Source organism: Symphalangus syndactylus, chromosome 8, assembly GCF_028878055.3.
Source record: "Symphalangus syndactylus isolate Jambi chromosome 8, NHGRI_mSymSyn1-v2.1_pri, whole genome shotgun sequence".
Classification (NCBI taxonomy): Eukaryota; Metazoa; Chordata; class Mammalia; order Primates; family Hylobatidae; genus Symphalangus; species Symphalangus syndactylus.
In genome coordinates, this window is record NC_072430.2 from 56,931,322 (window position 1) to 57,003,410 (window position 72,089).

The 72,089-nt window shown below is 36.4% G+C and overlaps 1 protein-coding gene and 1 long non-coding RNA gene across 9 annotated transcripts; one reads left to right on the top strand and one right to left on the bottom strand.

The window, feature by feature from the left end:
* Window positions 1–951: 951 nt before the first annotated feature.
* On the bottom strand, window positions 952–52,567 carry PPM1A (protein phosphatase, Mg2+/Mn2+ dependent 1A). Of its 8 annotated transcripts, none has more exons than XM_063644561.1 (7): window positions 49,563–49,686; window positions 22,573–22,659; window positions 16,138–16,991; window positions 14,261–14,378; window positions 10,087–10,195; window positions 8,548–8,605; window positions 952–7,547 (listed from the first exon to the last, which is right to left on the bottom strand). In XM_063644561.1, the coding sequence occupies exons 3-7, from the start codon at window positions 16,969–16,971 to the stop codon at window positions 7,518–7,520; spliced, it is 1,149 nt and encodes a 382-aa protein (XP_063500631.1). In that variant the 5' UTR covers window positions 16,972–16,991; window positions 22,573–22,659; window positions 49,563–49,686; the 3' UTR covers window positions 952–7,517. The 8 variants fall into 8 exon arrangements, with proteins under 8 accessions (XP_063500631.1, XP_055145179.1, XP_055145176.1 ...); XM_055289204.2 differs by lacking the exon at window positions 22,573–22,659 and adding an exon at window positions 48,759–48,860 and having other exon boundaries at window positions 49,563–49,577; XM_055289201.2 differs by lacking the exon at window positions 49,563–49,686 and adding an exon at window positions 31,078–31,138.
* A 5,306-nt stretch (window positions 52,568–57,873) lies between these two features.
* On the top strand, window positions 57,874–59,108 carry LOC134737325 (uncharacterized). The gene is made up of 3 exons (XR_010122109.1): window positions 57,874–58,023; window positions 58,656–58,768; window positions 58,958–59,108. It is a non-coding gene; the product is annotated as an uncharacterized lncRNA (long non-coding RNA).
* The last annotated feature ends 12,981 nt before the right edge of the window (window positions 59,109–72,089 follow it).

Sequence of the window (72,089 nt, forward strand, 5' to 3'; positions counted from 1 at the left end):
AAGTTTAATCTATTAAGTGATAGGAAATTTAATTTGAACTATTAATTGATAAAAAGGAAAAAGAGAAGGGCACTCCAATATAAGTTTCTCAGTAATAAATTAAGAAAAAAGAAATAAAATAACTTAAAGTAGCTTCGACATTCAAAAGAAAAGCTCCAAAGCAAGGTGGAGGGAGAACCCAAACCCAAAAAAACCCATGAACAAAACTGCATGATACAATTTGATGAGTGAAGAGGTTCCACTTACATATAAATAAAATAAAACCTTATTTGCCTTACTTAACCTTACTCAGTTCTAAGATATTTTACCTTTGGTTATGAAGCTTCATTACTGTTTTATTACACATTTTACAATAAACAAAATCAGCTCTTGCGGCTCACAGAATTTCATTTTTATTAACAGTTCAACTCTAAAAATTCTCTAATTATGGAAGCCATGACTAGAATCAGTTAAACCGGTAAGTCACTTTCAGACATGAACACAGGATATAATATAGCCAATGATAAGAACTGGCAGAGGAAATAAACACCTCCTTTCTACATCCTAAAAACAGACACATTTAAGTGCCATTTTGAAGCAGGCACTATACCACAGATACTAGGTGAGGAAGTCCTTTCCCAGACCACTCCCAATTCCCAATTTCAACTCTTCAAGGGAGTAATCATCTATTAGAAGACAGACAAATGGGAATGTTCTTACCAAAGAGAAACTACTCTGGCTTCTTTATTTCTGGAATGTTTCATGACAATAACCATCAACTCAAACTTTTTGGTTTTCAGTAAACTTCCTAAAATTAGGAAGGAACAAATCTAGTTCAAATCCTATCAGATTTATTTCTCAGCTGAAAAAAACAATTCTTTTAAGGTCTTCCAACAGCTAATTTCAAATTCTCCAGGTTTCTTGGAATAAAAATGCTGCTTGCAATATTAAACAATCATAAATACACACACATTATGTAATTGCCTGTTTATTTAGTGGCACCAGTTTTCCAAACTAGAAATTATTTCTACTTTTCATCTAACATACAATCTGCAACCATTCGCAGGCTGAATGCAATTTTTCAATGAACTTGAAAACAAACAGTACATTCTTAAAGTTAGAACTGAATTCACATATTTTCTTTGGACCAGGAAATAATACATAATACAAAATATACATTTATGGAATTTCTTTAAAAGTGTGGATCACATAAACTGCAAAGTGGGTGAGTTGCTATGGAGAATTTTGTTACACATTGTATTTAAGAAAAATATTTCTGCAATTATATTAGTCTTAACATTTATAGTTTAAAAAATGAATATATAATGCAACATGCTTTTAACATGTACATGTCTCTCCACTCATAACATTTATACAAATTAAGTGATATAACTCATTTCAGGAGTGAAATCAATCAGTATTGGGGCATATCACTACAAACAAGATATTTTCCTGCAGATACGCTATTTAGTCAAGGGATAACCAGGTAAGACAATGGTTTCTATGTTCCAGAAGTCCCACAAACGGGAATTAAATAAGCTGTAATTAAACATCTAATTTTGGAAACAAATGCAAAATTCTACAAGCTTGTTACATTGTACTTATTATATTTTAGAAATCTCATTAACTCTGTGCATTGGTGGTGGTTGTCCATCTTGGACGTTATTTTAACATCCTGAATTAGTAAGTAAATAACCAAATTCCTTAGAATATGAAATGAATTGAACATTTAATGAATCCTAATACTAGAAAGCTCAAAATCTTAAAACCTGGAGATCTGACAGGTAAATGTATTACTTGTTAACATAGTATATCTGCACTATGGCGGCCAAAAATGTTCCAGATACATTCAATTTCTGTTTTACCTCTTTTCTGTTGAATTTCTAAAGTGGCAAATCTTAGAGAAAGCCATTAATCTCCAAAACTTCTGAATACTATGTTTTTTTTTTTCACCTTTTAATCACTTTCCCCACCCCAAATATAATATTTTTTAAAAAGTTATTTTAATGTCAGATTCTAGCCAGGCCCCCCATCTACCTCTAGAGTGAAACAATTCCTTAAAATAGACTCAAGCTATTTTCATGCCCTGGAAATACATTTTTGGGCTTTGCAGGAAAAGGGATGATGCCCCATTGTACTTTAGAATGGGCTCTTAACCAGGGGGCCCATGAACCACTACAATATTGTAAACTTTAGGGAGATATGTATGTTATATACGCATTTTCCTGGGTAAATGAGTCCCTAGGATTCATCAGTCTCAAAAGGCCTGTGACCCCAAAAGGTTAAGAAGCATTGCTAAAATGATTTTGTGTTATTCACTGTACCTAATTAGGATATAACTAATTTTGTTCTGCAGCTACCCAATCTCTTACATCAATCTAACTTACTTTAGATAATACCATACAAATGCATGTTACTAAATAGTCTTATACTGGATCAGGAGGACTATGTAAAAGAAAAAGAAAAACTCTAAATAACTTTTCTAAACATTTAGTTTAATGAGAAAACCATTAGTTGAAAACTGGGTTTTGAAGCAATGAAAAGAAATGAAGGGTTGGATTTTCTAGTGAAGAAACATTGCATTAATTCTTCTCAGTTGTTTCTATGCTGAAGAATCAGTAACTTAATAATTTCCTTGCTGGAAAAATCAAATTATCTGAAGCAGCAAAGGTTGATTCTTGTTGGTTTATGTGACACAATAGTTCTTATAAATTTACAGCCAGGTACAAGGAAGACTTTCCTATGGCTTTTAAAACAATTAACAGTAATCCTTCCCTACCTATCCCATTGCCATTTCCCCATTCCTCCATCTCCCAAGCTTTCTCATTTTCAGCCCGGTTTAACACAGTATTAGCTGGCCTTGATGAAGTAACACACTAAGCATTCTTGCTCAAGAAAATGGAATTGGCCTGATTCTGCTTGGAACAAAGAGAAAACACCAAGAGGAAAGTAGAGGAAATGAGGGCAATATTTCGTGCAGGATAAGGAAGAAAAAAACGTCAACTTTGTTGTTATATCAACTTAATCCTTTTTCTCCATCTCATAAAACTGTAAGTTGTCAACTGCAATTTCAATACCATCTAAGTTTTTCTAATTAGCACTCCTACCTGCTAGTAATATAAATAGGAAAACAGAGCAGAAGCCACTATCTTAATATACAGGACAATTGAAAGGGAAAGAATCTGTGAACAAAATTAGAAAACGTTCATTTGACAATGAATTGGAACCAATGCCTCTCATCATTTCTATTGAGCGTTGTGACTATCAGTAATAACTAACATTTAACTGAGACTTATCATTTTGATCAAAAAACAATACAGTATTATACATTTTGAAAATGTATTCTTAAATATTTCAAGCATATTCCAAGGAAATATACAATTTAAAACATATACAAACCAAAACACATGGCACATAATTGAAGGACATAAGACCAAATTAGGCTTCTAAAATTTTGAACTCAAGGCTTCCTAATGCCTAAAAGAAAAACTAGAAGACTAGATACTCAAAAAATGGTAATCTCACTAGCAGTTTCTGTGAGCAAAAGTATATAAAACTCTTTAAGGTCCCTTAGAAGAAAAACCTCAAATGAGAAACAATTATATACTAAGATATTTACACATCTTTTCTAATACCAAATCCTAATACAATACTGTACAAACAGCCAAGTTTGAACTAAAAGTATATACCATGAAATTCAAAATTAAAACAAAACAAAAAATGGAGAAAAAAAGCAGTACCCAATTTTATCAGTTCTTTCAGAAATCACAAGTTGAACTCCAAATGAGTTTGTCCAGTAAAGATGGGCAGTGAAATTATTTTAAAATATTAAAACACATAGTAATAATTTGGCTAAAATTTGATATTAACACTGGCAGTGTGTTACAAAAACAGAATTCTACTTAAGATAAATTTAGCTAGAGATATTTACATTTTTAAATGCTTTAAACTCAAATCCCACCTACATTTCCATGGCTGGACAATTTTCAGAAATCCATTACCTATTCCTCTGAGTTACTGCTGTCAGCAGGAAGAATAAAGGCTGTTGGATAAATGCAATCAAGCATACCGAATGGGCTTAAGCCTCTTCAATCCAATTTTATTCTTATGCTAAGCAAAATTTTCTTCTGAATTATTTTTAACTTTGGAGAGAAGAAAATAAACTGGAGAAGAGTTTTCAGGTGAGTAAAGGAAGTATAAACAAGGTCTTTAGGGCAGGGGCCTGCCTTGATCAGCTAAGTACCTGGTAGATAGCAGGTGAGCAATAACTTTTTTTTTTTTTTGGATGAGTGATCCAGTTATAATACTAACATACACTAGATTATAAATTGTCCAGATGTAAACTTGAAGCCAAGGATCTACTCATTTCTTTACAGTCCCAAGGTGCTTAGCCTAGAACAATGTTTTAACCAATAATACTCGAAACATTTTGTAAAAAAACTGAGTTACTAGCTGGGTTAATATATGGTCATATGAATGATCACTAAAAGTACTGCTGTAATTTAGATTACCTGAATTACATAACTAATTTATTACTTAATCCAAATTTCCTAATGTTGAGATTAGTATAAAAAATTAAGTGGCTAGAGCAGTTGCATTAAGTACTCTAGAAGCAAGTTAATGCACTATAAAGTAAAAATATGGCTGAGATACTTCCAAAGCTGAATTATCACTTTGATTTTTTAAAGTATATGCTAATATTGAGAACTGCTTCTATTGTCTATAAAAGTATATTCCCAAGAAAGTGGAAATTAGGAGTTTCTACCCTGTTAATGAAAGGAAGATCAGTGAAATTTTTTAATGTTAGGGTAAAACAGAGCCTGCTATATAAAATGTTATTTCCTATTCACAGCAGCAAATAAGACATTTAAATGATAAAAGTATATTTTGAGTACTATATTATCATCACACAAGAACTTTTTCCCTCCAAAGAACAGAACACATCAAACATTTTTGAGGCATTGCCCTGAGATGCTAATTAGCACAAAAAAAGGGGATGAGGGTGAAGAATTTAAGTGGTACAAGAATGAAGTGCACAATAGAGGTGCAAAAGTGCCTTTAAAAAGTATGGTTTCCCCCCACTATTACCTCCAGGAATCAGGAACACACACAGTCTGCTGTTGTAATGTATACTTCCTTCCTGTATTTTTATAGTAAAAAAATTATTAGTATGGCAGTGCTGATTCATGTGGAAAAGATTTAGTCTTCTCAGATCACTCACATACGGTTCTCTCTCATTTCCAAGCCTAATTTCAATACTAATAATTTTGAGAGGAATATTTTAATTTTCTCTTGTTTAAAGACTCAAAAAAAAAGGCTCTAAATATGCTGTTATGGTTTGAAATACACCTTTCCATCACATACTCTACTTGTGACTTAAGTTTTGCATCTCAAAAGATTACACAGTCCAGTTCAAAGTTTTGCAATTTCTGGAACTAAAATTGTCTACTTAAAATATTAAGGAACTGGCTTGTTATAATAGGGATTTAGCTTTCAGTACCAGTATGTCTGGTAATTAGTCTATACTAGAAGCACTGGTATTCATTAAATGCACATTTAGATGCTTGCAAAGCCATAACTTAGAACATTATCATACTTCGCACTCTACCACAGATTTAGACATTAAGTATTTATTGTAAGTATGGAATTGGTTCTGTAATTTCAACTGATATGAATTTCTAAATATAAATAATACTTCAGTTTTTCCTCGTTCATGCTGGAATAAGATATAAATTAAATACAATTAAGTTACATTTAATCACCTCACAAAATAAGAGGGATAATGAAAAGATTTTGCTGGTATTTAACTACTTAAATCTGAGACATTTCACATTACTTTCCCCACTACTCCCCTAACTTTACATTAATTTTAAGGCTATATATACAAATATGTATATTTCCAAGTTAGGGAAAAATCAAATATAACAAAATGGACTATACTGGTTTTTATACACAAAATTCTGATTTTGTATTCAATGTTGTATTTTAGTCTTACACTTTAACAGTTTTCTAGTGGGAATCTGCCTACTGAATGATTACGTGGTGATAAATACAACATTCAACCTAAAGAGACAAAAATACAGAAGGGCACGGAACAGTAATCTTTTCAATGTGACAGATTTTAAAACTTACTTTCACATGCTTAATCAGAGGAATTTAAGCCTAAATTAAATTAGGTTATTTTTATATCTACAATTCCTTAAGCTTTGAAAGTTATTTGTAAAGGCCAACAGCTAAATATGATCAACATGCTATATTTCAAATCACAAATACATCTTAAACACTTGGATTCTAAAGACATGGGCCAATTAAAAATCACAGGCAAACACACACTCACAAACACACACACACACACCCCTACCATACAGTGTTAGGTTGTCAAACTCTGACAATTATTTTAAGCAGTAGGCAAATCCAAGCTGATACACATCTTAATGAAAAATAAGCAGCCTGAAGGAAACCTATTTAAAAAATAGATTAAGGTACAACCAAGAATTAAATCTTTTAGTCTTTCTAATGGAAGGAAACAGTTTCATCTATGCCTTGAGTAACAGTGTTGTCCAATTAAAAGAGACTAACATCTTTCCCTATGAGAAACGTCTCATTACAATGGCACAATGTTTTAAAAGGCCGGGGTAAAAGAGGAATTACACATACATGATTAAATTTCTTGTTTGTTAAATCAAGCTTTATTGATAAAATGGAATTCAGAATATCTTACTAGGAACAGCAGCAGGCCCAGCCAATCATGAGAGCAAAAATGTGGCAGTTTCCTACCATATGTAGGAAGCTGCTGCTTATCAATTAGTAATTAAATCTAAGGACTTGTAAAAGAGGTGCAAAGAAACAAGGCATTTAGCCCCAAGATTGAGATTCTTATGAATACACTGTATTATTACCTGCAATACTCATGGAAACAACGAAGGAACATCCTGAAAGACAGTTAAATGAAGGGACTGGCTTTATCAACAACGCCAACTCCCCTACCAAGAACATTTAAGATAGTTTTCAATAACTCCTTGGATATTCAGCTTTGTAAGATTTTGAGGTTATTTTCCATAATCATCTGCACATTTGAGCGTGTAGCTGACACGGCTGCTGCTTTCCCTGCTCCAACCCCAAGTCCAAACACAACATGACTTGAAAGGGCTGTATATCTGTTGCATCACACAATAAGCCAAACATTTCTTGTAACTTTGATAGTGATTTAAAGCAGTTCATAATTAAATATGAGCATTTTGTACAAGGACAATTACACTTTACAAAAAAACAAAATCATACAACAAAAATTGCTGGAGTCTGATTTACAACATGAATTATGGTTTGAAATCACGTTTACATAAGTCTCAAATTTACAAAAAAAAAAAAAAATCAGTTCTGGGCTAGCTGTTGTACTGCTGAACTTCTCTGATGTAATCATTCTCACCCATGTCATATCCCCTTCCTTAAAGTTGAGGATGGATGTTAAAAGGTTCAACAAAGTTGAGCTGTACTCTCCTTTGGAGGTGAAGGTAAACTCCATGGCTAGATGAGCAGTTTTACCACATATCATCTGTTGATGTAGAGTCCTTTGTAAAAGGAAGCAAAACAAGGAACAACGTTAAAATGTAGCGGTGCCAAAATACACCATACTTTCTGGATAATGGAGAAAGATAATGTTCTGTAAAGATGACTTTTAGAATATAAATGTTTTTTAAAGTATATAAGTATATATGTGTACATATGAAATAGCAATGTTTAATCTGTTCAAAGAATTGTTAATCCTTTGTTTTGTTTTTGGAAAATATTTGAAATACGGTTTTATGATGTATTACTAAATCAATAAATCTACTAAAAAGAATTTTTTCTTCAATGAAATCCAATACAGTTTTAGAATACCACTTTTATAAACCTTTATTGCATCAGAAAAGATTAAGAACTCAAGTAATATATGTGAGGAAGCTTCATAATGCAATACATAAAATATTTCAGAGCTGTGCCCACATGATCTTTAAGTTATCACTTTTCCATAAACATCATACAACAGAATTGCAATAGAACACCTAACTGGAGATTATGGCATTCTAATGTCTATTTACGCAAACAATTCTCTAATATTTAAGTGAAGTATATACTTCAGGATTCCTGACAAAGGTATTTCCAACCATAATAACTATTTAGTGGAGACAGACATTCTGAAGTTCTGCTGCAGCTGCTTACAAAACTCAGAATAAGACAAGATTCTGAGTAGAGATAGTCCCAACTTCGGGAAAAAAAAAAAAAAAAAAAAAAACCATGCAGTGGAGTCAAATCTTCTGAAGTTGATTGCTTGTAAAGACTTTAAAAATCCAGAATAATTCAAAAGGACTTTCTTCTTTTTTGAGAGAGGTGGCCACTCACCATGATTATGTCCTCAATCACTAGAACTGTGGTGCAGGCAGAGATCAGAGCAAGCAGAGTTCAGAGCAATCAATCAGGGGTGTGTGTAAGAGAATGGGTACAGTGAACAGCTCTGCAAAAACAGGTAGGAAGGATATGCATTTAGAGTGGAGGGGAAGGGAAAGCAGAGGGAGCTAAAATGCTACTTACAGTGTCATCATTTTTGTAAGGATTCAGTCTATTGTAAACGGCTTCAATAACATTCCTCCTAAGTGTAAAAAAATGCAGAAAATTAATTCTTCAGAAAGCAAAACATTGCTTAGTAACTCATAGCCAGGTGTTTATTAAAATTTCTAAGATAATCTTATACTCAGAAATTATTTTAGTTCTATTTCTTGCTGTCAGTAGTGAGCCTCACTTTAAGATATTTGGGCTCCTATGTTAAAGCAGAGGTGAATCTACTCTAAAATGTGTTATAACACTCTACCAACCCAGTTAATAGAAGGCTAAAAATTACAGATTAAAAAAAAAAAGTCTATATAGTCTACTTCCATTTGAATTGGTTTAAATGGTTATGAGTCATCAATGGCAATGCCATTCTTAAGATATAATACTAACATAAGCTAGTTAAGAGTTGCATCGTAGTTTTGAAGTCTCAGATTATACTTTATATTTAAGCTTCTACTTTTCTTAATGCCCTTTTTAAAAGTTCTATTAAAACTGAAATGTCAAATAAGACATTTCCATGACAAGTCTAGGAATTAGTTTTGAGTAATACTTTATTAAAAATCTGTAGTGTATTTATAAGTTATAGTCTCCCTACTTTCGAAATTGATTTGAAGCAATTTTATAGATCGTTTCATAGAAAGTCATATGAAAAAAAAGTTTCCAAAAAATAAAAGCTTCAAACAGGAACTTTTACAGTCACTATTTAGTGATTACAAAGAACATGGTCACACTTGCAAAACACAGTAGAGAATCAAGAAAATTAGTCAATAATATATCTTCACCGTAAGTACAAGAAGTCTTCACTTGTAGTTTTGGCACATTTACTCTATATCCAAATTCAAGCCAATGGTATTTGCACGTTTTATGTTTGTAAGTCAGTTATATGGATATTTGAGGTAAAAATGTTTTAACCCTTGGAATTGCTTGAATTTTCCACTTTATTATGTAAAGATGTAAGCTTTAACACAAAGTAGCCCAATCCTATGAACTAAAGTGGAAAGGGAAAAGACAAGAAATATATTCTATCTTCTTCCCTGACACCTAAAACCAACTAACCAGCAATCAACAACCAAAAATACTGGGAAAATCAGGCATAGAAACATGGTCCATATGAGGAAGGGGAATTTTCAGGGTGTTAAGTTACTCAGGGACTGACCAAATCAAATTATAATACTACTAACAATGACACTTAGAATTTTGTAAATTTTTATGTAGTGCTATGTAATTTAGTTTAAAAAGTTCTTTCAGTATATTATCTCGTTTATGCTCTATAAGGAAATCAATGCCAACCAAGCTTCCAATAAAGACAACCCTCACTGCAATTAGTTACAAACAATGATACTGATACCTAAGTCTAAACAAGCTCTAGATATTCTAATACTAAAAAAAAATTGAAATCACAGGTTAAAACACAGATAACTGCATCAGTTCAGAAATTAGGTAAATACACATTTTATCAATGAATACCTAACATTTTCATACACTGATATAAAGTGTAAGAGTGTACAGAATGTAACTTACTTGCTTGCCAATTCACCCCCTGGTGGGAGGCTGGGGATGTTCTCACTCGCTAATGTGCGCATCACATGGACTAAGTCGGGGACGCCTTCCCCCTGCTTCTTTATGATTTCTGGGAATCAGAAGTACTTTTTTTGTAAGTGTTATCCAAATTTAATTAAAAAGAAAACCGAAACAAAGATAACCTAGCTTTTTAAAGATGGCATTTACCACATCTGAGATTTTTCTAATCTGGTATCATTTAAAAAAAAAAAAAAAATCAGGTTGACCTTTGAAGATTTATGACAAAAAATGCACAAAATGACACATAAGATTAACTTCAAATCAAAATTAAAATGTGAAAAAATATTTCATGTTAAATCAGCATATTATATAATCAAGGATATGTGTGCACAAGTGAGAATATCCTTTCTTAAGATGTCAACTAGTTTCTTCTTACATCGCTCCTCTCTTTAGACTGAAAACATGTTTCCTGAACTTTGCCCTATATAATACACTGCATGGAATTTTAAAAAATAAAAAATTTCAAGATTTGAAAATAACAACCCTTAATTATAGGGGAATTTATAGATTATATACTAACTCAATTATTTTTATGTATATATTTATATTTGCAAAATGATACTTAAATAGCATGCACAGATTATGTACTCGAACATCACTGTTTCAGTTTAATTCTTCTCTAAAGTACCTTTAAACAATATAGTGTATAGATATATAATACCATTTCCTTCATTGATTACTTCAACAAAGCCTTGAATAGAAAAGGTCTAAATTTCCTTATAAGATGTTTAAAAAGAGAACCATTTGATAAACCATACAACTGCATTCAAAATAATTTTAAAATATCCAGTTATTAAAAGGGCACAGCAATCTGATCTGCAGTGTTGTCATGCAGATGCATACTATTATTCACATCACAGAATATAAAAAATCACGAACAAAGAACCTTACAAAGAACTCTAGAACTATTCCTCTAAGTATAAAAAGTCTTCACTTGCAGTTTTAGCACACATACTCCACAAGCAAATTCAAGTCAAAAGTATTTGTAAGTTACATGTTCAAGTTTTGTTCAGTTTTTGTTTTTCAATGTTTATAGTAAGAAATGGTATTTTATTTGTCATTAGTGGGACAAGAAATCATCATTTTGCTTCTCAATTTGTAAATACCTTTGAAAATAACAATGCATATAAAGATTCATCCTTCGATCAGGCCTCAAAATTTTTAAAGAAGACATGGCTACCCATAATATTTCTTTAAATGGTTCAAACTGTCCTTTTAGAATAAAGGCCAAATTTTTACCATCTATTATTTTTTGCCTTAAAAAAAAAAACAGTCTTAAATCTGAACAAAAAGCAAGGATCTCAGATTTGGTTTGCCAAGTTCCTTTATTGTGTAATCTTTAACATCTAGTATATTTGTTCTACATGGTTCTAATGCTGGAAATCTGCTGTACAAAAATAAAGGGATTTGATGTTTACCTAAACTGCACAATTTCACAATCTAAAACTAATACACTTAACATACAGTCTCCGCTAAGCCAATACAATTATTTGGATAGATAACTAGATACAATAGAAATAAACACTGATGATAAATTGAATCAATAATGGTTTCAGGTCTAAAAAACATTACCTTGAATCATCTATATTTGATGTATCTTACATCTCTTTTGTTAAAATATAAATTAGGATATTTTAACTGTGAAGAAAATTACAGGAAAACAAATTCTTGTAAAAAAATAATGTAAAGCTTTAAAAACAGTTAATATCTCCTGTTCCACGTGGGACAATGCATTTAAACTACCTGACCATTCATACTATACTAGCCTTGCTTCTGTCTGCTTTCAAAAAAGAAAAATAAATGTATTTTAAGAAATATTCCTTTAATTTCTGTTGACCTATACATTTTACTTAGAATTGTAAAAAGACTGAACGCTTTTTCTAAAGAATATTTATGTATAGAAGATCCATGTTTCACATACATATACACAAACACATTCTGCTCCTTTCCACTCCCCTCCACCAAGTTTCAGGGATTCTATCAGTCATCTCCAAATTAGCAACTTTAAAGCTAAGGTAGTCAGTGCAAAGATTTTGAAAATATATATACAAAGGTATAATTTTAAATTGGCTTAGAAGGACCACAAAATTAATAGTAGTATAAATTATGAGCTGAATCTTTTCACACCCCCAGAGAGTCAAGTATTTAGAAGGGAACAAATAAGAGAAAAGGAGAGCTGGAAGGCCTTTGTCCTTTTCTATGGTGTGGACAGAAAAGCCAAAAATGTTCCAAGCAAATAAAATGAGGTTTAGTAGGTCACAGCAACCTAGTGAAGGCATGTATTTAAAGAAAGAGAGAGAGAGAAAAGAAAAAGGCATTCGGGTGCCTGCTTTGGAAGCTGAAGGCAGGATTTTTCACTGAAGACACACAACAACTTTTACAATACAAACAGTTACATTCTATGTTTTAAAATAGCAGCAATTTTAATGTAATATTTATTCTCTAGTTGCAGTCTCATTAAATCTGAGTAAAAAATACCATATTTAATTTATGACAATCTCCAACTGAATGGTACAAGTATAGTAACACTTTAACATATCAAAAATATTGAGTATCAATGTAAACTGTCCAGGTGGCAACTCTTGCTTGATAATAAGAAATAATAAAACTTATTATTGTAACAAAATTATGTAAAGTGAATATTTCATAATTCCATCTAAAACTTAAGAGTACACACTAAAAAGTAGCAATTCATTTCTAAAATTGGATCCCATTTCATAGTAAAAATATTAAAATACTTATTACTTCTTTAAACCAATAAGAAAACATGTCTGCCCAAGTTAAAGTGCCAATACATTAAATATCAACTTATCCCTATACATATTATTCTTATGAATTTAAATTTTCCCACTAATCAATAGTTTGAACCAATGATTGTAGCATTCTAAATATTTTAAAATTGTACTATACCTATAAATAACTTATATTGAATGATTAATTTAAAATATAAAAATCCCAAGGCGCTTAGTAACTGTAAGGAGACAAATTCGTTGAATAGTACGTCCAATGAATGCAATACTAAATAGTACAAACACATACTAGATGTGTGACTATCAAGTGGCGGACGGCAATAAAAACAAATAGTAGCTCTAGACAGTACTAAAGAACAAAACCAATCATGATTCTAGTATCAGACTGATTATGATTGGTATCAAACAGTAAAAACGGAAAAAACAAAATTAAAGTGAATAGTAATTTTAATAATGCAGGCACAGTGGGATGTAGGTGTGGTAGGTCAATGCTTGCATGCGATTAGAGGTCTTTAACGTGCAAATTAACGACATTAGGAGCCTAAAATGCATTTTAACGCTATTTTTAAAATTTTTTTCTTGTTTTTTTCTACCTCAGCTCACCAGCATTTTCATGTTTTAACACTATTAAAGTCATGTCAAGTTTTTCTGCTTAGAGAAACTGCATAATATATACACTTTACTGCATATATGCAATAAACTGGAAGTCACTGCAGAATTATGAGAAATATACTCCAGAAATGCCCAACTTATTTCTTAATCTTACTTGGCAGTTACTTTTCTGCCAGGTGGAGAAATATTATGTCTTTTATTGAGGTCTATCTTGTTTAGGTGAGAGTTTATGGCTTAGGTAAGAAGCTCTGAAACAGTTTAAAGCAAGTTTTTTAAAGCTGTGTATATAAAGTTGCTAATGATGAGGCTGTGATTTTCAAGTTATTGAAAAAAGGCGCTAGAGATTAAAAATTAATATACACAGCTTTTCATAGAAAGATGGTATTCAAATTATCACCATCACAATCTTTGTAATTAAATAGACCACAAATCAGATTTTCCCGGCATAAAATTACTCATGCCAGTGAATTCATTAAGAATTTTAGAGCACACAAACATTTTAGCCTTTTAAAACAAAAGTATCCTTAACAGAATGTAGGTTACTTTCCACACTAGTTGTTATTTCTAATATAACTGTGATAGGACAACTGCATACATCTTAACAGCTACTACAGAAATGTCCTTTTCCACTTTCGTACACTAGACACTAGATGTCAAAGACACATAAAAATCTAAAAGCTAAAATGTTAAAGTTTGATTGTGTTGAAGATTTTTCTTTAATAAAGCTACTTATTTTTTGTTAAATGATCCACCTTCTACTCTGCATTCCAGGTACTTGTCCAACTCTGCCTCCTTCTTCACTGCTTCTGGCGATACTTTGGGTGCATTTGGAAAACAGATCAAAATCACACTCATGTTGTCTCGACTTCCCTGGGAAGAAAAAAATTTGAGAATATTTTAGTTTTCTTTTTGCTCTTCAAAGCCTTGAGAACCTTTACAGCTGTGCCAATTACAGTTATACTTGTTCTAGTGAAAATGTTACTTTCAGGGAGAAAAAATACATATGTGCGCGCATGTGTGTGTGGGTGTGCAATGACTCCCCCTCCCCCGAACAGTAGAGAGAGAATCCAGTATAACCAATGCTCCAAAAGACAGGAGAGAAACATTATAGGTTAATCTCACTGTAATAATCATTTTTTATAATTCTATAAAACAATACTATTTCTAAACATTTACTGGTGACTTAATTTGAAGTGAGACCTAACACAAATATGCATGTGTACACACATCATTCCATACAACATGATAGAAAATTTTAGTGGCATTGTTTACAATAGGATTTGACCTGTAGTTATATGTACCTGATAAAATTACATTTAAAATAAATTATAAATTGTGGGGCTAATACATTTGCTTCATAAGTAGAAACATGAAATAAGAGGTAAAACTACATAAGGTTTATAAACCAGCTTTTAACTTGTACAATTTAAAAAACTGACAACTTTTAGGAACTACATTCATTTTTAAAGACATCTAAGTATTCAAATGCTATAATTAAATATTTGAGTATCAAATATATACCCTCAGAAGAATTTTAAAAAGTCAACATTTGTTTAAAAAAAATCAAAGAATAAGTTAATAAGCATTATTGACAAAACAGAACACAGTGTGGCAGAAAGAACACTGAACCCAAGTCAAGGGCCTTGATTTTCTAATCTTAATGCAGTTAGCAATGTATAAAAACCCTGTACAAGTCATTTATAATATCTGTAGGAAAGGGTGTAGCATGTATTATATGCAAACTAGGCATTATATATATATATATACACACACACACACACACACATATGCTCATTAATTCCTCAACAGTCCTATAAGATACTATTATCTCCATTTTAAAGCTGAGAGAGGTTGAACAATTCGTTCAGGAATGTAGAGTACAAAAGTAATAGAGGTAAGCCTTGGTATCAAGTCTGTCTGACTCTTAAGTTTGTAGAAACTTCTCTGGCTTCAGCTTCCTCATCTGTAAAATAAAGGGGCTGAGCTAGCTCACCTATGTATATTATCCCATTTGATCCTCCTGACAACCCCATGAGACAAGATAATAATGTCTTACCCTTTTTATGATGAAAAAAACTGATTAGAGTTTAAATAGCTTACCTAAAACCATACACGGTCTCATAGCAAGTTCTTCTGACTCCATGTACAAGGCTACTTCTATTACATCACGTCTAATGATCACTACATTCCTCTTTTAAGTGCTACAGACCCATTAAACCTTAGTTTCAAAGGATTAGGATATCACAAATGTACTGAGATATCACATGGTCAAATATTAAAACTCTAAAACGCTTTTCATTTATAGACACTGAGGTCTAACCCTCCCCACCCTCTTTCTTTCAAAACATGCACTCTGATAAAATCTTTTTACCTTTGATAATCTTCCACATTATTACAAAGCTCAAGTAGTAAGATTAACATTCAGCTTGTAACTCTTACAGAGATGGTAATTGGGTAATTTATTTCTACACAGTGTTCCTACGATATATTTTCATAATTGGTGAACAGTATCCTACAATCGTGCCAAAAACTTAGTTTTCAGAATTACAGATTCTAAGATGATTAAATACTAGAGTAGTGATTAATATGGCATAAAATCATTTTATGTTTTTTAAAAAAGTCTAGCTACCTTATACAAACAGGTGTCGACTACTTCATTGCAAACTTTTTCAAGGTCATCAGTGACTTCAAGTCTGGATCTTACAAAATCACAGAGCTCTTCATTTCCCATAACATCCCAGATACCATCACATGCAAGGATAATGAACTGATCATCTTCTTCAGATCTTTCAATATCATGGACTTCAGGCTCTGGTGAGACAAGCTGCTCAGTAGGACCTTTTCCATGGACACATTTGTAATCAAAATCCCCAAGGGCCCTCGATACAGCCAGAGAGCCATTCACACGCTGAATCATTACAGAGCCACCTGCATTCTGAATTCGTTCTTTCTCCAGCGGATTACTTGGTTTGTGATCTTGTGTGAAGAAATGAACTTTCCTGTTCCTACAAAGTAAACCTCTTGAGTCTCCACAGTTAATGAAATAAGTATGTTGGGGAGAAATTAAGACACCTACAGCTGTTGACCCACTTCTATCTGCACCATGTTTCTTCTCTGACATAACTCTCATGTGTTCATCAATCTCCAGAAAACCTGTTCTGATTCCATTCTTTACATTTTCCACAGAAGGTGCTCCTGCAGACCCTTTAAAATCCTGGTTATTGGTGATGTGATCTAACAAATGCTCACAGCAGTATTTGGCAACCTGAGAACCAGCATGCCCATCATACACAGCAAAGAATGACCACGATTCAAGTCCACTTGGCAAACCGATCACAGCCGTATGTGCATCCTCCATTTCAACACGCCAACCTTGCATGCTGCTTAGCCCATATCGCAACCCATTACCCTGCCCCTGGGCATTATGCTTTTCCATCTTTGGCTTGTCTAAAAATGCTCCCATTATGTCTTGATCCTCTAGGTCTGCAAAGGAAGAGAAACAGGAAAGTCAATAACTGTCTTATAAACAAAATATGTACCAAACAATCTTTTTAATAAGGGAAAGAGATATGCGGGAATTCACAACTCTTGTGATAAGCAGACATTCATTGTGTTGCTGACTTGGAATCTGGAGATTAACAAGGAGGAACTCGGGGAAAGCCTGATGAAGCACAGATCACAATAGACAAAAAGGCAGAAAAAAACTAAAGCACTGGAATAAAGGGGAGAAGGCAGAAAGGAGACCTGGCAGCAGCCATCAACTTAAAAGAACCAGGCTAAGTGTTTAATGATACAATGAACATGTGTAAGCTCAGGACTAAGTTGTATGTATATCAATCAAGAAAAGCCAAATGAATTCATGACATACCCAAAAAATCTACTAATTCAAATATCTTATCTTGGTTGAACATTCAGGAATTTTCAAGCTTGATTCCAAACTCCCTAGTTTTATTCCCACTGCATGAACTCTGAAAAGCTAAAAAATAATCTACTCACAATGCTCCAAATTTGCATGCTCCTTCAAGCCTTTGCTCCTGTCAGTTTCCTTAACTGGAAACTCTTGCCTCATCCTTTCTATTTATAGAAAAAAGTATACCTATCCTTTTAAGTCTAGCTTATATTCTACCTTTTCCATGAGGTTTTTCAGTTTTCGATAAAGTCAGTAAGTTATTAAATTACTGTAAACGCTCTAGCCTCAAATTTCAAGTTGCAAGCAATTATATATACACATAACAAAGTGTACTATATACATATATAACAAAATTACTACTAGTAATCTATTAATCAAATAGTAATAAATGTACCATTATTATTATATTCTATAACCATTAGGTATATAAAGAAGATCAAAGGGTGTAGTGACAGCCCTGCTGACAAGCCTGAAGGCTCAGCTAATCTAATCCTTTCCCAATACTCAGAATTCTGTTAACACCCGCTGGTCTAGAATGGGTCCACACAAGGCAAAGAGACAGCTGGTCAGAATTTACCTTGGCCCTTACTTGAACAATAGCTTAGAAATGTAGAGACCTGGGTTCAAGTAATCAAGTAAGTCACAACTGACTAAAGGCAATCCAAAAGAAGGACGGCATGATGAACAGAGATTTAATGGAGGTCAAGAGGAGTTAGGCAGTAGGGAATAATGGTGGAGAAAAGTATCTAGGTAAATCACTATGCAGCTTTGAAACTAGGGTATTGATGATGCTAATGACACTCAGCTCAGAGAGGAAACTGGGAGAAAAAGGACAAGAAGAAAATCCTCCTAGGAAAGAAAGAAAAACATTTGTTTTCCCCTTCATTTTCCTTATAGGTCCAAACTGACGCATAGGCAGAAAAGACTGGCTGATTGGCGTGATAAAACCATCTGCCTACTCCTCTGTCTCCTAGTACAGTTCAACTAATGAAAGGTAAGTAATGAAAACTAGCTATCATTCATCCCTTATGGCGATATTTATCAGATTATTTTTCTGACATCAAGTTAATACACATTGCCAAGGTGAGTATTTTGATTGGATAAAGGATAATGTAATAATGACACCTTATTAGCAGGCAATGTTTAAGAAGTATTCTAAGTCCCTCTGGTAAGTGTTTTACAAGCATTACTTCATTTAATCTCTTCAACAACTCTCTAAGGTAGATAATAATATTATCTCCAATTTATAGATGAAGAACCTTAGCCAAGATTAAAGAACTCGGCCAAGATCACTCAACTAATAAGTTTAAAGGAATCAGGGCTCTGATTCAAGTCTGCGTGACTCTAAAGCATCATTAACCCCTAAGAAAATGGGTCTCTACCATGGCTGTACAACAGAATTATCTGTGGACTTTTTGAAAAATAAATATTTCCAAATCAGAATTTCCAGGGTAGGGTTGGAACCCAGGTATCTATGATTTTTAAATTTTCATATGTGATTCTGAGGCACAGTAAGGTTGCAAACTGCTGGAAAAGATTAGATGGAATGCCTAAGGCAGAAGATGGGGGCACGTTAAGGGCCAACAAGAAATAATCAACCAAAATTGCAGTAATCAAGACCACTATCCTAGGTTACAAGACCACTATCCTAGACTAGAAACAACAAGGTGAAGTTTTACAGAGGAAAGACCCCACTATCTTGAGAAAAGGAAAGAAAAAAAGAGATGTGAGTGAAACTCAAAAAATTAAACACATTTAAGAGACAAACCAACAGAAGAGAATAGTAATGACAAACTTCCTTCCTCTAAGAATTCACCAATAGCATGAAGTACTAAAGAAAATAAACTATAAAATTAGACCAATGTGGGTTTAAATTCTGGCTCTACTACTTAGTATGACTACCGAACCTTTCTGAATCTCTTTCTCCATCTGTTCCTGTATAAGTATATAAGAAGGCAGCCGGGCGTGGTGGCTCATGCCTGTAATCCCAGCACTTTAGGAGGCTGAGGTGGGTGGATCACAAGGTCAGGAGTTCTAGGCCAGCCTGGCCAATATGGTGAAACCCCGTCTCTACTAAAAATACAAAAATTAGCCAGGCATGGTGGTGCATGCCCGTAATCCCGGCTACTTGGGAGGCTGAGGCAGAAGAATGGCTTGAACTTGGAGGTAGAGGTTGAACTGAGCCAAGCTGAAATCACATCACTGCACTCCAGCCTGGGTGACGGAGCGAGACTCCATCCCAAAAAAAAAAAAAGTATATAAGAAAGCACTAACCTTACAAGATTCTTATGAAGATTAAATGAAATAATGTATACAGTGCACAAAGTATAGTGTCTAGCAAATTATAAATACTCAATATAATATAGATATTATTATATCATTATTACACCATTTTTTCTGCCAGAGGAGGCAGTCAATCACAATAATATTTCCTCCTTGCCACCATCTCTGATTACCATTAAATTAAACTTCTACATGACATATTTTAAAAGACACTTTAAACACTTCATTAGTAAATAGGGGAAGGCACATTTAAAACAAATGCCATTTCTCGTCCATCTGGCAATATCAAGAGTTGGTCAGAATGTGGAGAAACAGGAACTCCCCTAGAGTGCCGACAGGAGTTTAAATTGGTTCAACCACTCTGAATTGCAACTGGCAACAGCTAGTTGAAGAAGCTGAAGATACACTTAAGCAACTACTCAGCAATTCCACTTCTAATTGTAGATCTCAAAACAACGTTTTAAAAATAATGAACACGGGTGATAAATCAGTTTAATCAGTATGGGTTACACACAACCCAATCAGCTGGGGTGTGTGTAAACTGCATTTGAAAAAGATAAAATAGGCCGAGCGCAGTGGCTCATGCCTGTAATCTCAGCACTTTGGGAGGCTGAGGTGGGTGGATTGAGGTCAGGAGTTCGAGACCAGCCTGGCCAACATGGTGAAACCCTGTCTCTACTATACAAAAAATTAGCTGGGTGTGGTGGCTGGCGCCTGTAATCCCAACGACTCAGGAGGCTGAGGCAGGAGAATTGTTTGAACCTGGGAGGTGGAGGTTGCAGTGAGCCAAGATCATGCCATTGCACTCCAGCCTGGGCAGCAAGAGTGAAACAACGTCTCAAGAAAACAAAACAAAACAAAATAGAGTACATCCCAGGTGATAAAAGTAAGTAAATACTGTTTAAGTATTTGTCCCAAGTGTATATTTGTATTTATTAAGCTGAGGTGTACATAATTCTTACTGTGGTCACAACAAAAAGTTTGAAATATGCTGTCTTGAAGAAACTCTCCCATCCATCCACCCAAAGTGACACGTTCAATGATCTTTTTGGAGAATCATAATAGTCAATGTTGGAAATAACCTAACTGCTCATTAGAGGGTAGGATGGATAAATAACAGAATACAATTTATCAAAAACAGATCTAATTACATAAACAGATATTCCTAAAAAACAAAAGAAGACAATATGCTGAACAAGGCAGCAAAACAATTCTATACACATATTTGGTGAAAGTATAAAAACAAGGATAGGCAGAATACAGACAAACTTCACAATAGTGGCTGTAAGCTCCATGAGAGCAGGGACTTTTTGTTTTATTCACTGGTGTCTTCCCAGCACTTGGAGCACAGCCTAACACACAGAAGAAGTTCAATCTTTGTTGAATGACTAGTTTCTCTCTGGGAAGACAAAGAAAAGAGAATGACTTCAGGAAAGGGTCTAACAATGGGATACAACTGTATCTGCAGGTGGTGTTTCCTGGACTTTTGAAGCAGTAACAGGGAATTTAGGAACATAATCTCTGCTTTAGTTTTTCTAAATTATCTCGGCTTTTAGCTTTCCTTTGGTTCATCTAAGGTAAGCTGAATTCCTTCAAAAGTTACCTGTACTAAGAAGTCAAAAAAAAAAAAAAAAACTGGGAGCCAAAGAAAAGCAAACCATGAAATCTTTTAAAAGCACATAGGATTACCTTAAAACTTAACTAAGATTCACTTCTATATTAGACAGATTAGGAGCCTGGCTTTCCTCCTTATTCTTTCTTATAGCCTATATTTTTATCTCTGAACAATTACATGAGATAACAGGTGGTCACAGGCTTAATAATAACATCTAACATTTATGGAGAGATTACTACTAGCCAAGCACCGTTCTAAAGTTTTGTATATGTATTAACTTCTTTAATCTTCACACCAATCCTAAAAGATAGGTACACTGTTTTACTCATGAAGAAACTGAGCCACAGTGAGGTTAAGTCATCTGCTGAAGGTCAACAGCAAGTTGCCTTATCTCTGTATCTCAATTTCCTTAACTAGGATGAGGGAGCGAGGCTGAGGAGGGAGGTATTATGCTTAAGACACTTGACACCTACTAATAAAGCATTCCTCAACTTCCTCATCTGTACAGTGAGCATATTAATATTTTCCTCTGAATGCTGCTGCAAGGTTTAAATGAGGCAATGCCTTGCAAGGCACCCATACAGAGCCTGGCAAAAATGAGGCAGTCAGCAAACAGACACTGTTTAATTACTAATTCCTACATACACAGCCACGTCTAGATTCCAACCTCAACTAGCAGGGACCTCACTCTCACTTTCATAAAGAAGTACAGTAGTTATTTTCCAGATACACACATGAAACTACCAAATAATTCTTTGAAGATAGAATATACTTCTAAAAACAAACACCAGACTTTAAAAAATATATACAGTATATTATTACAGTATATATATTAGTATATAAAAATGTAACAAACCAAGTAACCATCTGACAAAATTTTAGGTTCAGCTCCATAGCAACTGTAAAAATATAGTCAAGGGTAAATTAATAGTTTTGTGGCTGGACTTTAACATACTGAAAATAGGCAATATAAAAATCTTACCTCCTTGGGTTCTGAGTAATTTGTAGAGTCCTGGTGAAGCAGCCAACTATAAGCTACATGGATACAAGAGCTGATTATATAAATATAATACCAAAAAGTACTTACTTGCAAATACTATGTTTACACAGTCATCTTCCATAAGTGGACTAATAAAGAGTATTTTATTTAGTCCAATAATTAAATTGGCATATATCCATAAGTAGTAAATCCCAAGGGGATTCAATTTGTCCATGAAAGTTTTTAGTTAGTTTCTGAGAGAAATTTTAGTTCTCACCTAGTCATAAATCTATTCTTGAGTACAAGCTGAGTCCCATCACAGCACTAGTATTATCAGTTGATCTGAACTTTTCAAAACAAAGTACTATGACAAAAAACAAGATTGAATTAACATTTGATATAATCAGAAAATTTCATGAACATTTTGTACCTTTTAAAAACCAAACTAATCCCTAAATTGAAAAATTCTAAGGCTGGGCCAAGAAGTCATTAATTAATGTTCAGTCGTTCCCTTTTATTAAGCAAAGCTGAACTCATAGTAGAGTCTTGAACCTGGTCATTTGGTTTAATCCACTCAGAATTATAGTGAATAATAATAATTTTTAAAATGCTCTATATATTTTATTGTTAAAATCCCTAAGCAACATGTTAGCCCCAAAGTAACAAGAGTTATTCAACTGACAATTTTAGCAGAATCCTTAAAAAGTTGAGTAATAAAACCCTACATTATATTCTTCTGTTTACCTAGGGACGCATAACCTAATAGAGAACTCCCCCAGGCTCTATAAACAAAGGACATAGATACATACAATGTGGAGAAAATTATATTCTCTTAGCAAATACCAGAGTTATTCTTACTCACATAACAAAAGAATACCGCTAAACAGGCATTCCAAGAAGGGTGGATACTGGTAACTAGAGGATCTTTGATGACCACTGAGATAATAAGTTTGGTTTTAAACATTTGGGAGAAAAATCTAGAGTAGACTTGCATTAGAGATGAGAAATCTAAAGGCTGAAGGGAAATCCAAAGAGAAAAAAATATATAGTGAGAGACTACAAGTTCCTTGGGGAAGGTGGGGAAAAGGAACGTTAACAACAGCACAGGTCACAGTGGATAATATGGCAATATTCAAATTATTTGCAGTGGGATGTAGAGCGTAAACTCCCTACTGCTACCAAATCTTTATATTCTACATTGCTCACTAATGCTTACGTATGTATGGACTTTGTCCTCAAAGATAAGGACAAATGGTCAGCTGACTTCTGGAATGCACATTTATGGAACAATAGAGTATTAAGCAATATACTGCATACCAGGAGTTCAAAGAAGAAATGCTAACCCTTACAGCTACATCTCTATAAAGGATAATTTAGGCTACACAAACTACACTTAATTTCCCAAGCTATGTGAAATAGTAATAAATTCTAGTTTGTAATCCAAGGCAGCCATCTCAAAGTCATCTATGGTAATGAGAAATAAGCACATTAACAAAACTGTAGCAAATCTGTAAAAAAAAAAAAAAAAAAAAGGCTAATCTTTGGAAATTTTTCTCCGATTTGGAACTGAAATTTCCCACTGATTGTTGCCTTAAAAATGATTAGAGCCACACATGGTGGCACATGCCTGTAGTCTCAGTGCTTTGGGAGACTGAGGTGGGAGGACCACTTGAGGGCAGTTCAAGACCAGCCTGGGAACACAGCGTGACCCTGTAAAAATGATTAGCGGGGCACAGTGGTGCATGCCTGTAGTCCTAGCTACTCAGGAGGCTGAGGAAGGAGGACTGCTTGGGCCCACAAATTTGAAGCTACAGTGACCTATAATGGTGCCACTGTACTCCAGCCTGGGCAATAGAGTAAGACTGTCTCTAAAAAAATAAAAATAATAAAACATTACTCATATTTATAGTTACAAATTTGATTTTGATAACTTGCATAATGAATCAGAGCCAAAATGTAGAAATGATTTGTGTAAACCTATTTTACAAATGAGAAGGTGCAAAGAAATAGAATAATTTGCCCAAGGTTACAAAGCTGGTTCAGCAGTAAAGCTAAGAATAAGACTTAGGTTTCTGGACTTATACTCCAATTCTCCTACATGTGCTATCCTGTATACTTGCAAATGAGGTAATGAAAATCTAAATGTGTAGGCTTTTTAAAGACAACATACAAGATAAAGAAGACTGTCACAGAACAAAACTAAAACTTCCCTCAGCGCCATATCTTCTTCTGCCTACAAGTCTATATATTTTCTTTTCTAAATCTCTAAAACTGCCAAAGATAAATGACCTTAAAAAAAAAAAAAAAAAAGGAAGAAGAGAAAAGAAAGAAATCTAAAATTTTTCTTTTTTGTCTGGGACTGAAAGAAAACAACAACGAACTAATTATAATTTCTAGCAAAGCCAATTTCAGATACTTAGGCTAAATAAAGTGTAAAAATGAACAGAGAAAAATAAGATGACTTTTTTTTTTAATTCAGAAAAAGAGGGAGACTCAGTATTCATTAGCTCAAAATTAGAAACTAACCAAGACATGAAATGACATTGAATGAATAAAACAATTGCAAACTGTCAATTAAAAAAGAGGTACTCTGAAAATAGTTTCATGGAAATGAAAAGCAATTTACTGAACTGAAAATTGCAATAGAGACAATGAATGGCAGATTGGATACTACAGAAAAAAAAGATCAATAAATGAGTGAATAATTTCAATGAACTCTTTCATAACCCTTTCCTCCTACTTTTCTGCTGTAACAGGACTCTGTCCTCTCACTGATGATAAATCCTCTACTAGACTAGCTTTGGTGCCCATGTTTCAAAGGAGTCTTAAATGACTTACGGTTTTTTCAAGAATCTTATACTATTTTCCTTTTTCTCCTTTTTATCAACATTTCTCAGTTGGAGTGTGACTTTTAAAGCCACAAGTGTCACCCATGTTACCCATTAAAAATAACTTTTCATGTGACCTACTCCCCTCAAGCTACCCACGTGCCTCTCTTCTCTTTACAGTTAAACTTCTTAAAAAAAATGTTGATGCTCCAAAAGGCTGTCTGGCCATTCTACCAAATCAAGTTCCTCCAAGTCACTTAATCTAAGGGAAATTTTTAGGCCTCCTCTAATTGGCTGCTCACAGAAGCATTCAACTATAACACTCCCTCCAGAAACACTCTTCCCATTGGCCTTTCAAGATGCTAAACACACTCCCAGCTTTCTTCCTACCCCTAAGCATTTCCATCGTCTCCTTTGCAGGCTCATTTTCATCTCCCAAGCCATTAACATTGGCATTCCTCAAGGGTTACATGTAGGCCCTTTTCCCATTCTATGCTGCCTCCCTGAGCACTCTCACGTATCTGCAGCTTTTACCAGTGAATGGCACCATCATCCACCAAGGTGACTACAAACCAAGAACATTCACTGGGTGCGGTGTTGCATACCTGTAGTCCCAAATACTTGGAGGCTGGGGCGGTAAGATTGCTTGAATCCAGGAGTTCCAGACCAGCCTAGGCAATATAGCAAGACCCCAAAACTCAGAAAAAGAAACAGAAACTAAGGATATCTTTGATACCTCTCTCTACCTCATCTCCATCAGTCCATCATCAAATCCCACAGGTTATATGCTTCCTAAGCATTCTCAAATCTGTCTACTTTTTTCTACCAATGCCCTGGTCTCAAGCTACCATCATTCTCACTGCAGAATACTAGCTTCTTTAGTCTCTTCACATGGATCCTGGCATCCCTCTAATTCATTCTCCAAACTGCAGCCTAAGTAAATCTTTCAAAATACAAATTTCACCATATCACTTCTGTACTAAAAGTTTCTCAATGGCTTTCCATTGCTGGGGGTAGGAGGTGGATAAAGAACTGCTTAATATGGCTCACATGAAGGCCCTGGGTAGTCAAGCCCCTACGTACCTTCTCTAGCCTCATCTCACTTCATACTGTCCCCTCCCCTACATTCTCTACTCCAACCACAAGGGCTTTCTTACAGTACCTAGTACTCATCATACTTCCTTCCTCCAAATATATAAACAAATGCTATTTTCCCTACCTTAACAGCCATTCTCTCATGTCTTAGATAATTCCTACTCATTCCTGAGATCTCAACTCAAGCATCAATTCTTCAAAGCAGCCTCCTTTGAGTTCCCTAGGTCAACTCCCCTAGCACAGAGTATACAGTAGATCATTAATAAATATTTGCTGAATAAACTCAAAGTAAAATCAGATGCAAATAACTCATTAACAAGGAGAGTGCACCCAAAAAGTAAATATGCATACAAAAAACAAGACTTTTTGAAGGAGAAACAGAGAAGCACTCATCAAAGAAATGAAAAGAAAATGTTCCTCAGTTGAAGCCTTTCAAAATTAACAAGCTCACTGAATTAATTGCCAAAAACCCACTCCTAATTGTTCACAACTATAGAAATGCAAGGAAAAGAAAAAAAAATACTATAATGCAAGGTTCTAGACAAAAACATGAGCAATCACAAAAGGAAAGAGTATCAAATTGGTATTAGCCATCTCAACTGCAAAACTGAATCCAAAAGATATTAGAGAATAAAGCAAGTTCTAAGAGTAAAGGTTCATGAAACTAGAATAACGTATCACCAAACTGATAATGGGTATGGATATAAAGAGCATATAAGTGTACACTTTGTGTCCTCTGTGTCTTTTTTTTTTTTTTTTTTTGACACAGAGTCTCACTCTGTCGCCCAGGCTGGGGTGTGGCAGCATGATCTCGGCTCCTGGATTCAAGTGATTCTGTGCCTCAGCCTCCCGAGTTCCTGGGATTACAGGCATGCGCCACCACGCCCAGTTAATTTTTTGTATTTTTAGTAGAGATGGGGATTCATCACATTGGCCACGCTGGTCTCAAACTCCTGACCTCAAGTGATCTCCCTGCCTTGGCCTCTCAAAGTGCTGAAATTACAGGCATGAGCCACCACACCAGCCTCCTGTGTGTCTTAAAATGTCTTCCACCCTCATCCCCTCAACACTCCCCCTAGTGTACACACATTCCTGGATAAAAAGTATACACTCATACCATCTTTATAAAAAACTTGTGAGAAAAAATTCCAGCCAATCAAGTATCTACTCATTTTATTTCAAAACCAAGTTCATCTCTATATGACTTTTTATTAGTTTAACTCTAATAACATGATAAAAAAAGAAGTAACCTGAATTTGCAAAAATAACCATCTAGAAAAACAAAATCAGGAATATAAAGTAAAAAGAATGTAGACTTGCCTAATTATCCAATAATAGGGAGACACTTCATGTCATATGACACATCAACATCAAAGCACATATGAAACATCAAAAAAATGGAAATACCTGTCACCACAAGATTAAAGTTAAAAGTTATAGGTCTATCCAATATGCAATGCTGGACAAGTCCTTTGGCTTAATGTCTAACTTTCCTCATCAATAAATAAGCAACCTTGATTATTTGTCAATTACCTTGTTTTGAGAAATGTATAAAATGTTACATGAGAAGACTAAAGTTCTAGGAATACCTAGGTAAACATCAATAGTAAAGTAATACTTTAAAATCATGTGGATAGAATATCCATTTTTAAAAAAAAACTCCTATTCTCAATATCAAGATGATAAGAGACACACAAAATTATTTTACTACAGCAAGACCAGCTTGTAAGAAATGAAAAGAAAAAAGCAGCTACAAACTAGGACTACAAGCTGATAACCTGATAACCTGAATTTGACCTTCCCGTATTTCCTCTCCCCAGAATAATATGCATTCTCGAGTCCCTAGCAATCCTTATTGATCACATCCAATTCAATTCATATACTTTTCCAGCATGGCATCAGAGTTTGCATCATTCAGTAAAGAGGACAATATCTGTGATTCTAACAAACAGCACAATCTATGAGGCTTTACTCTAATCCAATTTTTGACTAATATGTCTGCCTCACTCTAAAGTAGCAAAACAAAATGATACCTAGTAGGCTGAATAATGACTCCCAAAGATAACAGTCCTAATCCTATAAATGTTACCTTATTTGGAAAAAAAGGTCTTTGCAGATGTGATTAAGAATCTTGAGATGGAGAGAGAATCCTGGATTATCCAGAGACCTCTAAATGAACTCACATGTCCTTCAGGGGAAGATCTGACACACACAGAGAAGGTGATGTGAAGACAGAGCAGACACAGATTTGAAGACGCTGGTCTTAAAGATTGGAGTGATATGGCTACCAGGCAAGTGATGAGGCTGACAGCCACTGCAAGGTGAAAAAAAGCAAGAAACAGATTCCTCCTTAAAGCCTCGGGAGTGAGCACATTCTTGGTGACACCCTGATTTTGTCCCCGTGAAAATGATATTGAACTTGTGGCCTCCAGAACTGTGAAAATAAATCTGTATTGTTTTAAGCCACCAAGTTCGTGATAATTTGTTATAGCAGCCATGGAAATCAGCACAATGCCCAATAGTCAAGTTCTTCTGTTGGGAAAGAAAATCTGCCAAACTTGTAAAGACGAAAATGTGCAGTAACTTCAACAAGCATCAAGAGAAAAATCAAAAGAGACAAAGTTTCTTACCTGTAACAGGTTAGTAGGACCAAATCCCTATCATTTCTCTCAAAAATAATGAAATATGATAACTAAAATAATTTAATACAATTCAGCCTGTTAAATTCCAAGGGGGAAAGAGGTAATGGTATCCTAGTATAATGACAGAACAGGCAAGGAGTATCTAGTTATACTATTCTTGGGCAAACAACAGAGAAAACCGCCACCCTTTAAGTAAAAAAGCAGAAACAAAATTTATGGAACCCATACAAAAATTCCGAAATAAAAAAGTAATTAAAAAAGTACTCAAGAACATGATGTCACAGTCTAAAAGATTTACCTTAGAAAACTAGGTGACAACTTACATATAAGAAAATTTTTAAAAACCTAATTTGTGAAATAGGGATGAAAAGAAAACAGAATATAAAAAGTATCAACAGAGCTTTTAAAAACAGATATTTGAGAGAAAAAATATCATTGCAATATTTTAAATGTCATGAAAAGCAACGAGGAATGAAGACTCTACAGCAAACAATCTGCAAGGGGTAAAAACGAACAGGACAAAAATCATCCAGTATGCAAGTAAGCATAAAGAAACAAAAACAAGTAGACTGGAGAAAAGATACAAACAATGCATATCCAAAAGCTTAATTAGCACATTGTAAATAAGAAAACCAAATAATGGAGGAAAAATTATATTTCAAAGGCAGAAGAAATAAATCATAAACTAAGGACTGAACTTGGTGATTGAATGGCGTTTATCAAGCACTAGATACATTTAGTAGAAACTGACCAATACGGAAGCAAAATTTGAAGATTATAAATTTTAAGAATACAATTCAGACAAAATAAACATGCCATCGGCTGGGCACGATAGCTCACGCCTATAATCCCAGCACTTTGGGAGGCTGAGGCAGGAGGATCACCTGAGGTCAGGAGTTCGAGATCAGCCTGGCCAACATGACAAAACCCCATCTCTACTAAAAATATAAAAATTAGCCAGGCATGATAATGCACGCCTGTAATCCCAGCTACTCGGGAGGTTGAGGTAGGAGAATCGCTTGAACCCAGAAGGCAGAGGCTGCAGTGAGCCTAGATCGCACCATTGCACTTCAGCCTGGGTGACAGAGCAAAACTGTCTCAAATAAAAAAAATAAAATAAACATGCCAAAAAATAAATCAGGCTGGCCCCAGACTTCTTTGCAACATCAGATGATAGGCAATGAAGTAATGCCTATAAACGTTGAGGATAAAGAGGTTTTATTCCAAGAATACTATGACCAGCAAAGTTGTCATTTATACGTAAAGGCAATAGGAAGACATGATCAAATATGCCAGCACTAAAGTAGTGTTATCCATGTTTCATTTCTGAAAAATAAACTATTTAAAGATAGATTCATGCAATCAAGAGACTAATCAAAACCAAGGAACTCAAAAATAAAGATGTCAGTATAAAAGTACTTTGTGGTGGTCAAAATACACTAGGCAAAAAAGATACCAAGAATTGCAATTTCAATTTCAGACAAAGTAAATCACAAGGAATAAAGCAATAAACAGAATAAGAGCCATGTTTTAAATTGGTAAAAGATGTGGTCCAAAATTTCAAGACTATATATTCTGTTCAAACACACTTAAAACATTAATTGAAAAATCAAATAATTATTGGATTATATGCTGGAAAGAAAAGCTTATAGATTTCTAACACACTCACCCATCCTACCCTACAGACCAAAAAAAAAAAAAAAAAAAGAAATAATGAAATGACACATCTGACTTAATACATTAATAGTAGATATTGATAATGTGTAAAGAAGAAAACCTCAAACATGTGGAAATGGCTTAAAAAGTAAGCTCCTACACCAGTTTTTTGCATTGAGTTCATATATTTCTACAATTACAGAATATTTAGAAACAATAATGAGAAAAATCTCCTATCAAATTCTGAGATGTGACCAAACCTTATTAAGAAAACTCACCTTTAAGCCGGCAATAGTGTGTTGAAAATAGAAAAAAAAAAAAAAAAGAAAATTCACACTTAGTTAAAAAAAATCAGTATACTAAAGAAAATCAGTATACTAAATATTCAATCTAAAAAGAAAAATGAACCACACACATATACAAAATAAAATAAAAGCTGAAGGAATATATTATGTAAAATTACAGCACATGTTATATGTGAAAAACATAAAATAGCTAAGCCACTAAATAGTCTAACTAAAAAAATTATTTAAAATTAGAAGCCAAACAGGCTATAGTCACCTCACAAATAGAATTTTATTGTTGTAAAATAAATCACTCTGTACAATTCTCTGTTAATAAATTTGAAAATATGGAGGAAAGTAACAGTTCTTGGAAAACAAATTATTTTTTTTTCAATTAGTGCTAGAGTGAAGACCAGAAACCTGGAACAATATGAGAAAGTTATTAAAGAACTATCCCTCAAAAAACTCCAGAGCTCATGAAAAACAAAATGCAAAAGACTCAAGAACCACTCCAGGTTAAAGGAGACCAAGGAGATCACAACAAACTGTAATATGTGATTATGGACTGGCTTGGATGAAGGCAAAGGGTGAAGGAATGGGGAGGGGAAGATTGTTATAAAGGACATTACTGGGACAACTGATAAAATCTGACTATGGGTTGTATATTAGATAATAGTATTGTATGAATGTTAAATTTCCTAAATTTGATAATTGAACTATGTTTGTAAGAGAAAGTGATAGTCCTTGTTCTTAGGGGACACACATTTAAACATTTAAGAGTAAAGGTTCATGATGTCCGTACTGAGTCTTAAATGGTTCAGCAAAACTAAAAAATAACAAAATGTGTGTGTGCATGCCAAGAGAATATGAATACATATATGCACATACACAAGGAAAAAAGTTTGTAAAACTAATGTGGAAAAATGTTAATAATTGGCCATTTAAATAAATATGGAAGTTCACTGTATTATTTTTGCAAATTTTAAATTTGGATTGTTCTCAAAATAAGCTATTAAAAATAAAAGTGCATCAGGCAAGACTATTTCAAAACAAGATCTTTCAAGCCCTAAGGAAACATGTAACTCTCAAATTACCTAAATTATCTAGAGATTACAGGGAAAAAAGTTCCAATTCTTTTTACAAACCTATCATAATCCTTCTATGAAATTTGACAAAGACAGCACTAAAAAAATAAAACTATAGTCCAAACCTACTTATTAATACAGATGCAAAAAAATCAGTAAAATATATATTACAAATCACCAAATAGGGTTCATTTTAGGAACGTAACAGCCAACATTAGGCAGCTGACTAATATAAGTCATCTTTTTAAAAGTTAAAAACAATCCATATGATCATCTCATCATATTCTAACAGGGACTTGATAAAATGTATTCCTTAATATAATACTTACTTCAAGCCAAAGAGGAAATCTCAGTACTAGAACAATTCTCAGGAAAGAAAAAAGAACAAGGACACCAACTCTTATCCCTGTAACTCAGCAATGTCTAGAAATAATGGTTATTGAGATAAGCCAAGGCTAACAAAAAGAGGCATAAAATTATAAGGAGATCAAATTATTATTTGCAGTTAATGACTACATGATGGCAAACTCAAAACCTGAAATGATAGGGAAAAAATACTCATTAAGATTATTTGACTATAGAAAATCACATATGAAAATGATGAATAGTAATCACTTAGAAAGTTAAAACAGAAATAAAAGTATATCTAAATAAATAAGAAATAGAACGTTTTTAAGAAGAGGGCTTCAGAATAAAACACACTTCTTTTTCTTGGATAGGAAGATTCAAAATTGTGAAGATGGTTATCCTCCCTTTATTAATCTATAAATTGAATATAATCACAACTGGACCTTTTTGTTCCCAGACCTTGATTAAATCATTTCAAAATCAATTCCAAAATACTCATTTCAGAAATGAAATGAATAAATGTGAATAGCCAAAACATTCTTAAAATCATGAGAATCTGCAATACCTGATATTTAAACTTGATTTCAAATTATAGTATTTAAGAGACAATACTAATGCAGGAATAAATTTATCAGTGGAATAGAACTGAGAATCCAGAAAGAGCTCTCTGGGAACAGAGATTCAATAATGGATGTCTGAAAGCTGATCTTTTCCACTCCTGCCCTCCAGTGGTGGGTAGTTGAATCCCTACAACATCACACCTTAAAATAAATACCAAGAGATTAAAGATTGAAGTCTGAAGTATTAATAATAAAACGATATCAGTAGATGTAGGCAAATATTTCTGTAATCTTATGGTAGGAAAGGACTTTCTAAGGATAACAAGAAAAGACTGACTCCAAAGGAATAAGAAAAAGTGACTCCAGAGAAAAAGAAACTTCTACACTATAAAATAAAGCTCATTAACCTGAAAAAGCAAACGTCTTTTAAGCATCTGCAATATATACACAAAAGTTAACATTACCACAATATACAAACAGCTATTTTAAAAGACAATAAAAATGAACACTTTAAAGGAAAAGAAATAGGCAATGAATGTAAACAGGCAATTAAATAAATAAAAGAATATAAATGGCTAATAAATATATGGAGCAATGACCAATCCTGCTAGCTATTAAACACAAATTTGTTTTTTATACATTACCTTCTCAAAGATTAAAAAATTATAACACCCAATATTGGCAAAGGAATAAAAAAAATACCTCTCATAAGTAGGAGAGTAAACTAGTATCTTTCTGAAGGGTATGTAGGATATACATTAATTTTAAACATTGACTTCTGCTATGATTTGAATGTCACCTCCAAAACTCATGTTGAAATTGAACTGTCATTGTGACAGTAATAACCAGAGAGTCCATAAAAAGTAACTGGGTGATGAAGGCTCTGCCCTCATGAACTGAGTAATGCCCTTATCTTAGAAGTGAGTTCCTGGTAAAATCAAGTCTGGCCCCGTCTTGCCCTTGTTTGTGCTTGTGCTCTCTTGCATTCCTGCCTTCCACCACAGGATGATAGAGCAAGAAGGCCCTCACCAGATGCAGCCCCTCAATCTTAGACTTACCAGCCTCAGAACCGAGAGCTGTATAAACTTCTATTATTAATAAATTATCCAGTCTGTGATATTCTGTGATAGCAACACAAAATGGACTAACTTCCAACCAAATGGATTTGTATATTCACTTTTGAAATGTATCTCTGTTCCAAACATTTTAATGTATGTTAAATATATATTAACTATACAAACAAAATATTAAAAAAGACCAAGCCACTGAACTCTTTAAATGCAAAGCAGTTTTTGAAGCTGAAACTGTGAGCCTTCTGGGCTCAAGTAACAGAGATGGCCAAAAGTCCACATCCTGTAGGGATAGTAACAGGGACTAAAAAGGTACCCATGCACGGCTGGGATAGAACTCAGGCTCATTGCTTGAAACCAATACCCAGGGTGGAGAGGCTCTTCCAACCTATGAAAGGAGCCAGAAAAAGCTACTACTAACCATTGCATGGGGCTATGGTTTAGATGAAATTATGTGTCCAGTGAGAAGAAATATAGATCTTAGTTTGTGTCTTATTCTTGGAAAGAGAAGCCTGATCCTGATGTTATCAAGAATCAAGGGAATCAAGCCTCCAATATAAAGATGTGGTTTTAGACAGAGATGTAGGCGCATGTAAAAACACTGGATAAGAAGAGTGAAAAAGAAAATAAAACAAAAACTTCCAGTCAATAGGAGACTGCAAAAGCAAACTCAAAACACACGAAGAAAACTAAGATGGACAGCCAATAAAATCAACAACTGTAATTCATTCTAGAAGAAAAAATGACAATCTGAAAATAATTTCAAATGTTAAAAGGAAGCCACAATAGCCACTAAGGGGAGAAAAATTAAAAATAGGCAGAAATCAAATCAGAATAGGTGGCTATTAGACAGCCTGAATATTTTTAAAAAATTCACTGGAACTGAGGCCACATAAACTCTAGCTGGACAAAGTCAAAGTGTGAATTAGTAAATTAGAAAATGATACTGAGGAACCACCTAGAACATAATACAGAGACTAAGAAGGAATATTGGAAAATGAATATTCAAAGATATGAATGCTAAGGAATTTTCTAGAAACAAAAAAAGATATGAATCTTCCCATCGACAATGTATTTCAAAGAGGAGCTATGGATAAAACAACATACTTAAGCATATCATAGAAATCTGTTTAGAATATCAAGTACGGCAAAATAAAACAAATATTAACATGTCACACTTAAAATATGCAAGGCTGTGTTCTAAGGGCTTTAAAACTTAATCCTCATTACAACCCTATGACACAGATACAATTCTATCTCCATTTTGAACTTGCCCAAGGTCACACAGTAAGTAGCAGTGACAGAATAAAGAAAAGCAATCTTTTAAAAAACTATCAGAAAAAAAAAATTACATACAGAAGCCTAACAATTAGGCAGAGACCAGACTTCTCAGAGATCCAAGTTTGCCAAGTTTCACAAGACAATGAAATAATATACTGAGGGTGCTGATAGGAGGAAACCTATCAACCAAGAATTTTCCATGTAGCTGAAAAACAAAATAATGCATAAAATATACTTTCACACAAAAACTAAGGACATTTACAAGCCAGCCTCTTACTAAAAGGATTACTAAAGGATGTACTTCAGCAAGAAGAAAAGTGGACTCAGAGAAGATGCAAGGAACAATAAGTACAGAAACTGGTAAAAATACTGGCTAATTAAACAAGTTATTGAGTATAAAAAGGAAAATGAAACTTTTATGCTAAAAAAAAATAGAAATTACATTGTAGGCAACTATACAGAGGATGGAGAAATGTTCAGTTTAATCAAATATTATCTCATAAAAAGAATCACCAAATACAGAAAGAAACAAACTACCTTAAGTACAACTTCCTAAGGACTTCCAATACTGGAATTAGCAAATATAAGATATTATATCTATGGACAAAATGCCCAACAAGGTATTTTTTGAAAATTAACGAAAAATAAGAAACTATAAAAAAATTATCAGGCAGACCGAGAAAGAAATATTACTTTCAGAAATAAAAACAATTGGGTGGGAGAGGGTGAGGGTTGAAAAACTACCTATTGGGTCCAACCTTCAGTATTTGGGTGATAGGTACACTAGAAACCCAACCTCCACCATTATACATGCTATATCCATGTAACAAGCATATGCACACCTCTGAATCTAAAAAAATAAATTGTTAAAATGTTGATATTAAAAACTCAAAGGATGAGTTAAATAGATTAGACACAAATGAAGTAAACTAGACAACTGAGTTGAAGAAATAAAATAATAAAGTTGCCATTTGGGAATTACTCAATAAATAAGTAAATATATCAAAGTATGTTCACTTCAAAAAACCTACAAAGGCCAAGAGAAAGGGGAAGATAAAAAAAAAAATCAAATTCTCCAACAACAGTAACATAAATGGTCCACAGAAGTAGGCTCTAAGAATTTAAGACCTGCACATTAGAGTGCCCTTGAAGCCCAGGGAACTTTTTTTTTTTGACAGAGTCTCCCTCTGTCACCCAGTCTAAGAGCAGTGGTGCCATCTTGGCTTACTGCAACCTCTACCTCCCAGGTTCAAGCAATTCTCCTGCCTCGGCCTCCTGAGTAGCTGGGACTATAGGCGTGCACCACCACATTCGGCTAATTTTTAAGTTTTTTATTAGAGATCAGGTTTTGCCATGTTGGCCAGGCTGGTCTTGAACTCCTGATCTGCCCAACTAAGCCTCCCAAAGTGCTGAGATTACAGGCGTGAGCCACCGCACCTGGCCAAAACCCAGGAACTAGTCATGTCAATTCCCTGCAACATGCCTAAGGTAGTAATAAAGTTTAACATTTATTGCACTAAGAGAATCAGAAAATACCAGCACAATGATAGTGCCTTACTTTATGTAGCAGAGCTTAGTCTTGTTTAACAAATACTCTTCTGTTATCTCATATTTTATATATGTATGACATATTTAAATCATAGCAATCTTTAAATCCCCACATCTTCAGAGGTAGAAGGGTTTGTTTTGTTTTGTTTGTTTGTTTGAGGTACGGTGTTGCTCTGTCACCCAGGCTATAGTGAAGTGGCACGATCACAACTCAAACTATAGCCTGGAGCTCCTGGGCTCAGGTGATCCTCTCGTCTCAGCCTCCCAAGTAGCTGGGAGTATGGGTGTGCCACCACGTCCAGCTAATTTTAAAATATTTTTTTTGTAGAGACGAGGTATCACTATGTTGCTCTGGCTGGTCTCAAACTCCTGGGCTTGAGCAATCCTCCTGCCTCGGCTTCCCAAAATGCTGGGATTACAGGCTTGAGCAACCATGCCTGGCCAAAAGTTTTCTATTAGTTTGCGGTTCTAGAAAGTCCCTCCAATTTCCCTCAGCACTAAAAATATTTTCACAGACTTCTATGTTTAAATACTCCTCTAACAATGCTCAGTCCTGTAGATTAGCCAGTTAAATCAATAAATACTCTTGTTTCTCCTATAATAGAGATCATCTATAAAACAGGAAGATTTATATAGAGGAAATCTTTTGTAAAGAAAGAATCCTTGTTATTAAAAACATTATATATACACATTTTGTAAACTTGGTTTCTACTACTATAAACATTCAGATAACACATTTTATCTATTAAATAATGAATATCAATTACTCTGAAGAAAATATAACCTATCTTTATCACCTGTTCCTTACAAAATTAAGTATAAGATATTTTAGGCAGTATTTCTGATAAGAAACTGAATACAGAATTTAAAATATATAATCGTCCTAGTAGTCAAATATAGGTACCAACAGTCTAACGGTGTGTATTCCCCTCCCCCTAAATTTCCAGTCTGCTTACTATAGGACTTTATTGACTTTACACCTATATGTGATTTATTACTCTTCTTGGGGCACTTTAACTGAATGGCCCTAAAATCTCAGTAACAATTCTGATCTAATCAGAAAGCCTTTGATCTATAAAATCAAGGTATGATTTTCTTTGGAAGCTGCAATTTCTCATTTAGCTCCATTTTCTGGCTAAAAAGTGAACTAAACAGCCCACTGAATCTGACAGCACTCAATATAGGATTCTTCCCCTCCTACTTGGACCTGATGGGGATGGTGCCATTTAATCCTCTGGAAGATTTATCTGAAAAATAATCCCAAGGTGACATGGGTTTCCTACTCTGTACTGGTTCCAATCCAAAGATGTTGGAACAAACCAAAGAGAACACATGATTATCGTTCAGCTTTAAAACTCCTACACAAGGTTCTAGAAAGAAAATATCTTAAGGATACTAAAGCTCATCAGAAAAGGGGGCTATCCTTTGTGCTTCACTGACATATGCCTAAAATTCAAAATTCAGTACAAAATATTTTAAATATTTTACCTATGTTTTATAACATCTTTGTCTTTTATTCCTTCCCTCTAGGTTTTATTCTCTCTTAAAACAGCCTCCAAGATTTATTCTGATGCCCATAAACTCGGTATCCTTGAATTTTTAATGTCTCTTTCTAATCCTGCTCTTATCACTTTGCCTCTCCTCCGCCTGAGCAATCTCTTCTTCTGTATCTCCTTTCTTGCTTTTAATTCTTCCTCATTCTGGACTTAGTAGGGGAGTAAGAAGGTAGACTCTAGGCAAGCCAGCTGCAAAGGTAAACATATCTCAGTAAACTCATACAAGTCTGAGTTTAAGACTTAAGTGGTATTTATGGGAAGCTGAGAGGCTGCTGAACAATTCACAGTGAAAAGCACCACCAGAGGTAAGGGCTAATGGTACACACTCTTTTGAGTTATAATACTAATAAGGAGTCTGGTTCTTGGTTTAAATTGGGATGCAGTCTCTCAATTACTTAATACTTTTTCCCGGTCAGACAAGAATTGTTATTTAAGTTGTAAAAGAAGGCTAACTTATTCATAGCTATCTCATGAGACATGCAAGACACATATAAGTGAAAAATCACTAATAAAAAGTTACCTGTATTCCATTTATATAAAATATCTAAACTAGACAAATCTATAGACAGAAAATAGATTAATGGTTGATAAGGGCTGGGAGACTGGTCAATGGGGAGTGACTGCTAATGAGTACAGGGTATCTTTTGGAGGTGATGAAAATGTTCTAAAATTAAATTGTGTTAACGGTTGCATAAGTCTGAATATACTAAAGACTACTGAACTGTAAACTTTAAATGGGTGAATGTTATGCTATGTGAATTATAAAGCAATTTTAAAAGATTGATTGTATGGTTTTCTGTATCAGTATTTTATATAAAAAGGTTAAAAAACATGACTATGGATTATACATAGCAGTCTAAAAAATACTCATGCTATAGTAAATTTTTTTCAAAGGTTAAAAAAGTTACCTGAAAATTTCTCAGCTGACAAATATTTCACCTTATAGCCTTAAATAAATATTTACTTCACTTTTTCAGTTAAATATTTACTTACCCTCCTCCAACAATAAACTTCACCCAAATGAATTCTAATGCAACTGAACTGTTATTGAGTTCAATGTGCCCCAAATTAAGACAAACAAAATTTCAAAAAGCAAACCAAAATCAACCAATTGAACCAACTAAAGTAAGTCAGGTAAAGCTCTTCTATGCTAAAGACCATTTTTTTACCCCAAAATTATTTAAAAAATAATTAGTCTTTGCTAAATTAGTTAAAATTTAAAAGTACTCAAACCATAGTTTGCACAGATACTGGCAGCAGTTTCAATCTCACAAAGTGCAAGTGAACACACCTTGCCACTTTTGATGTTCTTCATAGGTTTCCTGATTTTTTATTTAATGTATCAACATCTTCTACTTGTGCTGTGATCTGAAGTACATAATCCATAAGTAGTTTTCTTAAATTTCTATAAAGGCATGTATTACACAATTTTTAAAAGTAAACTTTGTAAGTATATAATTGCTAGAAAAACATCTAAGCTAAATTTAGTTGGAGGACTCTAGTGACTATAAAAATTAGATACTGACCTATTTTCACTACAATTATAGTACAAGCAAAATACTAAAAAGACACGGCATAGACCTATTTAGTTTATAAAGTTTTCTAATAATGTTTTAGCATTTACAATCTCAATTTGTCTCATCTATTAACTAATTCAGATTTATCAGTTTTGGATAACTTGTCTTATCCAAGTTATCTACAGACAGATCTACAGACAGAAAATGTCTTATCCAAGTTATCCAAAACTGAAGTGGATTCAATTCCTAGTTTGCTACTTACAAATTGCTGCATATTTGAGGATTTGGACTCAGATTTAACCCAGAAAACAATAACTGACTTCCTGATCCAATCTATCCTTTTTTCGCTTGCTTAAAACTAATAAACAAAACCCCTCACATAGAGCATTTACAAATGTTTGCTGATAATCTTGTATACTTAAGTTGAAAGAAAGGAAAAATAGAACTTATTAAACATTTAAGATGGTAAAAGGTTCATTTATATACAAATACATGGGGATTCTAAATATTTTACACATATGAAATGTCCCTGCTGAAAAAAATGACGAAAAGCATTCGCCTCTAACAGACTTCTGTTGATATAATCTAACATTTTTCAAAATAGAGTCACTCACTGAGTTCATGAATTGTGACATGAAATTTTTGTGTGTGTGTAGGGAGACAGATGCTGAGGAAAGAGAGAAAAAAACCTTTTCAAGTGAAATTTATATTTAATAGCTTAAAAAATGTGTGACCACCTACCTCCTATACTTGAATAGCCACACCTCAAATCGCATGGCCCAAAATGAACTTCTCAACTCCTGCCACTTCTTAGTTCCACATCTGAGGAAACAGATCTATCCTTAGTCATAAGCTCATAGAATCCTCTATTTCCCTTATTGCAGCACTTACCTGGTAAATTATCTCTCACTTTAGATTTTAAGATCCAGGAGGAAAGAGATCATGTCTTTTTTGTTCATATTTAGCACATGACACTTGACGAATACATGAGACAAATGAATAACAGCTATTATACCTTGGCTTCTCCCTTGTCAACACTGATTATCTTCTATGCAGGAAAAGGTATTTTCAGAGAAGTTGGCCGGCCAACAAACTGTATTCTACCATTTTCCATCTATAGAATACATGGTTGTCTTTTAGCCCTACAAAAATATCATAATGGATTTCTAAAAAGGAAATATTTGACCCTAAAAGAAATCTATGGCTTAATCAAAACTTGATTTTCAGATTACTGTTCATCAATGACTTTAAAAAGTTTATCAACATCATAGATACACACTCCCATTACTGAAAAATGCCACATAAGGAAGGGAACAAAAGAGAAAAAACAAAGTTATGACTAAGAGCCCACACATTTTCTTCCCCTGAGCTATTTATTTATTAATCTGCTCATTCATTCAACATTCATGGATGGATGAATTTTTTCTAAAGTTTTCTCTACACAAGAAGCCAAGTATAAAGTAATTCAGACACAAACGAATTTCTGGGAGCTGGGAAATCCATTGTCAATGTATTCTAGCCAAAAATATCTCTAACTTCATCTTGGAGTTTTACTACATAAAACAAGTAATACTATTTACACTTATAGAGCTACTTATTTTACTGACTGTAGCAAACCAGAAAAGATCACACTAGATGGCTAACTAGTTGAAACACCTGCTTACTGTATCAAGAAGCATTTATGCAGAAAGAGAAAATGAAGATGACAGATATGGACTAATAAAGGGTAAGCTGTGGGTTGGTCACAAAGCAAAAACTGCCACTTCTAAGATTGGCCCCTTGGCAACCAAAACAGCCTTACAGGCTCTCAGAAAGGATAATACCCTACTGCTTTACAAAAAGTGAAAATTTTATTTACTATCTACTTAACATTCTGAGGTATGATGGCATACTGCAAAGATGTTTTTCTAAAGCCTGGTAAGTTATGAGATTCTGTTTGGAAAAACAAAAACAAAAAAATATATAGCCATCCCTTATCTTTTATCATTCACATTTTCATTTCTGAATTTTGGTAATAAAGGTAAGCACACTTCATCTTTATACACACAGTACCAAATTATGATGTGATCCTACTAGTTATGCTAAAGAAAAAGGTAGTACTAAGAATCCAAGACATTCAAAGTTGGTAATGAATTATATTCTTATTCTTTGAAACAGTACAACAGACAATTCTTGAATAACATATTCTTTAAAATAATTAAGCCACCTAAAGTATAACTAAAAAAAGAATGTTTACTTACATCCTTGCCTGAGGTGGTCATATCACAGATGAATACAAAACACCAGCCTAAATTTAAAGTCATTATACATGACCCATGCTTTCTCATAGTCTGCTATATTTCCAGCTCACATTCAATTTTCTGTCATGTGTTCATCAGAAAATGAACAGGGAGACTACAAAAATTTAACAGTCATATATTGATAATCTCTTTAAAATGAATGAAACAAGACCTGTTTTTAAGGAATTTATTTTCAATAAACATTGAAGTTACCATTTATAGTATAATCTCTATTGTAAACTCAGCTAGCTTGTGTTTAAGCCTATCTTCTTAGACTCACTGAGAATTTCATTTGAATAAAGGATCAGTGAAATAATTTATATCAGTGGGTTGCAAAGTAGTAAACATGAATAAAATTTTAAGCTATAAGAAAAAAGTGTGTATGGCTTGTGGAACTAATGGTATTATGGCCATATCATATGCTTTTTTAATATTAAAAAATGTAATAGCTCTTGGGGAAAATTTCTAAAGGGAGCTAACATATGATAATATACTTTTCAAACTTAGTGTACACTGCCACGTCAAATCCCAACTCAATCACAAGATTCACTCTCTGGGTACAATGGAACAATAGTCATATCCTTCACGTACAAAGATTTTCTGACCCATCACAATGGCCAAGAGACTTACTTTCCGCAGTAGCAATGAAACTGCATGGATCAACAAATTATTTCTGAAAAGTCCAAGGACATGTATTAGGCTTCTGTTAATAGCTCTGAAACTCTTGGCAAATAACTGCTCTGTTTCAATTTCCTCATCTGTTAAGATATAGGTAGTAACAGCATCTAGCTCATAGGGCTGCTGTGAAGATTTAATGAAATAATAACTGAAAATCTATTATAATAGTCCCTGGCACATAAAAGCTCAATAATGTTAGTTATCATTGTTAGTTGCTAATGTCAAGGCTAGGAAAACATAAGAGGCACACAAAGAATCAAGAGGTCTCATTAGCACTGTTCTCCAGCAAATGGATCTAAGCTGGCACTGACTGACTATATGAAATTACCCATTTAAAAAGCCAATAAATTTTACTATGTATTTTCTTTTTTTTTCTTCTTCTTTTTTTTTTAGACGGTGTCTTGCTCTGTTGCCAGGCTAGAATGCGGTGATGCGACCTCGGCTCACTGCAACCTGTGTCTCCCAGGTTCAAGCAATTCCCCTGCTCAGCCTCCTGGGTATCCTGGGTAGCTGAGACTACAGGCGCGTGGCCACCATGCCCACGCCACCACACCCAGCTAATTTTTTGTATTTTAGTAGAGACAAAGTTTCACCATGTTGCCCAGGATGGTCTCGATCTCCTGACCTCGTGATTCGCCTGCCTCAGCCTCCCAAAGTGTTGGGATTACAGGCGTAAGCCACCACACCCGGCTTGTATTTTCTAAACACTGAAAATAGTCTAGCATTTTGAAAAGCTTGAAAGTCTAGCTTAGAGGTTTATTTGAACACAGAGTATGCATATTATTAGATACTTGTTGGGTTCAAATTAAATCAGCTGATAGTAATCTCTCTTCTTTAACACATCATCTAATTCCTGTGATTCCACAATTCCTCTCTGGTTAAAAGGACACAAAGTTCATGATAATATTTGCAAATGTAAAATACTCTGAAAAGAGATATGTGATTATAAATGTCCTGTTAACCCTCAAAGCCAAAATGTAGGAAGTTAAAATGAAGCCTGTAGGTCCAGAATCAGTCAACCTAGTCTTCTACATCAATATAAGAACACTGCCACACTTCAGATTTGTATAATCTTCACACTTAAATATCCAGGTTCAGAAAAAATAACATACAGGAGAGAGTCAGAAACGTCTGCTACGACAAAGCTTGTAACTACTTCTACTACCTCCTCCTACAACAATCACTTTCACTCCAGGTAGATTTTGCTTAATACTTACCAAATATCTGAATTCCTACTATCCATAAAGCACTGTGCTAGCCGCTAGCCTTTGGGTAAAGTAAAAATTTATTTTTCCCTTTAGAATTAACTGAATGCAATTATAATTTAGACACAAATACCTAAAGGTAAAACATATGATAGAAATAATACACAGACATCGCTTTAAGTACAGAGAAAGGAGAGATTAAACACTCTGGGGGTCAGAGATGACTTTGTGGAAGAAGAAATATTAGAAATAAGCTTTGCTAAAAGAGAAAACCAAAGCTGGAGAAGGAAAGAAACGAATTCCAGACTGCCCATTAGCATGAGCAAAGATCCATGGAGAGAAAAGAGTGTGTTCCAGAGATAGCAAGTGTACCAGTTTGGTTAAAACAGACTAATGTCTTGAGGTCCAATCATGGAAAGTGTCAAAAGCCAAACCAAGAATTCTGAACTTTATTCCAGAGGTAAAAGGGAGTCACTGAAGTATACTGAGAGAAACGATATAATGAAAAACCATAGTTTAGAAATAATTTTGATGGTTTATAGAATCAGGGAGGAGATGCAGTACAAGATGCTAGCAGGAAAGACACCAGTTGGAATGCTAATATCTTGGTTTGGGTCTGCAGTAGTAAGACCCGCACTATTCCAAGACAATTTTTCAAACTTAACCTAGAACTCACATATAAAGCCTTAATGCCTTTTATAAAGACTCCATTTTTTAAAAATGGTAATAACTGAGTTAATCAGAATGATTTAGTTTCCTTACTCTTTTGCATCCTTTCCTGTAGCAATGATATCTTCCTGCTCATTTCTAACCATAAACTGTAACTCTTCAAAATACCAACCCTTGTTCTTCCTTACTGACTGATCATTCTAGCCTGAACATTCACCTTTGCTTTATTACTGTTACTCTTTATCCGCAATTTAACCATCTACTCCCACCTAATCATTAACTCCAAACCCTTGACATCTTGCCAGCTTTGCAGAGCCAAATAAAGCTACTCATACTCAACTTTCTCTTTCTTCTATTACCTCTTAACTTTTAGTCTATTCAAATGCAAGCTCTCAAACTCACAGAGTTTACAATGTCTTCTAAATTCTCTACTCAATCTCTAGTTTGGCTTCCAGGCTCACTGCAAAAGCTATACTGAAAGACAACCCTCTCATATTAAGCAAGTCTCTATACCCCTAAGTATCTCAAGATTTCATATACTCAATAATAACAGCTACCATTTATTTGGCACTTTCTTCATGGTAGAAAAGATCTCAAAAGCTTTATATAATTATTTTATTAAATCTTCAAGATAACCTTACGACAAAAGTATTTCCACTTGACATAAAAAAAAAAACAGGTTTAAGAAATCAAGTAGCTTACCCAGGAACACCTGGCTAGGAAGTAGGAGAACAGGGACTCAAACTCTGTCCTTTCTTTCAAAGGTTAGTTTTATCACCATGTCCACCATGGGGCCCTTCAATGTGGCTCTACTGATTACATCTGTTCAGAAACATTTCCCCAGATCCTTCATTAAGGATATCAACCACTTGAGAATTAACATGGATTCCATTCCTTTATCTAAACAATGGTACTTGAAGCCATAAAATGTTTAGCTTTGTTAACTTCTGAAACTTTGGGAATGAGAAAATGAACTTAATTTCTTAAATCTTTTCTGAATGTTTTAGAAGAAAACATTAGTCTTGCATTGGAAGACTTTACATAAACTTACATGGACTTGCTTAACTCTAGGAATCCATGAATCGTAAGTGTTAACGTTTAGCTTTTGAAATTTTAGTTACTGGTAATAAGGAGGTTCATCTAATTGGGAAAAATCCACTCAGTAATATCTTGAAAAATAATTTTATATCTACCCAGATCTGATCCTGGCCTGTTATTTAGGTTCCCTGACCCTGTATTTCCTTATTTACAAAATGAAGATAACATCATATATTTTAGAAGGTTACGGCAAAAAATTAAAGCCTAACACAAATAAATGGCCAAGAAAGTATGGCTTCCATTACTTTCTTCTGTATCTAGAAGTAGTTTAGACTCAAAAGATTTTAATTCTAAATCGTATCAGCCACAAAAACTAATTGCTTTTAATCCAGATCTTAAATATGGATACTACATACACTTGGTCAATGGATTCCAAATAAAAATATTAAGAATTATAAAAACTCAAGATCCCTCCTTTATCACATATTTACTCAAGGAAGCTTAAAACACCATAAAAACAGTTTAAGAGTCTAGTTTATTGATACACATTAAAAGACTGTATCTTTCCTCAGTTCCTTACAAAAATTGTAAAGTCTATTACATTTTAGATAAAGGTATACAGAAACTTGCCTCTCTCAATTACTTATTTTCTCTAGCTCTGACCTGCCTCAACAAAAGAAAAGCCTGGTAACGAGATTATCTAGGTAGTACATGGATAGCTAGGACATTCAAAGGTCAAAATCATCAAAGAATATATTCTGGAGACTCAGAATGAAGTATAAAATTGTTACGTAATATGGAGAACATAAGACATTAGAAAGAGTGAAGGGTAAAGAATATAATCAATCTTTTGATTTTTGATATAGGTTAACCCAAGTTTATTTCATATATGAATGGCTAATAATCCCAGGTCAGTTAATGTATATATCTTGGCTAATAGCAAAATAACAAACACAACTTAATTTTAAAATTTGTTATTTGAGATGGAAGACAGGACATATTGTGACATAAAATTACTTAGAGGAAGACACAACTTTTATCCAATTGCCTCACTATACCTTCTCCCCTTCTCCAAGGTTTATATATTTAACAGGGCCATGCCTTGTTTTATCTTCTTGCTTAACTCTTACAAAACCCTGCCATGGCCAATTTTCTTACATGGCCGTCCCTTTCTCCTGATTTGATTAAGGATGGAAAGTATTCAAGAGTATACTGACTCAGAGTCAGGTGCCCAGGCAAGAGTTAGATAATCATTTGAGAGGATCATCAAAATATCACCTTGTTATATTATTTCTACATGAGCATAGATTTACATCTTAAAAAATTAATCCAGCTCTCATGGGTGAGTATTTCAGAGATAACAAGTTCTTTGTGGATATATGCCACTCTTTGGTTAAAAATTACAAATAAACACGCACAGTTAAACCAAAATCAGCTGTACATTCTATTAGCTATTAGAGTAAACAAATGGCCTAGATGTAATCTGAACAAACTCAAAGACTATAGGTATTTAGAAACTGCTCAGCAATATTTACCACATGACAAAATGATGTTGCTATAGATTTCTTTCAAAAACAAATCAGGTATTACAGAATTTTCAAAGGTTTAACAAGACCCAGCTTGAAGTGACAGAAAAAACCTTCATAATGTGTTTTTATAATGTCCTTCACATCAGACTACCAAGGGTCCTGTGCTTGTTCAAACCTGTAGTCTCAACCACCCTTTGTCTCCCATGAAATCTCCATCCTCCTTCGTCTCAAGAGTTTCTCTACACATCTCAATCCCAAAAGAAAAATCAATAGCTTACAAGAATACAGGAATAGCTTTTCTAAAGAACCATCACCAACTTAGAATTTGTTAAATAAAACCGAACCGAGAAAGAAATCCAGCCTTAGAACACTGAAACATCTAAGTGCCTGACACATAACAGGCATTTATTTGGCAAAGGTACGTTGACTAGACACACAATATTGATAAAAAAAATTTTTAAATGTAATAACTGGACAGTACATGTGATAATCTAATCTGCCCAACTGGCTTTACTGATCTGGAAGCTGAACTCAAAAGGTTAAAGGACTTGTCCATGGACACAGGTATTTTGGAGCACAGCCATGACTAAACAATCCTTGTCTCCTACTGCACTGTTCCCTTAACAGGTCATATACCTCAGCCCTTCACGTAAAAAGATACAATATGTACACAAAATACATAAAAAGATAAAAGCCAAATAAAAAGCAATTTGATGACTATTATTTCTCAAATATAACTGAGGTTGTTAACTTCAAACATTATCAGTCTTAATACACCTTTCCCATAATATAATTACTTCACTGATCTAAAAATGTTTTATGATATCAAATTAAAATGTCTTAGGCAACTGCCATGTGCAGGAAGTTCATTATAGTTTCAATAATGTGGTACTGCTGTAAACTTCCAGGTTAAAAGTAATCATCCTTACATGATGGAAAGTTTAATCAGATACATATAAGTTACACATAACAAAAACAAAACTATAACACTAGGAAATGTTACTTTGTGCTTCAAATTATTTATTGGTAAAGAAAGCATTAAGTCAATAAAAGCAGCATCTAAGAACAGAAAATCTCCTTATTTTCAATTTTCTCATTTGTAAAATAAGGAGTTACAGAAATACAGTCTTTGGAAAAGGCCCAATATATAGCAAGATAAAAGTATAAAAGTGAAGTGTTTCAAAGAGAGTTGGGGACCAAGCTATGATAAATTCCCGAGTGCTCTGGAACCCCATGTCTCAGCAGAGTAGTGTTTCAGCAAATCCCTCCACTTTTCGGAGCGCAACACATGTAAAGTGGTTGTGTTTAAAACCCCAAAGTGCAAGTTTGAAAAGACTGTTTTACAAAACAATTGTTAAAATGTCTAATTTCTCTCAATAATGTCAAAATCATTTCCTTTGAGAAAATGATACGTATCTCTCATACTCTTCCAACCACTTCTTAAAACACATTCAGCTCATTATTCCAATTAGCAGGAAACTTGCGGTGAGGTGGGGTAGCACACAGATCCCATGGCTTGGCATGGCTTGGACAACTGAAGCACGACTTTTGTGGATTTGTACCATGTGGTGTTTGAGAAGAGAGAAGAAAAATACCTCAGGTGATGAAATTTTCAAAACGTATCTAAAACTGCAGTTGGTAGAAGGCTCTCCACAGCCAGCTGTCTTTCAAGAAAAGGCTCCAAGTTTATTTAAAATCTACAAGCAGAACAGAACCATACCTCAACCAAGCTCTAACATCAAGAAGTTTTACCCGATTTACGTAGTTAAAAGGATGAGAAATCGGAATTTACTTCAATGGATTTGTTCGATGCCTTAATAATGAATGAACTGGACGCATCACTCACTGACTTGAGTTCTGAAGGAGCCTCTCAGCCCTGCCCCCTGTAAAACCTTAAGCAATTTTTACAGAATTAGGTTTTTCGAGGCTAAGCCCGGTTCAAAGGAAGTCTCCCCGCCTCCCTCCCAGGGGCCGAAGCCCAGGACAGCCGGGGCGGCGCGTCCGGGCGGGTGGGGGCGCGGGGACGCCCCCTCCCCGCTCGGGAAAAGTTCCGCAGACCGCTCTCCGGCCAGGCCGACCCGCGGCCGTCGTCTGCGTCGCCGCCGCAAACACCCCTCCCGGCCGCGGACGGCCAGAGGGTCGCGCCCCCTCCCCGCGCCACGGCCACTAACACCCCGCCCCCGCCTCCCCGCCACCGCCCTCGCCGAGCGTTAACCCCTCGCCGCCCGCCGCCCGGCTCGGGGGAGGAGGCCGGCCAGGGGGTGGAGTTGTCGCGTCTCCTCCCGGGAGCGCCCGGGCAGACGCCCGGCTTGTTTACAGGCCCCAGGCCTGCCCGCCGCCGCCGCCGCGCAGGCCCGCACCGCCCGCCAGCCCGCCGTCGGCCCGAGCGCCGCACTTACCCGGAGCAGCCGCAGGCGGGCAGGTCCCTGGTCGGCCGAGGCGGCAGCGGCGGCAGCCGGGGAGGGGGTCACCGCGGCGGCGACAGTGGCAGCCGGGGAAGGGGTCACCGCGGCAGCAGCGGGCCAGGTCAGGCCGGGGAAGGGGCGGAGGAGGGGAGGAGCCGGGCTGCGTCCGGGCCCCCGGCTCTCGGCGCCCTCGCGGCTCAGATCATCCGGGCGTTGGAGACGGAGGCAGAGAGCGGGTCCCGGAGAAGGAGGAGGAAGAGCCGAGGACTCATCGCTTTCGCGCCTCACCTGTCTAGCGTCCCCCCACCCCCCCTCCCCAACCACCCGTTCCGGAGCAACAGCCGCCTGAGGACCCGAAGCTGCGGGCCGGACCGGCGCCGAGACCACTGCTCTCTAGCTCCCGCGCGCGCTCCCGTCCCTAGCGCCGCCGCCGCCGCCGCCGCCGCCTCTAGCGCGGCCCCGCGCAGGCGCGCTCACGACCGCGTCGCCCCTCCCCCACCCCTCTGCTCGCCCCGCCCCACTGGCTCCGCCGCCGCTACAGCTGCGGCGCGGCGCGCAGCTACAGAGACCCGGATGTCGTTGGGCAGGAACTGCGGCGAGGGCTAGTGGGCGGGGGAGGGGCCGCCACAGATGACGTCACTGCCCTGCCCAGCTTCTTTCTCTGCTGTTGCCGCCGCCGTTGCCTTACGGCTTGGAGCACCAGGCCGAAGCCGAAGGGAGAGTCCGGATCCCGGATAGCAGCCAGGACCCAGGTCTTCCCATTCTGGCGCCAGGGACTGGACAGAATGTGCAGCTATTAGGTGCCGAGTAGATCGACAGCCCCTCCGTGCCCGGCCTTTGGCCAAGTAGGGTCTCGGAAGCTACCCCTACAGCGTCCGTGCCCCAAGCCCTGGCTCTTCTACCTGCCTGCAGATACAAACCCCACTCCCTGCGAAGATGGTGTACACGCAGCCCCGAGTACAGACCCGGAGCTGTCCACCCTTCTTGGGCGCCGTCTGCCCTTCGAACCCATGGTGGGTCCCAGGCAGCTGCCAGACCCCCCTACCCCAGAGTCCCACGCCTCCAGAGCCTTCCTCTCCCAGTGACCCCAGAAAACCCAAGCAGGTGCCACGGCCACACACCTCGCTTCCCAAAGGGCAGAGACACACGCACGCTACCACCGCCCACCCACGTGCGAGTGCAACTGATTCACGCACGGGGCACATGCTCTGAGTTTCTGGCAGGTTTTCCCTCTGTAGTTCAGGGGATTCCACATTGTATTTATTTGCACATGTTAGATAATCACGTGATTCTGTCCCAGGGGACCTCCAACGACCTCCAATGAGGTAGGTTAAGGGAACAGGATTTTTCCAAAATCAGGAGAATAATCAGAAACATAACAGCTGCTTCTATTAAGAGGTAGAGATGAGCTAAAGTTAATAGAAACTGCACGTGCCGGCGGCCAAAATCCAGTTTAGCTAGCTAGAAAACCCGACCCACGCTGCTTGCAGACGCCGGGGATAGAATGACAAACCCTAGGCAGCCAATGAATCGCAGCCTAGGAGCAGTACATCACCAGCACGGGTTCCCATTGGCTGGGATGGCCTTCCCTCTCTTGTCAGCGTCTTAACCAGTTCACGAATTTGACCTACACCACATTCACAGGAAAAGAAGTTAGAAGAAAAGCCCGTATTTTTAAAAGATGTTCTGATGCACACACAAAACAAAGACTTCATTGTAGAAGGCAGGTTCTTTTACTGGCCAAATTGAGTTCTGGCTAGTAAAAAAGGTAAATTTATGTTGAAGGCCTCTCTATTTTACTTGAGGAGCTTACTATAGCAATTTGCACCCTACTACTTTCTATCTCCTAAACCATTTTGTTGCCCCAACTCTTAGATCAAAAGCAACCTCTTTATTCTTTCTGGCATTCAGCAAACATTTAGCTGCTGGTTTTAAAGTTGTAAAAAGCCATCTCCGATTTTCTCAACATGACTTTGGGGAAGGTTCTGTTTCCTTCACTTTTAGACCTAGAACCTAACAACAGGATCAAATATATAATCGCCAGTCACTGGCAAACCAAATCTTCAAGGAATCCAAAAATTACTCAATATCTTTGCGGTTAGAATTGTTTGTTTGTTTGTTTGTTTGTTTGTTTTGAGACAGAGTCTCGCTCTTTCGTCCAGGCTGGAGTGCAGTGGCGCGATCTCGGCTCACTGCAAGCTCCGCCTCTCGGGTTCACGCCATTCTTCTGCCTAAGCCTCCCGAGTAGCTGGGACTACAGGCGCCCGCCACCACGCCTGGCTAATTTTTTTGTATTTTTAGTAGAGACAGGGTTTCACCGTGTTGGCCAGGATGGTCTCGATTTCCTGACCTTGTGATCCACCCGCCTCGGCCTCCAAAAGTGCTGGGATTACAGGCGTGAGCCACTGTGCCCGGCCAGAATTTCTTAGAAGATGAACATGGATCATTTCCAGATATACAAAATAAAAATAAAATTCACTATGCATTTGGTCTCAGTATCATCTGAGGATACATTTCCTAATTCTCCACATACCTCCCCCAACCCCCCTCTTAAAATATATGCAGTAATGTGAGTGACCCCCTCAGGACGCTAGTATTTGAGAATACCCCTCACCAACCTTTTACACTGAAGCCAGTCACTACTCAAGAGTTAGAAAGCCAACCAGAACATAGGTTCAACAATTCCTTCCTCCCTCACTACCTGTTTCATATTTTTTTCTCTTACATATCCTCTTCACTTGGTTTCCTCTTTTCTCATTTCTCCTTCTCTCTCTTCTCTTTTTCTTCTCTTCTCTTTTTGCCTTAGTTGCCCTTCTCTTCCCCATTCTTCTCTTCTCTCTTTTCATTAGCTTAGTACAAATTGTAGCTTCTGCTACCCATTTTCTCCCAGAACAGAACATGCGAGCAGACAGTGCCCCTAAATGAATTTCATTCAGGGAAAGCGTGTGCCCCCTACCCTGGCCCTCCTTCCTCCCTCCCCTACATCATAATACGTAATGAGAAACTTAGCTGTGTAGAGGACTGTTACAGAATGAAAAGGATTAGAGAATCCTGTCCTGTGTGACATCACTGGGGCAGCCCGTTGGGGAGGGGCAGAGGGGAGCAGCCAGCAGTCTTATGCTACCACTGTGGCTCATCCCGGGGCCTGAGAGAAACCTGGGCAACTGTGAGCACCAGAGGCCAAGTCCTGGACAGTCTTTAGGGTTAGGCTTTCACCTCAAGATAGCCATATATGGCCACAGCCTTACAATACTAGCGTGGATCTCGTCAGATAAGTTCATCTGTTCATCAGATAGCTATTGTGCACCAAGCACTGTGTGGGACACTGGAGGTAGATAATGACATCAATGGGCACGCCCTACCCACAAAGAGCCGACATAATAATAAGAGGCACAGACAAATAAGTCAGCAGATAGAAAGGAAATTGCATACTGTGATCCATGCTGTGAAGAAAATAAATAAGGAAACAGATGGGGGAGATGACTTGAAACAGGTGTTCAGTGCAGACCTCTCTAAGAAGGCAGCATTTGATCTAAAGGATGAGAAGGAGTCAGCTTCATAATCAGGGGAGAACTTTCCAGGTAGAGGGATCAACATGGACAAAGGGCCTGATGTGGAAAAGAGCTTGGCAGAAAAGAGTTTTCTACAGCCCAAAGACAAGTTCAGCAAACTCAAGGCAAATAGTTTATAGTCATTTAAGCTTCGAGAGTGTTTCAACGTGGACATTAGGGATATTTAATTTATAAGCAGGAAACCACATTGTGTGGAGGGGTATAATCCATAGAAAATAACTTGGTGAGTTGATCTGGTGCAAAAAGCAAAGCAACTTTTTAAAAAATCAAAATTAAAAATAGTCTGTATGCAGTGTCTCACACCTGTAATCCCAGCACTTTGGGAGGCCAAAGCGAGTGGATCACTTGAGGCCAGGAGTTCAAGACCAGCCTAGCCAACATGGGGAAACCCCATCTCTACTGAAAATACAAAATTATCCAGGCCTGGTGGCGCACACCTGTAATCCCAGCTACTTAGGAAGCTGAGGCAGGAGAATCACAGGCAGGAGAATCGCTGGAACTCAGGAGGTGGAGGTTGCAGTGGGCCGAGATCACGCCCCTGAACCCTAGCCTGCATGACAGAAAAAAAAGCACCTTTATTCAACTCTTGAAATTGAGAAGTGTTCCATAACCCCAGGAAAGACCCGTCAGACAATCCAGCAGCAGCTAGAAACGAGTGAATTATAAGCTTCAAATAAATAGTTTTCCTCCCAATATGGGTACCTATTTGTATTAAGTAAAGACTAGCACAAATTTGAGTGGGCTTCTTCAGGACAATTCTTCTGGGTGTTTACTGTCTATTCTGGGCATTACAGAAGATCTCAAACTAAACCATACTTTTGAAAGCAGCGACACACTGCATCCTTAACAATGGTGGCCTGGTTGAAAACAGTGATGAAATGGTCATCATAATAAAGCCTTTTATCTGTACCTGACTCTGCAGTTTACAAAGCACTATCATACAGACTAACCAGTTTAATCCTTTCAAAAACCCTTGCAGGTAGACTGGGCAAGGACTCTTAATCTCCTCCTTTACAGAAGAGAAAACTAAGCATCTGGTAGTAACTACCCAGGGTCACAGAAATTAATGACAGGTACCTGGGTTTGTCCCCTGTACGATACTGAGCATCATCGCTTTTACATGCTGGTAGTAAAGACAGCAGGAGTGGAAAGAGTGCTGAACTTAGTTCTAGTCAGTGGTGTGGAGAGCTGGCCTGTACTGGCTCATGACAGCAGATTATTAAATTTTCAGAAATTTTGTCTGCTGTTTGTTAAATACTCATTATTAAAAATTAAATGATATAGGCCAGGTGCAGTGGCTCATGCCTATAATCCCAGCACTTTGGGGAGGCTGAGGTGGGCGGATCACCTGAGGTCAGGAGTTTGAGATCAGCCTGGCCAACATGGTGTAACCCCATCTCTACTAAAAATACAAAAATTAACCAGGTATGGTGGCGGGAGCCTGTAATCCTAGCTACTTGGGAGGCTGAGGCAGGAGAATTGCTTGAACCCAGGAGGCAGAGGTTGCAGTGAGCTGAGATTGCGCCATTGCACTCCAGCCTGGGTGACAAAGTGAGACTCCATCTAAAAAATAAATAAATAAATAAAAATCAAAGTAGAAATAAAAATTAAGTTATATAAACTTCCAATGAAATAAATTTTAAACAAAGGTAGTATGTATGTGATAAAAACATCACTTCCAAATTATGTTAATACATTTTAATATTGTCTTTGTTCTTTAGGCAATTTACATGCATTGTGTCTGCATGGTGGAAATTCCCTGTAATATGTAATTGTACATCTCTTCCCAATACCCATTTAGTGAGTTTTCTTTGGTAGCTTGATCAGCGGACACCACAGATGAGGGCTTCACTTATTGCTTTGTTGGTTGTGGGCTAGACCAGGGGTGTCCAATCTTTTGCTTCCCTCGGCCACATTAGCAGAAGAAAAATAGTCTTGGGCCACACATAAAATACACTAACACTAACGATAACTGATGAGCTAATACAAAACAAAACGAAACAAAATCACACACACACACAAAATCTCATATTTTAAGAAAGTTTACGAATTTGTGTTGGGCAGCATTCAAAGCCATCCTGGGCTGTATGCAGCCCACAGGCCCAGGGTTGGACAAGCTTGGTCTAGGCTTAAGTGACAGAGAAAATGTTTTATGCAGAATGTAAAAGACATGTTGTGTCTATAACTGTTACATGGTAAATAGCATAAAAACATTCAATTTAGCAATGAAGTCACATCATTGACTAATAAGCTCTAACATACATTTTTTGTTGTTTTATTTTTATCTTAAATGAAAATATTAACCAATAGCCATGTTGGAACTACATTTGGAAAGGTGGTTGTTAAACATTTCCCAGCACACACCTGGATCTGCATCTGCTGTGTCAATTGAACCACTCACTGGTTCTGTGACCTCAGGCAAGTCATTTAAATTATTAGCCTTGGTTTTATCCTCCACAAAATAATTCCTCCTAAAATGTGTTGTGAAAATTAGAATAGATGAGGCACCCTTGAAAAGATGACTGATGCGGTTGGTTGTCCCACCACTTCCTACTACTTGGCAGAGCCTCCTCGTTGGCAGATCCTTCTCTCACCAAAGCCTGTATATGGATGCATGCTCTCTCACCCTCCCTTGTAGCTTAGAGCAGAGCATACCAATCTATGTGCCAGCATACCCTGGTATGTCTCAGATGGGCCATAGATGTGATAAGGTATTGATCCCTTAAGCCCTTGGGACATTCAAGTGAGGCTGAGCTGCTGAAGCCCTGGGATGGTATGACTGGCTACAAGCAACATTACCCAGGTACCCCTCTGTGTCACAAAAACTTTATCTTTGTATTTGTGTCATGGTGTGAAAAAATTGAGAAGCACTGCCTAGGGACATAGAGAGGTAGCCCAATTCTGGATAAAGGAAATTGAGAAGTCTTGAGGGGGATAGAGAGGTTTTCTTCCCTGATAAGAAGAATCACAGGAGAGAAAATGCCTCCCTCAGCCATGTGTTATTATTTCTATAAGTGAGCCTGGAATTTCAAGGTTATCTTGCAAAGAACCAATGTAATGTAGAGAAAAGAATTGATAGCAAGTGGCTGGATCTTTCACATTGTAAAGCCATTGAGCCATCCGTGCAATTGCCCACCTTGGGAATTTATTTTTAAGAGTGATAATAAATGCTCCTCATTGTATAAACTACTTTGATTTTTGTATTTGGTTATTCATAATTAAAAACACCCAAATATAGTAGAAGAACTGGTACATCCTTGACACCTAATGAGTGCTCAGTATGGTTAGTTAATCACCAAATTAGATCCTTTGCCTTTAGAAAAGCTGCCATGGTCAAATGTGTGTTGATCTTATTTTTCATAAATATTTAAGAAATTTGTTCAGTAACTAGCTTAACTTTTAATATTTATCTTGAGTCTCTTCTAAATATGTTTTTACTGTATAATAAAAGCAATAATTGAAAAATGACATCATTTTAAGCTTGAGAGCAACTAGATACAAAGATGTTGATATGCATTTTCTCTTCTCTAAGGATCTAGACAAACTGGAGCACCATTACATGAAAAAGGTTAAAGAATCAATGTTTTGCAGAATAGAACTGGAATTAATTCATGGGAATTACAGAGAAGATCATATTAGTTCAATATAAAAAGAGGGCCTAGAATGTGCCAAGCTCCATACAATACCCCTCATGAATGTTATTTAATTCTCACAACAACTTTGCAAAAAAAAAAAACTATTTTTTTTTTCCATTTTACAAAGGAGGAAGCTAAGGCTGTGAAAAAAGAGCTCTTCTGCAAGCCTAGGACCATCTGATTCCAAAATTCCCACTCTTTATGTTGCAAATTCTGGCTAAGCTTTCCAGAGATGACTTGCTTTCCCCTTGAGGCCCTTTCAATGCATTGCCCCCTGGAAAACAAAAAGCCGAACAATGACATCTTTACCAAAGATGCCTTGGGGAGGTGGGAGAAGAGTTATAATGCACATTACACAGCAAAATCTTTCTTAAGCTCCATGTAAAATTGTTTTTTTCTTAGAATTTTGCTTCCAGCAGTCACTTCCTCCATTCTCCTGCTCTCTCCACGTAAGGAAAATTTCTATCCTGCCTTCTCCTAATACTCTTTCCTGGTTTTTTTTTTCCTGCACGTTTCTTAAAAATCTCACATAAGGCAAAAGCTAAGACAATATCCATCAACACCTCCACCCCCACCGCATGTCCATGGAGAGCTTCAAGTCATCCTGCCACTGGTACAAACATGGCAGAGGCCTCTGTAGAGAAGTGGCAGGTAGAATTCAGGTTAGCACCAGAATCTGAAAACTCCAGCTCTTTTGGTTGGAGCCAGGCTGGTAACATAAATGTTAGATCAGGCTGGGTCTGACACAATAGGGATTGGTAGAGCATACTTGTCATATTTGAAGGCATTCAGAAAAATAATAACCTTAAAACATTCTAAACATGTTGGAGTCAAAGAGGATACCCCTTGACCACTGCATGAATTGGAGTTCAAAGATCCTCTCTTTTGCCTAGGCTGTGGGTTAGTTATTTAACCTCTCTCAGACTTGTTTTCCTCTTCTGAAACAGGGAATATCAACTACCTTGCAGAAATAAATGAGATCCTGTACACAATGCACCTACCACATTGCCTGACCCAATAATGTGTACATACATAAGAAAATGTTCATGCCCTTTGCCCACTTTAAAATTTTTTTTCTTGTATATGTGTTTAAGTTCTTTGTAGACTCTGGAATGGAGCTGGAAGCTATCATCCTCAGCACACTAACGCAGGAACAGAAAACCAAACACTGCATGTTCCCACTTATAAGTGAGAGCTGAACGATGAGAACACATGGACATAAGAAGGGGAACAACACTCACCTGTGAGGTGCGGGGAGCGCATCAAGAAGAACAGCTAATGGGTGCTGGGCTTAATACCTGGGTGATGGGTTGATCTGTGAGGCAAACCACCATGGCACACATTTACCTATGTAACAAACCTGGACGTCCTGCACGTGTACCCCGGAACTTAAAAATAAAAGTTGACAAAAAGAAAACATAACTTACTTTTAAGCACATAGTGTATATCTATATTTTTTTAGACAGAGTCTCCATCTGTCACCAGGCTGGAGTGCAGTGGCGCAATCCCGGCTCACTGCAACCTCCACCTCTTGGGTTCAAGCAATTCTCCTGCCTCAGCCTCCCCAGTAGCTGGGATTACAGGTGCCCACCACCACGCCCTGGCTACTTTTCGTATTTTTTTAGTAGAGATGGGGTTTCACTATGTTGGCCAGAATGGTCTCAATCTCCTGACCTCATAATCCGCCCACCTCGTCCTCCCAAAATGCTGGGATTACAGATGTGAGCCACTGCACCTGGCCCGTGTATTTTTAATAATACATTGTAAATGATTTGACATTATCCATCCCATGTTTTATACGGGCTTAGTTATAGATTCACTCTAGAATTGCTGGTTATAGAGCAAAAATCATTCTTTTCAAGACTTGTTTTAACTTCTAGTCCTTCAGCTTTGTGAATGGAACATGTACATATGATCTACGAGGGCTAAAGGGAAGACAAGGATCCTCTGCTGGAAAGATCTGCCTCCCTTACCATTGCTGGACCCCTTTTGTGTGAGTTTTCTCCTTCATGCCATCTGTACCAAAGGTGACCATTTGGTTCTGAATCCAAACTCTAGATTGTTCTTCTTAAAGTGCTTCAAAAGAAAGACTGCAAGCCCTATTTCTATATTTTATATAGTATTTATAATAGAGGCATTTTATGTTACAGAACTTGAGTCACCATGTATTTTATTCGTTCAGTAGATGTTGAGCCTCCGGAATATGCCAGGCACAGCTGTAGATGCGGGAGATACTGTGGTGAAGAGAGGCGGCTTTCATGGTGTTTACCTAAGGTCAACAGAAAACAAACAAGGTCAATGCAGAGAGGGATAAGTACTGTAGAGAAAGCAGAGCAGAGTATGACATGGGCAGGCAGGGTGAGAGAGGGGCTGAAGGAGAGGTTACTTTAGATGCTCAGGGAAAACCTATGAGAGGAGGTGGCAGCTGGGCAGACCTGACTGACAGGAAGAAGCCACCTTAGAAGATCTGGGGGAAGAATGTCCCAGGAACGGGCAGAGGCCCTGGGGTGGAAGCGAGCTTGGCATGTCCATGAAAGACAATTCTGAGATGTCTGAGCGTGCTGAGGGAAGGAAAGTATGATATAGGCAGGGTGCCTATAGGCCACAGTAAGGATTTTTAAAAATTTTATTCTAAGTGTGATGGAAAACCACTGGAGGCTTTTATGCAGAGTAATGACATGATCCGATCTATGTATTGCTCTTGCTGCACTTTAGAGAAGAGATTTTAGGAAAGCAAAAGTGGAGGCAGAAAAATCCTTTCATGTCAGTTTAATATATCCTTAAAGAGAAGGTGAAATTTGCTTTTAGCTTTAAATGACATAGAGAGATTCCATTTTGGTGGTAGGAATGCGGTCTTTTACAGAGGTTTTGTTACTGGGGTTCATGTTTCCATTTTCTGGGAACTATTAATATATATGGATATTTTTGCCAGTAACTCAAGTAACCTTTCTTGGTAAATTTCATAAAATGTTGCAAGAAGTATCTTGTGGGAAGGCCAGGTTAAGTATAGGTAAAATAGAAGCTCACTTAAATGGTTCAATTTCAGGTCAATAGTTGTTACCTCCCAAAATATTCTCCAACCTCTCAGTATTCTCCCAAACACATCTGAAGTCTGAAGACTAATATTCTATAAATTAATTTATGCCTTGTGCTATCCAATGAGGATAATAGTTAAGGTGCCTTTACCTAAGGCAGATATTTTCATCTTGATATGAAAGTCTTGAGATCCTTTGCAGAGACAAGTTTTAATACTTGGGAAGCAAGCTGCCTTGACATGTATTGATGAGATGGGGTAAAATAAATTAAGAAAGGATTTAGTGAAGACCTCAATAATGCCAAAGATGAATTCAACTTCTTACATACTGTATTCAGATTTGTTCTTGCTCATGGACCTATGAAACAAATACATACACTTCATATCTTGAGTCTTTGTTGCTATTAGATCTTTTTTTTGAGATGGAATCTTGCTGTTGTCAGCCTGGGCTGGAGTGCAACGGCATGATCTTGGCTCACTGCAACCTCTGCCTCCCGGGTTCCAGCAATTCTCCTGCCTCAGCCTCCCGAGTAGCTGAGATTATAGGCGCCCACCACCACGCCCTGCTAATTTTTTTGTATTTGTAATAGAGACGGGGTTTCACCATGTAGGCCATGCTGGTCTCGAACTCCTGACCTCAGGTGATCCACCCGCCTTTGTCTCCCAAAGTAGTGGGATTACAGGCATGAGCCACTGCTCCCAGCCTAGATTTTCTTTATTTCATTTAATGGTCTTAGTCAGGGTTCTCTAGAGGGAAAGAACTAATGGAATAGATATACACATAAAGGGGAGTTTATTAAGTATTAAGTCACATGATCACAAGGTCTCACAATAGGCCATCTGCAGGCTGAGGAGCAAGGAGAGCCAGTATGAGTTTCAAAACTGAAGAACTTGGAGTCCGATGTTTGAGGGCAGAAAGCATCCAGCACGGGAGAAAGATGTAGGCTGGGAAGCTAGGTCAGTCTCTTTTTTCACATTTTTCTAGCTGTGTTGGCAGCTGATTAGATTGTGCCCACCCAGATTAAGGATGGGTCTGCCTTTCACAGCCCACTGACTCAAATGTTAATCTCTTTTGGCAACACCCTCACAGACACACCCAGGATCAATACTTTGTATCCTTCAATCCAATCAAGTTGACAGTATTAACCATCACAGTTTATATTGGTCATCTTCAGGGTAAACCCAGAATAGCCCTTTGGAAAAGAACAATAACTAATTTTATTTTTAATTTTATAACTAGTACATTTTAGCCACCCAATAAATATTTCATAATAAAAATTATTATGGCTATTACAGCTGCAGAATCTGTAGACTCTATATGAATGAACCAAAACAGCAACTTTCATGACACTGTCAAATTCAGCCTATGCATTAGATGGTGTAAATCATAAGCCACCAGAAAGAATAATCCATCAAACCAAGTATTGGTTAAGAATCTACTATGTGTCAGTGGGCGTGGTGGCTCATGCTTGTAATCCCAGCACTTTGGGAGGCTGAGGCGGGCAGATCACTTGAAGTAAGGAGTTCGAGACCAGCCTGGCCAACATGGTAAAACCCCATCTCTACTGAAAAAAAAAAAATCAGTCGGATATGGTGATGGGCACCTGTAATCCCAAATACCTGGGAGGCTGAAGCAGGAGAATCTCCTGAATCCAGGAGGTGGAGGTTGCAGTGAGCTGAGATCATGCCAGTACACTCCAGCCTGGGCCACAGAGCAAGACTCCATCTCAAAAGAAAAATAAAAAAGAATCTACTATGTGTCAAACATCATCAAACGTAGATGGGAATGTAAAAAATAGACAGTAGTCCCCCCTTTATCTGCAGGGATCTGTTCCAAGACCCTCAGTGGATGTTTGAAACTGTAGATAGTACTGAACCATATATGAACTATGTTTTTACCTATATATACATACCTATGACAAAGTTTAATTTACAAATTAGGCATAGTAAGAGATTCACAACAATAACATAATAAAGTCAAACATTTATAACAACATCCTGTAATAAAAGTTACATGAATTTGGTCTCTCTCTCTCCCTGTCTCTCAAAACATCATATTGTACTGTACTCACCCTTCTCTTGTGATGATGTGAGATGATAAAATGCCTACATGAGAAGATGAAGTGAGGTGAATAACACAACATTAGGCTACTATTGACCTTCTCATGATACATTAGAAGGAGCATCATCTGCTTTGGGTGATTCTAGATCATCAAGCTATGACAATGTCAATGGTTGAATATCAGGAGCCAATGATGTCTGGAACTTTCTATTTAATATTTTTGTACCACAGTTGACCATAAGTAACAGAAACTGTGGAAAATGAAACTCCAAAGGGGGGACTACTATATTGCAAACTATTTAACAGGCTCTTATATATATCATATAAATGCTTTTATAAATATCTGTTGGAAATAATTTGTTGTTCAAATGATACTTATGACAATTCTAGGTTCTTAAAAGAAATAATAAAATATATGCATCTGAACTTTTAAAGAACTGTATGTATGTTTCTTGGGGGACATAAAAGTACTGACCTTTGTCCAAGTAGGCAAGATACACAAAACTCTTTTGTGTTGTCAATCACAATAAAAGCATTGAAAGGTTAAAGGGAACAATGTGAGTACTTGAAACATGCGATGCCAAAAGAAAAATCTTGGCTTGATATAAAATACCAGTGACTTATATGGCCTGGTGAGTCATGTGTATCATATCTGGGTTATGTAGCCATAAATATTGGCTTAAAGGCAGTCAGACTATTTAGACTGTCATCACTAAAATCATCATCACATGTCAGTTCTGCCTAAAATTTAAAAGCAAAAACTGAAATACAGTAACACATTGAATTGACAACATATAAAATTTCTGCTGTCCTACACTTAAATTCCCAAAGGCAGTGTTACAAGAGGGTGTTTAAAAGCCCATGAAGTACTCCTTGTAATTCTATCTCATTTGTACATATCTTTCTTAGTTATTTAATGTTAGTTGGAAGCCTCTAAGAGCAAGGATTTTCACTGACTTCTCAATAAAATTCTCTAGATGATGTAAATCATAACCCACAACATCTGAAAAGCCAAGTTAATCAAACACCACATATACAAAGAAAACATAGTGTGTCAAACCCTTTAAACATGGCAAGAAATGTAAATAATAGCTACAATTTATGGACCAATTGCCATTTGCTAGAATCTTTATCAATCCTGACAATATCCCTTTAAGGTAGGTGTTATTATCTATATTTTACAGATGAGAAACAAAAGCTCACAGAGGTTAAGCCACGTGTCCAAATTTGTAGAGAAAATGAGTAGATAGAATTTGAACCCTGTCTGATTCCAATTTTTTCTGTTTTTTAATAAATATATAAAACAGATGAGATTTCAGAGGTTCTTTAGAGTTGGGAATTTTGCCTATGGGAGAGTTGTAAATTATTATGGCCAGAGGGAAGACTGTGACAAACTTATTTTCCCAAAATGGCCACAGCAATATTTCTAGTCTCGTATGCTCTTCTAGAACACGTGTGTTCTAGAAGAGCAATTCCGTTTCCCCATGATGAGTTGGAATAGATGCCCATTATCCTCGAAGTTAGGTATGCATTTGTAACTGCCTTAATAACAGAATAAGGCAGAAGTGGGACTAGGGGACGGCTGAGGTTAGGTATTAGAAGGTGCTAACTAACAGAAGACAGAAAATTGCAGACTAAGGACCTGAGAAAATCTTGTTCTTCATAAAAGCAATTAGAACACTGGCAAAATGGTCACAACCAGTTTTTTTTTTCATAACTCTGAAAATTAGCTATAGGCTTGTGGCAATATCAGAAACATTTATTCAAGAAAAAGCGTTGAATAACGGTAAGAACAGTGAGCTTTGTTGTGTTTTAACTTGTCTTATTTCCATACTCCACACATGCCCTCTCCCAGTTCCATGGTATGCTTGAAAATGAACAGCCTGCAATTACGGCAAAAATTAGCAGCCTGACAACCACTGGAAGGTGCAGAACAGGACTGGGGCTCCTTCAAAGCCCCATCTCCAGAGAACTGTCATTGTTTGACCTGCCTGGTGGTTCCCTAGAAGACCCCATTCTTAAGGCTGGCTTTATTGACATGACTCAGAGCTTGCTCAGCACAAACAGCCTTTACCGGGGAATATTTATCGAAAATGATCAATGATTGTTTAATGTCGTGGAAACCTGAAGCAATAGATAACAGCTGAGGCAAACAATAGGCTAACCAAAAAGCTTAAAAATAAAAGTTGGGGAATGATGTGTCCATAGAGGCTTTGAAAAGTGCCAGGCACATTGCTGAGAATCTAGAAGGCTATGTGCATGTTTAAAGCTGTGTGTATGCCCAGGGATGTGTACATGGTTGTGAAAGACCTGAGAAAGGCCTAAGCTGTCACCTCTGGCTAACTTTAAAAGGGTCTACACAAGCAGGCAATAAAACCTAAGGCAGAGTTGTATACTGCCTGGCTGAGTGTGTCCCAATATGCACACAGAGCCCCTTTACAAACACCAGGAGACGTATTGTTTCTGGGCATTCAAGGAAGTTTCTGTCCCAGATTAGCACTACTAAGCTAACTAAGCAGAGACTTCAGTGGTCACACATGACAAAGAATGCAGACTTTATAGAATTTGTTCAGAGAAGTTGCTAAACAAACAACAACAACAAACAGCAGCAACCCCCTGGGAAGAGAGGAGAATCTGATTCCTAAAGTTGCCATGTTATATTATTTAAAATGTTTATTTTCAACAAAAAGTTATAAGACATGGTGTATTCGGGTTTTCCAGAGAAACAACCAATAGGACGTGTGTGTGTGCATGTGTGTGTGTGTGTGCGTGTTTAGCCTAAGAAAATGGCTCACGCTATGATGCAGGCTGAGAAATCCCATGATTTCTGCCATCTACAGGAAAGCTGATGCTGTAGCTCCAGACTGAGTCCGAAGGCCTAGTAGTGCTAATGGTGTAAGTCCCAATCTGAAAACAGCAGAAGACCAATGTTCTAGCTCAAGCAGTCAATCAGAGAGAAAACGTTCTCTTCATCTGTCTTTTTGTTCTATTCAGGGCCTTGACAGATTGGAGGATGCCCACCCTTATCAAGAAGGCAATCTGCTTTACTCAGTCTACTGATTCAAATGCTAACCTTATGCAGAAATACCCTCACAGACACACCCAGAAATAATGTTTACTAAATACCTGAGCATCTCATGATCCAGTCAAGTTGATGCATAAAATTAACCATCACCTATGAAATAAGACCAGAAGGTATAACTCATACATCAGACGAAAAAAAAAAAAAAAACAGCAGATAGAAACCATCCTGAGGGAAGATCAGATATTGCACTTACTAGACAAAGGCTTTAAATCAGCTATTTAAAATATGTTCAAAGAATTAAGGAAACTCATGTCTAAAGAACTGAAAGAAAGCATGAGAACAATGATTCACCAAAAAAAGAATATTAATGGAGTTAGTGATTATAAAAAAAGAAACAAATTGAAATCCTGAAGTTGAAAGTATAGTAGCTGAAATTAAAAATTGACTGGAGGGCTCCAGTAGCATATTTGAGAATCAGTGAATTTGAAGATAGATCAATTGATATCACCCAGTCTAAGGAACAGAAAGAAAAAAGAGTGAAGATAAATGAATAGAGCCTCAGAGATCTATATAGGACACCATCAAGTGGACCAGTATATTCTTAATAAAAGTCCCATTAAAAAATGAGAGAAAAGGGTGAAAGAACATTTGAAAAAAAGCATAAAACCTCCAAAATTTGATGAAAAACTTTAATGTTTACAATTAATAAGATTAATGAACTCCAAGTAGAAAAAACTCAAAGATAGACACAACATAATCAAACTGCCAAAAACCAAAAGCAAAGAGGGAATATTGAAAGCAGCAAGAGAGAAATGACTTACCACATACAGCAATGCTCAATAAGATTTACTACTGATTTCTTTTCTAAAAATATACAAGCCAGAAGGCAGTGGGATGGCATATTCAAAGTGCTGAAAGAAAAAGACTGTTAACCAAGAGTTCTATATCCAGCAAAACTGTACTTCAAAAATAGAGGAAAAATGAAGGCTTTCTCAGATAAAAAGAAACAAAACTTGAGAGAATTTGTTGCTAGAAATCTATCTTTACAAGAAATACTAAAGGGAATTCTTCAGACTGAAACAAAAGGACACTAGAAAGTAACTTGAGTCCATGTGAAGGAATAAAGAGCCATAAGCACCTTTAAAGGTAACTGCATAAGTAAATATAAAAGACAGTATAAATGTATTTTTTGCATATAATGCTTTTTATCCTATCTGATTTAAATAACAATTGCATAATGCAATAATTATGAACCAGTGCTGATCAGAATACAATGTATAAGGATTTAATTTGTATAATAATAACAGTGCAAAGGAGAAAGGATAAATCACTGTCTTCCACAGTGTAAAAGCATCCCTATTCCTCCACAGCCTCACCAGCATCTATTGTTTCTTGACTTTTTAATAATCACCATTTTGACTGGTGTGAGATGGTATCTCATTGTGATTTTGATTTGCATTTCTCTAATGATCAGTGATGCTGAGCTTTTTTTTCACATGTTTGTTGGCCACATAAATGTCTTCTTTTGGGAAGTGTCTGTTCATATCCTTTGCCCACTTTTTGATGGGGTTGTTTGTTCTTTTTCTTGTAAATTTGTTTACATTCCTTGTAGATTCTGGATATTAGACCTTTGCTAGATGGGTAGATTGCAAAATTTTTTTCCCATTCTGTAGGTTGTCTGTTCACTCTGATGATAGTTTCTTCTGTTGTGCAGAAGCTCTTCAGTTTAATTAGATCCCATTTGTCGATTTTGGCTTTTGTTGCAATGAAACAAAGTTTTTCTATACAATTAAAAGTGAGACGCTATTAATCTGAATTAGATGTTATAATTAAGATGTTAATTGTAACTTCTGAGACAATCACTAAGAAAATAAATCAAATAACATATGTAGTAAAGGATATGACAAAGGAATTAAAATAGTATACTAGAAAGTATCTCTTTAATATTAAAGAAGGCAATGATGAAGGAATAGAGAAATAAAAGAGACATAAGACATGCAGGAAGCAAATAGCAAAATGGTTGGCATAAATCCTATCTTTTCAGTAATTACATTAAATAAGACAGAGATTAGTAGCATGAGTAAAAAACCAACAGAATTAGATTGTATTCTGTTAACAAGAGAGACACCTAAGATTCAAAGACACAAAGAATGTTGAAGGTAAATAGATGGAAAAAGGTATACTGTTCAATCAGTAAGGAAATCAGACTTGGGGAGAGTATATTAATATCAGAGAAAATAGACTTTAGGACAAAGATTATTACTAGAGACAAAGAGGAACATTTTATAATGATAAAAGAGTCAATTCATCAATAGGATATAACAGTTATAAACATATTTGCACTTAACAACAAATCCCTAAAATATATGAAGGAAAAACAGACAGAATGTAAGAGAAAAATGAACAGTTCAATAGTAATATTTGGGGACTTCAATACTCCACTTCCAGTAATGCATAAAACAACTAGACAGAAGATCATTCAAATAAACATAAATAACACTATAAATTAAACCTAGAAGACTTGGACAAGAAGATAAACTAAGTAGACTCAACATATATTTATAGAACATGCTACCAAACAACGTCCAAATAGACATTCTTCTCAAGTGCACATGAAACATTGTCCAGGATAGAACATATGTTAGGCCATAAAGCAAGTCTCAATAAGTTTACAAGGATCGAAATCATGCAAAAGATGTTCTCTGACCACAATATAATGAAATTAGGAGTCAATAATAGAAGAAAATGTAAAAAAACCTCAGATATGTAGAACTCAAACAACATACTCTTTTTTTTTTGAGACGGAGTCTTGCTCTGTCACCCAGGCTGGAGCACAGTGGCGTGATCTCGGCTCACTGCAAGCTCTGCCTCCCGGGTTCACGCCACTCTCCTGCCTCAGCCTCCCGAGTAGCTGGGACTACAGGTGCCCACCACCACGCCCGGCTAGTTTTTTGTATTTTTAGTAGGGACGGGGTTTCACCGTGTTAGCCGGGATGGTCTTGATCTCCTGACCTCGTGATCCGCCCACCTCAGCCTCCCAAAGCGCTGGGATTACAGGCATGAGCCAACGCGCCCGGCCTCAAACAACATACTCTTAGTCAATGGTTCAAATAATAAATCACAAGAGAAATTATAAAATACTTTGAGATTATTGAAAACAAAAATACAACATGCCAAAGCTTATCGGATACAGCTCAAGCAGTGCTTAGAAATTTGTAGCTTGAAGTTTATATTAAAAATTAAGAAAAATCTCAAATCAATAACCTCCTTTTCCTCTTAAGACTCTAAAATGAGAAGAGTAAATGAAGCCACAAACAAGCAGAAGGAAGGAAATAATAAAGACTAGAATGGAAATAAGTGACTAGGGAATAGAAGAACAAAGGAGAAAATTTTTTTAAAAAACCTAAAAATGGCTCATCAAAGAGATCAACAAAATTGAAAACCTTTAGAATGACTGGCAAAAAAAAAGAGAAGACTCAAATTACTAAAATCTGAAATGAAATAGAGGACATTACTGGCAATTTTATAGAAATAAAGAGGATTATAAAGGAATACTATGAACATTTGTATGCCAACAAATTCAATAGTTTAGATGAAATGGGCCAATTTCTAGAAAAGCATAAACCATGGAAACTTATCTGAGGAGAAATATAAAATCTGAATAGATCTAGATCAAGTAAAAATACTGATTTAGCAATCAAAAAACATCCTGTAAAGAAAAGCCTAGGAACAAATGGCTTCACGGTTGACTTCTACCAAATATTTAAAGAAGAATTAACACCAATCATTCACAAACTCTTCCAAAAAATAGACCATTTGGAACACTTTCCAAGTCATTCCATAAGCCAGTATCACTGTGATACCAAAACCAGACAAATATATCACAAGGAAAGAAAATTACAAATATATATTCCTTATAAATGGAGATGTAAAAACTCTAAAAAATACAGCCATGTGCCACCTAACAATGTTTCTATCAACAGTGGACTGCATATAGGACCGTGGTCTTAGCTGAAAAATTGTTATTGCCTAGTGACCATGTAGCCATCATAATGTTGTAGTACAATGTATTACTCACATGTTTGTGGTGATGCTGGTGTAAACAAACCTACATAGAGCCAGTCATATAAAAGTATACCACATGTACAGTATATAATAATTGATAATGATAATAATTGTTACTGGTTTATGTATTTACTATACTATATGTTTTATCATTATTTTAGAGTGCTCTCGTTCTACTCATAAAAAACAAAAACGACAAAGTTAGCTATGAAACAGCCTCAGGCAGATCCTTCAGGAAGTATTTCAAAAGAAGGCATTGTTATCATAGGAGACAACAGCTCCATGCATGTTATTGCCCCTGAAGACCTTCCAGTGGGACAAGATGTGGAGGTAGAAGACAGCGATATTGATGATCCTGGGTAGGCCCAGGCTAATGTGTGTATTTGTGTCTTAGTTTTTAACAAAAAAAAAAGTGTAAAAGTAAAAATTAAAAGAATTTAAAAATAGGAAAAACTTATAGAATAAGGATATAAAGAGAAAACATTTTTGTTTGTACGATGTGTTTGTGTTTTAAGCTAAGCATTATTACAAAATGGTCAAAAGTAAAAAAGTAATTTTATAATGTAAAAATGTTACAGTAAGCTAAGGTTAATTTATTATTAAAGAAAGACATATTTTAAATAAATTTAGTATAGCCTAAGTGTACAGTGTTTATAGTCTACAGTAGTGTATAGTAATGTCCTAGGCCTTCACATTCACTCACCACTCACTCACTGACTCACCTAGAGCGACTTCCAGTCCTGCAAACTCCATTCATGACAAGTGCCCTATACAGGTGTACACATTTTTATCTCTTACTGTATTTTTGCTATACCTTTTCTATGTTTATATATGTGTAGATACTTACAATTGTGTTACAGCTGCCTACAGTATTCAGTACAGTAACATGTTGTACAGGTTTGTAGCCTATGAACAATGGACTATTTCATATACCCTAGGTGTGCACTAGGCTATGCCATCTAGGTTTATGTACACTCTATGATGTTCACACAACTAGGAAATCGCTGAATGATGCATTTCTCAGAACATATCCCTGTTGCTGAGTGACACATGACTGTGCTAACAAGCCAAATCCAGCAGCATGCAAAAATGGTTAGAGTCATAATCATTATAGCTGTAATTATTTGGAATTTATCACAGGAATGCAAGTTTGTTTTAACATCTTAAAACCAATCAATGTATGACACCATGTTAATAGATTAAAGGACCAGAATCATATGGTTTTTATTCATTGTTTATTCAGTCATTTGGTCACAAATATTTATTGAATTCCTACCATATGCCAAGGCCAGAAAATAATCAAGAACAAGACAGACATGGTTCTAGCCCAACAGAGTTTACAATTTAATATAGCGTTTTTCAAACTATTTTACTGTAACCTAGCCCAAACAAACATGTTTGGTGATGGTGGGGGAATTGCTTCACTTTACACATACATAATATTTGTATATTTATATGCTTACAAACATACAAAATTGAAAATGAAACTACATAGACACCCTTACTACATGGTATATACTCTGCTGTTTTATATTATTTCACTGTTTTTAAAACTTTTGGTTATAATTTACAGTTTGATTTTACAACTTACTAACAAGTCACAACCCACAGTTTGAAGAACTCTTCTGTAGAGGAGAAACTGATGAATACATGAGCAATTACAATGTAGTGTGATAAGATGAGAAAGAGCCGAGTGCTAAGAGAGTATTGTGAAATAAGGCCGGGCGCGGTGGCTCACGCTTGTAATCCCAGCACTTTGGGAGGCCGAGGCGGGCGGATCACGAGGTCAGGAGATCGAGACCACAGTGAAACCTCGTCTCCACTAAAAAAATACAAAAAATTAGCCGGGCGTGGTGGCGGGCGCCTGTAGTCCCAGCTACTCGGAGAGGCTGAGGCAGGAGAATGGCGTGAACCCGGGAGGTGGAGCTTGCAGTGAGCCGAGATTGCGCCACTGCACTCCAGCCTGGGCGACAGAGCAAGACTCCGTCTCAAAAAAAAAAAAAAAAAAAAAGAATATTGTGAAATAAACATACAGACTCCTCTGAGATCAGAATAAGTCAAACAGTCACAAAGCATACAATTATTATATAAAGTCCTATGATATAAATATGCATATATGACTATGAATTAAATCAAAGTTAACAGGGAGGAAAAAGTTGGTGGTTGTGTCCGGGGATAGATTTCAAGCAGAAACAGCACATTGTACAAAGGATTGGGAAAGAACTTGTGAAGTCCCGGAACAACTTCAAATAACTCAATAATCCCTTGTTATTTTATGTAGGAATGGGAGGTAAAGTAATAAAAAATTTATGGGAGATAGGTGGGTCTTAGTAACCGAGATTCTTGCTTGCCATGTCAAGGTTTTAGTGAAGACCGTCAGTGGGTTATTTCAAGAGTAAGCCAGGAAATGATAGGATTAGATAAGCATTTTAGAAAGATTACACTGATGGAAATGTGGAGTTTGGACTGGAAGGCAGCAGTCATAGAGGCATAACGTTGTGCACACAGTAGGAATTCATTGCAGAGTATATCAGCATCTAAAAACTTATTAGAAATGACAGGATCAGAAAGCTAGCTGCGTCCATTCCTGCAGCAATAATGACAAACCCAGTGTGACAGACAGCCAGAATTTAGGAAAAAGAGGGGAAAGTGTCATGAAGTAATAGAATAGGAGGGGCCCAAGAGGTCGTCTGGAGTAGACTCTTGTCTTTCTATTTAGCGCCTGTAGTAGACAGCCTTCTAAGACGGCCACAACCATCCTCATCTCCTGGTGGTCACATCTTTGTGTAATTCCCGTCCCCACTGAGTGTGTGCTGGTCCTAGTGACTCCTTTCTAACAGATAGAATATTGTGAACTTGATGATACATTACTTCCAAGATTAGGTTACAAAAGACTGTGGTTTCTGTGTTGCTGAAACTCTCTCTGCCCTCTAGCTTGTTTGTACTGATGAAACAAGCCAGCATGGTGTGAACTGTCCCATGGAGAGGTCTATTTGGCAAGAACTAAGGGTTGCCTCTGGCTAACAACCAATGAGGAACTGAGGCCCTTCGTGCAACAACATGGGAGAAACGGAAGCCTGCCTACAACCACCTGAATGAGCTTGGAAATGGACCCATCCCCAGTCGAG

Bases quoted from the DNA above. Each gene is read 5' to 3' on its own strand.
- PPM1A (XM_055289198.1), bottom strand. From the start codon at position 52,468: ATGTTCTGTTCTGGGAGAAAATGGGTAGCAGAAGCTACAATTTGTACT. The intron at 14,379-16,137 runs GTAGCTAGACTT...TTTTCTTCCCAG, and splicing joins TCGACACCTGTTTGTATAAG to GGAAGTCGAGACAACATGAG. The intron at 8,606-10,086 runs GTAAGTTACATT...TTTTACACTTAG, and splicing joins GGGGGTGAATTGGCAAGCAA to GAGGAATGTTATTGAAGCCG.